Below are 61278 nucleotides of genomic sequence, written 5' to 3'. Positions count from 1 at the left end.
CCTCAGCTTCTTTCCACGCGCATGGTTCTGTCGTCCGTCTTTTTCTTCCTCTGATGTTACCACGAACCATGTGAATGCTGATGTCGACGGGCTTTCGTCCGTTGCTTTTGTATCGGTTGTCATTCTTCCCTCTATTCCTGATTGATGCCACCAGGTGTGTAAGTTTGCCCTCCTTGACGAATGTTTCGATAATATCCCTCAAAGATGAACACTTCTCAGTGGTGTGACCCTTTGTGCCGTGGAAGTCACAGTATTTGCTCTGATCCGCGTCAGGTCGTTGTCGGACCGTTGGAGCTTTTGGCCATGGGAGTTTCTCAGTGGCAAATATCTCTGTGACGCTTTTGGTGAGGGGCGTCCACCTGGGGTGTCGGCTTGATGGGTGTGTATTACCCTTTCCGCCAAATAGGGAGCGAGAGCTGGATGAGGTGTCAAAGTTTACCCTTGACTGCCACATGCTTGGCTTCCTCCTTTTGTTTTGCTAGGCGGTCTGGACGTTGTTTTCTCTAGTCTTCTGCGTGTAGAAGTTTGTAGTCTGGGGCAGATTCCCACCCAGTTGCTTCCCCGTTTCGGCAAAGCGCTTGGCTGCCGTCATGATGGCATCCCATGTGGATGGCATGCCATCTTTACCCGTCAACGTGCGGATAAGCTCTGGGTATTCGGCGCCTTGGATGAAAGCGGCGCGAACAAGGTCCTCGCTTATAACGCCCAGGCTCAGCTTTTTCGAGTTAAAGCGGGTGATGAAGTCTAGTAAAGGTTCATCCTTATCTCTAACGCAGTTGAGGATCGTCCACTGTTCTTCAATATATTTCCTCTGTTGACTGAAGTGTTGGCTAAACTTGTGTTGGAAGTCCGCCCAATCATAGATGTGGTGGACCGGTAAACGGTCAAACCACGCTCTAGCCGCTCCAACCAGTGTCATCTGGAACATATAACACCACGTGGGTTCCGTCCAGTTGCTGACGGTTGCCCCCGCTATGAATCTGTTCAGGTGATCATCTGGGTCGGATATACCATCATAAGTGCCGATGTTGGGCATCTGCTTGGCACTTTTCGGGGCGATTGCTTCCGTAATGTCCCTTGCAAACTTGGATGTTCCCGCGTTTGCAGCAGTTGGTCTGAAGGTTTTGGAGAAGTCACGTGGGTTTCCCCCCGCGTTCCTTTGTTTGATGGTTTCTCCGAAATTCCGTCTCGTTTGGAAGTCCGTTTCCTTACGCTTCCCTTTCGCCCTAAGGCGAGGGTTTGCGTCGGTGTCGGATTCATCCTGATCATCGTCCGAGGACTCGCACTCACTGCTCATGTTGAGCTGTTGGCGAGTGCTTCCAAATTCGTCAGCCTGTTGGACGGAACGAAAGCGTTCGTCCAACTCAGCTTGGAATTCCTTCTGACGTGCCTCCGCCCATGCTTTAACTTGTTCAAGTGTTCGGCGGGGGAGTCTCGTCTGTTGTCCTTCCGCCTGGGTATTACTGAATCCCAGGGGATGGTTGTTTACTGCACTTTCCCTGGCTTGGGTAACCGGGGTAGTGTTCGTAAAATTTACTGCACTTGCCTCGGCTTGGGTAACCGGGTTGTGTTCGTAAAATTTGTGTGCTCGCCGGTGTTCCCCCCAGTAGCTGGGGTTGTGGTTACCGGAGCTTCCTGGTAACTCGTTGGCCTTGGGACCGGAGTAACGTTAACCATCTTTCCAGAAGTTTTGAAAAAACTGGAGAAAAATTAGTTCTAGCTTTTATGCACGGATGGCGCCAATGAAGAAACACTAATCGGACCCCGGGCAGACTACGGATAACCTGGGGGTTAAATAGATGTTTCCCACGAGGGGTTAGACCCGGCAAAGATGGTTCTTCTGATAACCTGCAAAACAGACACCGTGAGCTTGTCACTGAGAAGGGGGGGGGGGGTTCCTCCTTGTGACCACCCTCCGGCGTGAGAATCAGACTAGATTGCTCTTGAATATAAATGTATATTAAGAGATTGCTAGAGCAGATATCAGGTATAATATGTAATACGAGATAGTATATGATGATAAGATGATAAGATCATACCATTTGGGGTATTTATAGCCGAAGGTAGGTTTCCAAGAAGGTGTAGCCGGCTGAATAGTATTCCTGTTCTACCAACTGTGGCCTACGCACGTGCCATGCTGGTAGTTGGTGGGTAGGCAGCGGCTGACAGTGACCAGGCCTGCTGTGTACTATTCCTTTTCCACCAACTACAGGCTATGCACGTGGTATGACAGGAGTTGGTGAGTAGGTAGCGGCTAATAGTGACATACAGTACAAGAGCATGCTGCTCGCCATACTGTTGTCAATGAGCTGTCGTATCTTTGGTCAGATCTTTTGCCCATACCTCGTCAGGTACAGTACAAAAGATCTTTCAGTATCGTACGGACTGGCTCATTTGGGCGGGAGTATTCCCCCTCCCGCCTTTGTGCGGGACTGTTCCCGGCTTGCTCATTCCTTCAGGTGACTACTGAATTATTATGAGAGTTAAGCCTTGTGCGTGTAGCCATGCTGCGCGGGTAGCCTTCCCTGATGGCTGGTATCCGTAACTGCGGGAACAGGCGGAGTACTTGGAAACCATTGGGAGGCGTTTCCTGCGGGGACAGCTTGCGTACTGCGCGTAAGGACGTCACGTCTCTGATCGTGGTGGGTCCTGCTGATCCAGTTGGTTTCTGCGCAGACGTCCCTTTAAGTTAAGTCTTGCGGGTTCAACCGCGCAGACATCCGTTAAGGAGTCTTGCGGGTTCAACTGCGCAGACGTCCCTTTTCAAGGTGAGTCTTGCGGGTCTAACTGGGCTCTGCTGGGACCTACCTCTTCAGTATTCGACAGAAAACATCTAATGATAGTGACTACATTGTAAAAATAATCAGTAAATCGTCGCTCAATCATAGTCTCAATATCCGTCAAAAATCAAATTATCCAAACCCTTAATTTCAAACTAGCAACATATTTTCAAACGATTAGACCGTGACTGAAATTCATTAGTTTTGTGTTACAAATTACCATAAAACAAAGCAAAAGTCAAATCATACACGAAAACACTTCACATGTATGCAATATATATATTATATCAATTAGCTAGAGTGCATAATATTTATTCATTGACGTGTCTTGGTATTAAATATATATATAATCAAATCATAAGAAAATGAATTATATGTATTTTTTCTGGTAGGCAATTACATCTGATTCCTTTAATCATTACACTTGACAATAAAGTTATTCAGAAAATTATGATTTTACATTAAGCTAGAAACAAATAAATAAAAACAGAAGCAACCTTTAATTAATAATATCAAGAAGCCAAACAAGCCTCCCAGAATTTTCTATCACTCTCTCTTTGATTTGAAGGATCATGAACACAATTTGATCTCCATTGTTGCTTAGATGAACAAATTAGCTTACTCTGACACTGATTCTTGTTCTTGTCATCATCTTCATCATCCTCAATCTCACCATCACCATCATCATCATCAACATCATCATTAGAGATTAACCTTTGAGACTCATGATCATATCCTATATCATCAGTTTTATTATAGGATGAATGGTCATAGCTGCAAGATTGAGCATCATCATCATCATCCTGATGATCATGACTGAATCGAAACAACACACCTTCTTGTTCATCCATAGCTGCTTCATCTTCTTCTTCATGAACATGTGATAGTTTCACTTGATCTTCAGAATCACCAGTAGACTCAAATAAGAAAAAAGGAGTCATATTATTATTATTCCCACTTAGCCAATTCCATTCCATCTCTCTCTCTCTCTCTCTCTCTCTATAACTTTCTTGATACGCTGTTAGATTTTGTTGAATGGGATTTGTAGACTTTTAGAAAAGCCAAGAGCCTTAATAATATTATGTATATCCCATATGTATGTGTATGCATACACATATTTATATAGGGTAAGAGTATAGTTTTAAAGCGTGTGTGGGACATGTTATGTTTGACACAGGACAAAGAAAAGATGGAGTAGGGAGGTTTTGTGTCGGCCGACTTCTTCTAGAAGAATGGAACCCAACCCTAGTTTGGACTTTAGCACGTATCCTATGTAAATCATTTTTTATTTTTTTAGTACTAGTTTTCATAGACCAGACAAATACATGTTCTCTAATAAATGAGATCGATTTAGATATATCTATTCACTTGGAATGTAAGTTGTCAAAAATAGAAAGATAGGATGAACTGGATAAATTATCAATCAGGATACCGGGATAGAGTTTAGTGGATATCATTTTCACATCAGACATACATAATTAATTTTTACTATTTACTTAAGTCATAGTTGTTTAATAGCTAATAATGATTTTAACATATTGTTGTAGCACCGTGAATAGTTGAGGTGATCGTGAGGATCCACACCATTAAGGATCCGACGACAAGTGAGTGGACGTACATGACCTTATCCAAAAGGCGCAAGAAGTTAAGTAAGCTTTCTCTTATAAAAAGACAGATTTGTTATGTGATTTAAGTGTGTTTGAATTTACTAACAACACTTTTATAGTTTCATCAAATCGTAAGAACATTTTGAAAAAAAAGTTGAAAAGTTGAGGCCGGGCCGTCTTTGGGCACTTCATGACAAGTTGATGACGTCAACATGTGGGTGGAGTGTTCAGGAGGATAAAGGGTGAGCCGGAACGTATGGCCTAACAGAATGTAAAAATTGTTCTGAAAACGTATAGCCTAAGAGAAATTTTTACTTATAACTGAAATGTTCAGTTTGTCCCTTACATTTAATTATATAATTTTAAACAATTTACAGCACTCTTGTTGTTTTAAAAATCGTCTAACACAGTATTACTTTTTTGTTGGACAGAGTTGTTATAACAATAAAATTAAAGCATTGCTAATAGCCTAATATAGGTTATTATATACCAATAAATTATAATTAAAAAAATAAAATGAAGTTGACAGAACTATATATCGAATTATATATAATAATTTTTATTATGTAAGATGTATTGAGTCATGTAACTATATAGAACTATATATAGATGCTAGTTGGGATGTAACTATGTAGTATTGCGTCATGTGTGATGAACATTGGATGGAACATATCTTGAATGGTTTGGCGGTTGGCAATTAATTGGTGTGTCATCATTGTACCCAAAATCCTTCTAGAAGCCATGCCTGGTACGCCTGATTTTGACTTCTCGATTTATGATAGGCAACTATCACAATAGCCATCACTGGCGAATTATTTATAGAAACATTTTTTTAATGGCTAGATCATTAAAATGGACTATTGGTTAAATTTATCATGATATACTCGTCTTCCGGTTTTAGGAAAAACCCTCACCTAAGGCTCGTGAACACTCGTCCGAAGACACAACAGTGTGGTAAGATAAAACTCGTCAGTTTAAGGATCCAACTAGTAAACACCACCTACTCATCTACTCTCTCATCATCACCTGGTGTCGTTAAAACTAAATAATGAGAGAAGAAATCAAACATTGTTTACATAAAACACTAAATCTCTTCCTTACGAATCACAAGCTCATTGACTTATAGAAATATTAATTATTCAATAGTTTGCTTTATTAGGAAAAAAACAAAAAAGTATTACCCATATAAGTGAGGACCCCTAAAATTGACATTTAGGTGCTAAAATCCAAGCTTTAGTCACATTTTCTTCTCAAATTACAACAAAACAAATTCAGTACAAAAAATCAAGCACAAAAAAATTAGGACAGAACATGTAGTATGTAAATTTCAACATAAAAAATGTAGTATTCCATTGCAAAAATGTTGTACAAAACTGAGAAAAAAACCCACTTTTTGAAGTTTTTTAACTAATTATTATTTTCTATACACCAACATCATACTTAAATTAAAGATAAAACATCAGCTAAAATCAAGCCAAATTTAAAACATCCCTAGGCTCTAGCCACCCCTGATTTTCACATTATCATTTCGTAATTTCTAAATGTTCATGTTCATTCAAACTAATTAGCACTCTCTTTTTTGTGTAATACACGAGTTTAAATATAGTTTATGATTACATAATAATAAAAAGAATAGCAAGTTGCACCAAGCCACCAGGCACCAACCATCTGATGTTATGGTCTGGTCATGAGAACCACCTTTCACCTATGCAATCCATGGACGACAACCGGTGTAAATCAACACTTCCAGTTTGATGATATTTATGTGCTCTTTTGAAACGACTTGCTTTAAATTTAAGGAGTCATCTTCTTATTTCTCTTTTGTTATCATTACATAGCACTAATATGTATCTAATTATCTATGTATAGAGTTAGGACCATCAAGCGGCTAGTGTTTGGAGGTTAGCTAATCGAGCTTTCATGACACGTATCTAAAATTCGTATCACACATAAAACCAAACACGCAACATATTCACTAGCTAGTTTATACGAATACAACCTTTTTTAACCGAAAATGTATATTTCTTTAATAATTTTTGCATATTAATACTTTAAAATTCTACTTTTACACCTTACTTTTTAAATTGTTAACAACTATGTTTAATGTATACTAATTTATTTATTAACTTAAACATTGACATACTTGTTATAAATATATATTATTGTGGTTATCAATACCAAATATAGTTAGGCTTTTTCTCCAAGTTATCTTCTCCTATATATACATATTATTGTATCATATTGTAGAACACACCTGATTAATGAAAACCATCTTTCTCCTTATATCTATTTCTCACATATTTGGCTATTAGGCTTGTTTCACAACACGTTATCAGCACGAGTTGCTTTTGGAGTCGGATTACATCTTCATGAGCCGTGGGTAGGAATCAATCAGATCATCTTGCAATTGTTTATACTAAAATCTGAATACACGGCTTACAAAAGGTACTTCAATTTACAATCCTTTATGCTCATATCAATTGGAACCTTGCATTTTTTTTATTTTTCTTCCTTCTAGAATGAATAGTTTAATAATTTTTACAACATGGATATTTAAATGGATATGTTTAGATTTATCATGTATTCTTAAAAACCAAATCTTGTTACCATGGCTATGCTTCGTAATACTTTCATAGAGTTAAATTAAATTTAGATGGCTTCTGTAATATGATTTCTTTCTACTTGACATTAAATTAAATATTTTGATCGGTACAGTTTATGGTTTAGTTATTCTAAAATATAACTGAGTGAGTTGTGTTTGTTCGTTTTGCAATAAACTTCTTCTATATGCTCCTAAAAACAAAATAGTTATATATTTGAATATTGTGATAACTACTAAAGAAAATTATGATATGCTTATTTTATGATTTTTTTTGTTGTTTGAATTTATAAGAGATAATAAGATAAATGCAAAGGCCGGAACATCACATGTAACATAATGATAATAAAGTATTTCACAATATCACATATTTTAGAAGTTTCTTCTCTAAGTTAAGGAGATTATTTTTTGATTTCTTCAGCTATTAAAATCAAAGAAGATTATGTTTTTATAAATTAGTTTTTTTTAGTTTATAAAAAAAATTATGAAATCAAATCTTTATATGTTATAATTGATTGTGATATAAATAAAACCGATATTTATGGATGTTATCTTATTGTTGATATTATTATGTTATAACTGATGAACTACAAATTTGGGTCAAGATATATTGAATATATTGAAGATATTTTAAATTAAATGATTGATTTTATATTTAATATAACAATTTGAAAATTTGATTAAATCATATATACAAGTATATATTTGTGAAACTGAATATTTTATTTACGACATTAGAAGAAAGAGTATCATCGTAAAATATGTATGACTTTTAACATGCATAAAATTAATCAAGTTTGGAAATTAAAAATATATATATATATATATTTTATTTGTGATGGTACCTAAATTTTTCTTATAATGGTTATATATAACTTAATTATGGATCGTAATAGAGCATTTGAGTAACCCTTTTTATTTCGTAGTCAAACCTCAAATGTGTTGTTAATAAACTTTTAGCATTGAACCAATATAGTATGGTAAATAAGTTTGATATATATTTTATTGGTTTTGTCTTATTTTTATATTCACCATGATGATGATTGTTGTATATATTATCGTAAGCATCTTCATATAACACTGTTAATTATAATTCCTAAGTTGTATAAGATTCGAATATGTGAAAACTTCACAAGACATAAATGATAATGTGTTATTAAGTGAAATAATAAGTTGATAGAGATAGTCATTTTTTGTTTCCAAGTAAATTGATAAATATTTGTGAATGGTTGATAGTTAATACGTACATAAATCATATACATTTGTTTGTAAGTAATGAAAACTCTTATCTCATAATGTTATACTATAACTTATATTTTATATGTTGAAATGTTATAATGGTGGGTACTCTATTATTTCACATTATGTATGCTTACAACTGACCAAAGTTTTGGTTTTTTCTTTATTACTCTAATGAAAGAGATAAATGTACTTATATATGGCACCTCAAGTGTCATATTTCCTAAATCTCATTGTTGAAGGTTCCAAAATTTAGTATGATAAAACTTACATGACTCATTCATGTAATTACTTCACAATACTTGTTATATGAAGAGAAGATTAATTATGAGAAAAAATCGAAAACGATAATTTTTCATCAGTCAAACCTTAAGTATGCTCCTGAAGTAGCATATCATTAAAACATATGAAATGTTTGATATGATTTTATATCAGTTGTTTGATGAATAATGAAAAACCATGAAATTGGTTTTGTTATACCCCATTCCCTGAAGTGAATATATATTGATCGTTGTGATCATTGGCATAATTTAAAAGATAGTAAGGATGATCATACTAATAATGAGATCGAGCACTAGAATTGGAAAATGGATAGATCACATATGAGAACAAAATATGTAACACAAATGTGAAATCACATGATTGCTTGAAGCGATAATACAATGTTCTCTCATATTTATAGTGTTGTATTAAATAAGTATAATACATATACAATCATAAACCTGTAGTTTATGGATATCTAATGGTATGACCGGTTAGACCACACCGAGTCAGTGATGTGAAATTTATTGAAGAACCAAAAGATTATTCCTAATTTATACATGTAATATTGCTCTCAAGGAGAATTGTTTGTTTACCAACTGAGAAAGGGTGTAAATCCCTAAACATTATGGAAATGAGAAAAGGATACACAAATGCTCACATGATACCATTTAGTGTTTTCAAAATCGATGCATCGTCTAAATGGTTATCAAGATCGCAACTTCAGTTTGCATGATCTATGGCTTAGCTATAAGATAGCAAACATATTATTCCATATTGGTATATTTACATTCGGTTATAATAATGAATTTGATTTCTAAGTTAATAATGATCATTGGAATAAGTGTTAAACTTCATAAATATGTTCTTACATATATTGTTTCGTTAAATACGATCACTCAACGTCTGTAATTGGTTGCAAAGGCAATTATCACGAGAGCAAAGATTCATGTTTGTATTTGAGTACATTTTACCAGTCATGTGTGATGAACATTGGATGGAACATATCATGAATGGTTTGGCGGTTGGCAATTAATTGGTGTGTCATCGTTGTACCCAAAATCCTTCTAGAAGCCATGCCTGGTACGCCTGATTTTGACTTCTCGATTTATGATAGGCAACTATCACAATAGCCATCACTGGCGAATTATTTATAGAAACATTTTTTTAATGGCTAGATCATTAAAATGGACTATTGGTTAAATTTATCATGATATACTCGTCTTCCGGTTTTAGGAAAAACCCTCACCTAAGGCTCGTGAACACTCGTCCGAAGACACAACAGTGTGGTAAGATAAAACTCGTCAGTTTAAGGATCCAACTAGTAAACACCACATACTCATCTACTCTCTCATCATCACCTGGTGTCGTTAAAACTAAATAATGAGAGAAGAAATCAAACATTGTTTACATAAAACACTAAATCTCTTCCTTACGAATCACAAGCTCATTGACTTATAGAAATATTAATTATTCAATAGTTTGCTTTATTAGGAAAAAAACAAAAAAGTATTACCCATATAAGTGAGGACCCCTAAATTTGACATTTAGGTGCTAAAATCCAAGCTTTAGTCACATTTTCTTCTCAAATTACAACAAAACAAATTCAGTACAAAAAATCAAGCACAAAAAAATTAGGACAGAACATGTAGTATGTAAATTTCAACATAAAAAATGTAGTATTCCATTGCAAAAATGTTGTACAAAACTGAGAAAAAAACCCACCTTTTGAAGTTTTTTAATTAATTATTATTTTCTATACACCAACATCATACTTAAATTAAAGATAAAACATCAGCTAAAATCAAGCCAAATTTAAAACATCCCTAGGCTCTAGCCACCCCTGATTTTCACATTATCATTTCGTAATTTCTAAATGTTCATGTTCATTCAAACTAATTAGCACTCTCTTTTTTGTGTAATACACGAGTTTAAATATAGTTTATGATTACATAATAATAAAAAGAATAGCAAGTTGCACCAAGCCACCAGGCACCAACCATCTGATGTTATGGTCTGGTCATGAGAACCACCTTTCACCTATGCAATCCATGGACGACAACCGGTGTAAATCAACACTTCCAGTTTGATGATATTTATGTGCTCTTTTGAAACGACTTGCTTTAAATTTAAGGAGTCATCTTCTTATTTCTCTTTTGTTATCATTACATAGCACTAATATGTATCTAATTATCTATGTATAGAGTTAGGACCATCAAGCGGCTAGTGTTTGGAGGTTAGCTAATCGAGCTTTCATGACACGTATCTAAAATTCGTATCACACATAAAACCAAACACGCAACATATTCACTAGCTAGTTTATACGAATACAACCTTTTTTAACCGAAAATGTATATTTCTTTAATAATTTTTGCATATTAATACTTTAAAATTCTACTTTTACACCTTACTTTTTAAATTGTTAACAACTATGTTTAATGTATACTAATTTATTTATTAACTTAAACATTGACATACTTGTTATAAATATATATTATTGTGGTTATCAATACCAAATATAGTTAGGCTTTTTCTCCAAGTTATCTTCTCCTATATATACATATTATTGTATCATATTGTAGAACACACCTGATTAATGAAAACCATCTTTCTCCTTATATCTATTTCTCACATATTTGGCTATTAGGCTTGTTTCACAACACGTTATCAGCACGAGTTGCTTTTGGAGTCGGATTACATCTTCATGAGCCGTGGGTAGGAATCAATCAGATCATCTTGCAATTGTTTATACTAAAATCTGAATACACGGCTTACAAAAGGTACTTCAATTTACAATCCTTTATGCTCATATCAATTGGAACCTTGCATTTTTTTTATTTTTCTTCCTTCTAGAATGAATAGTTTAATAATTTTTACAACATGGATATTTAAATGGATATGTTTAGATTTATCATGTATTCTTAAAAACCAAATCTTGTTACCATGGCTATGCTTCGTAATACTTTCATAGAGTTAAATTAAATTTAGATGGCTTCTGTAATATGATTTCTTTCTACTTGACATTAAATTAAATATTTTGATCGGTACAGTTTATGGTTTAGTTATTCTAAAATTTAACTGAGTGAGTTTTGTTTGTTCGTTTTGCAATAAACTTCTTCTTTATGCTCCTAAAAACAAAATAGTTATATATTTGAATATTGTGATAACTACTAAAGAAAATTATGATATGCTTATTTTATGATTTTTTTTGTTGTTTGAATTTATAAGAGATAATAAGATAAATGCAAAGGCCGGAACATCACATGTAACATAATGATAATAAAGTATTTCACAATATCACATATTTTAGAAGTTTCTTCTCTAAGTTAAGGAGATTATTTTTTGATTTCTTCAGCTATTAAAATCAAAGAAGATTATGTTTTTATAAATTAGTTTTTTTTAGTTTATAAAAAAAATTATGAAATCAAATCTTTATATGTTATAATTGATTGTGATATAAATAAAACCGATATTTATGGATGTTATCTTATTGTTGATATTATTATGTTATAACTGATGAACTACAAATTTGGGTCAAGATATATTGAATATATTGAAGATATTTTAAATTAAATGATTGATTTTATATTTAATATAACAATTTGAAAATTTGATTAAATCATATATACAAGTATATATTTGTGAAACTGAATATTTTATTTACGACATTAGAAGAAAGAGTATCATCGTAAAATATGTATGACTTTTAACATGCATAAAATTAATCAAGTTTGGAAATTAAAAAAAAATATATATATATTGTATTTGTGATGGTACCTAAATTTTTCTTATAATGGTTATATATAACTTAATTATGGATCGTAATAGAGCATTTGAGTAACCCTTTTTATTTCGTAGTCAAACCTCAAATGTGTTGTTAATAAACTTTTAGCATTGAACCATTATAGTATGGTAAATAAGTTTGATATATATTTTATTGGTTTTGTCTTATTTTTATATTCACCATGATGATGATTGTTGTATATATTATCGTAAGCATCTTCATATAACACTGTTAATTATAATTCCTAAGTTGTATAAGATTCGAATATGTGAAAACTTCACAAGACATAAATGATAATGTGTTATTAAGTGAAATAATAAGTTGATAGAGATATTCATTTTTTGTTTCCAAGTAAATTGATAAATATTTGTGAATGGTTGATAGTTAATACGTACATAAATCATATACATTTGTTTGTAAGTAATGAAAACTCTTATCTCATAATGTTATACTATAACTTATATTTTATATGTTGAAATGTTATAATGGTGGGTACTCTATTATTTCACATTATGTATGCTTACAACTGACCAAAGTTTTGGTTTTTTCTTTATTACTCTAATGAAAGAGATAAATGCACTTATATATGGCACCTCAAGTGTCATATTTCCTAAATCTCATTGTTGAAGGTTCCAAAATTTAGTATGATAAAACTTACATGACTCATTCATGTAATTACTTCTCAATACTTGTTATATGAAGAGAAGATTAATTATGAGAAAAAATCGAAAACATTAATTTTTCATCAGTCAAACCTTAAGTATGCTCCTGAAGTAGCATATCATTAAAACATATGAAATGTTTGATATGATTTTATATCAGTTGTTTGATGAATAATGAAAAACCATGAAATTGGTTTTGTTATACCCCATTCCCTGAAGTGAATATATATTGATCGTTGTGATCATTGGCATAATTTAAAAGATAGTAAGGATGATCATACTAATAATGAGATCGAGCACTAGAATTGGAAAATGGATTGATCACATATGAGAACAAAATATGTAACACAAATGTGAAATCACATGATTGCTTGAAGCGATAATACAATGTTCTCTCATATTTATAGTGTTGTATTAAATAAGTATAATACATATACAATCATAAACCTGTAGTTTATGGATATCTAATGGTATGACCGGTTAGACCACACCGAGTCAGTGATGTGAAATTTATTGAAGAACCAAAAGATTATTCCTAATTTATACATGTAATATTGCTCTCAAGGAGAATTGTTTGTTTACCAACTGAGAAAGGGTGTAAATCCCTAAACATTATGGAAATGAGAAAAGGATACACAAATGCTCACATGATACCATTTAGTGTTTTCAAAATCGATGCATCGTCTAAATGGTTATCAAGATCGCAACTTCAGTTTGCATGATCTATGGCTTAGCTATAAGATAGCAAACATATTATTCCATATTGGTATATTTACATTCGGTTATAATAATGAATTTGATTTCTAAGTTAATAATGATCATTGGAATAAGTGTTAAACTTCATAAATATGTTCTTACATATATTGTTTCGTTAAATACGATTACTCAACGTCTGTAATTGGTTGCAAAGGCAATTATCACGAGAGCAAAGATTCATGTTTGTATTTGAGTACATTTTACATGTCTTTAAACTTATTCACATCAAGCCAACAAGTTATGATACTTCCTCCCCATTGCAATTGGTTTTTTGTCAGTAGTCAAATACTTCTCATCTAATATTTCGTATGTGTTATATACTGAAAATCCACCACAAGACACAAAGATGAGACCACAAAGGAAGTTGGGAATTTATGTCGGTATTAAATATTATATATGATTAAATACTTAGAGCCATTATTGAGATATTTGCTTATGGCTCATTGGTTTTCACTTTAGTGAATTGATGTTCCCAACATCAGGGGGAGATATAAGGCAGTTGGAAAATGAATTTAGTTGGAATGAATTATCATTGATCCTCAAACTAGATTAAATAAACTGAAAATACAAAGGATAATTCATGTATACAACTTATCGAATCAATTACCAGACAATTCACTGACCAAAATAGAGTGTCTATCTAAGACATATACCAACTGCTAATGCTCCATTTAAAGTTGTCTAAGAAGGACAAAAGCATGTTGATAATGTGTCTAATACACACGTGTAACATGGTAGACCAATCGATTCCAAAGATTAAATTTCCACGCTAATTGGAGCAAGTAATAAAGATGGTCAAGTCGAGGCACAATAAAAAGGTCTCATGAAAGAGATTAGACATGATGGTTCTTGAAGAACCTTAGGTACCTGAAAACAAAGAGCTCTCAATAAATTATATTGTATCATGTCTACAAAGATATATGGAATTGAAATAAAGTCGACGTCGTTATAATTTTATTTATATATATAATTAGCGCTTGAAATGATGATGAGGATCAAGATTCTAAATCTGCCTATAAAAAATTGATTGGCCGAAGTGGAAAAACGCAAACAGGGCATAGTTGAATTCTTTAAATAACGGAAAGTTTGTTGGACCAGCAGTCCGTACAACTAAAGTTGTAAAATGTGTTAGATACAAACGGGTCTTGTATATGAGTTATGAAAATTCATCAAGTGATATAAAGCAAAATTGATGGCACAAATTTTTTTTGCAAAGACCCATGATTAATTATGAGGATTGAGGAGACACATTCTCCAATGGTGGAAGCAATGACTTTCCGATAACTAAAAAGTCTGGTAATATAAAGAGAGAATTGATATGCGTCCAATAAATATTATGATTCAGTTGATACTGAAAGTTTACAAGAAAGTTTTTGAACGATTTGAATTAACAAATCATGTAAAAGTAAGTTCTCGAGAATACAATGATTTTTGTGTATAGAGTCATATTTGAATATGTTGCGGTTATTGAAAGTTGAACATAAATAGAACTCCTAAAGAGTTTCCTGAGATAGTTGAATACCTGAAAGGTTAACTAATACATCTTAATGATGGAATTTTTGTGCATCAATAAGCATACACATAGAAGAGAATCTATATTATGAGTACAATATCTCAATAAACAAAGAAATGGTTCAATATGGATGATACGTAATACAAAATTGATGTTTTTAAATGAGCAAGTTTATGCAGCAAAAATCCTATAAAGTGAATACACATGCATAATTTGTCAAGTTGGAAAGAAGTTCATGATGAATTGGTAAATGCATGGATTTATGCTTATTAAGTATGGTTAATCGGATTGAGCTTGATACAAATCAAGAGACATTTTGATAAAGAGGGAGATAAGTTGGATATAAATAGCCATACTTTTTATCAAAATTTCACTCTTAAAAGTTCACCAAAATCATACACTCATGATGTACACATCATCAAGAGAAACTTATGAACTTTTAAAGAGAAAATTATTTTTTCAAAGACCTTGACAATGTGTGATTATTGCTCGACTTATAGTTCGAGTATATGTGTAATTATATGTTTATAAATCCATCGAAGAACTAAAAAATGTTGAGACATTTTATCATGGACAAATTTAATCAATTTAGCACGTTAAAGAATGTCAAATAATGACTCTATATCATTTCCTATATGAATATGAAATATTATTGGAAATATCATAATGCATATATGCATTATGTCATACTGTTAGTTATATAGGATTATTATTTTCTTGTTTATATTTATCAGCATGTGTCATGCTAGGAGACATCCGAATGAGCTAAAACATATATTTCAGGTATGAAAGATATGTGTTTATATTTTACTAACCCATCAAAACAAGTTTGGTTAGTTTTGTTTATGCAGAGAAACACATTAAGGTCATAGTGTTTACCAGATTAAGCAATAGAAGTTTTCATGTGAAGATCATACAACATTATTCAACTTAAAGATTCAAATGTCAAGTGACGAAGACGCAAATGATTGACCACAAAAGTTTTGGGTAACTTTCACGGAAGATCGATATATACCGTTTTAAAGGATATATAAATCAGGGGGAGACAATACGTGTTGCACTCTTTTTCCCTTAGCTATGGTTTTGTCCCACTGGGTTTTTTTAGTAAGGTTTTTAATGAGGCAACATCTCCAAGCGTATCGAGTTGATAACCAAGGGGGAGTGTTATAAATATATATTATTGTGGTTATTAATACCAAATATAGTTAGGCTTTTACTCCAAGTTATCTTCTCCTATATATACATATCTTTGTATCATATTGTAGAACACACCTGATTAATGAAATCACCATCTTTCTCTCTACATCTCTTTCTCACATGTTTGGCTATTAGGCTTGTTTCACAACAATACTAATTTAAAGTTAAAGAGAATTATATTATTACTGTGTGGTTCTTCTAAAAGAAAAGTCATGAATTCCATTTCGGTACATAGTTTTTGCATCTCTCCAAAGTCCAAACTAATAAAGTATCGCGGGTGATTTCTAATACTTAACACCAAACATGCAATGCTTATAATAAATCAGAATATCACCTGGTGAACTTCAGCCCTCTAAAAACATAAAAATCTAATGAATCCTGAATAGTACTTCATTTGTTTCAATAAAAGTGTCATGGTTTGAAAATACAAAGTTTAAGCTAGATTGAACGATGGATTTCTTTGCTTACAAAATGACGTGCTATTTACTTTCGACCGTATTGACATTTTTTCTTTAGGTGATTTACCTTTTGTTAATTATAGTTACTGATATTGTATTATAAGTGTTTAGTTATAACTTTTAACTAGGGGTGTTGTTTGGGTTTTTCAATCGGGTTTCAGGTTTTTTGGGTCGAGTTTTTTGGTTTTATGTTGTAGGAATCTTACCCGTTTACTGACCCAAATGAGATTTGTGTTAATCAGTTTGAGTTTATTAGGGTCGGGTTAATAAGTATTCGGGTTTCAAAGCTCAAGGTGGAATGCAGCTTTAAATTTAACTTAGCATGGTATTAGTTAGATAATAATCACAATTCACAATTCTTGTTTCAATCAATTTTTTTGATGGCTTTTGTCACCCATCAGTAGGCCGTATATATAATCGACTAGCGGTGTTATTCGGGTTGTACTTTTGGGTTTCAGGTTTCTCGGGGTTGGAAATTTTATTTTGAGTACTCATACCTGACCCTAATCTCTCCCGGGTTACTCGGGTTCGGGTTATTCAGATTCGGGTTTTATGAGTACAGGTCAATCGGGTTTCAAGTATTTGACCTAAAAAACTATAAGTGTACATATATGCTAAAATTCTAGCAAATATATCATCTTTAAAATTTAACTTACATAAGCAAACAACAAACCACATAACCCAAAATACACAATCTTTTAACATTTAGTTCTTTTAACGCTGATTAAATATGTGACACCTTAACACTGATAAAAATTGATATGTTTTTTCTTATTAAATATACATATAGTTTTAGGATAACACATAGTTCCTTTTTTATATATAAGGGAAATTGAGTAATATTTATATACAACTTTTTCTAAAACATGCTATATAACAAAATTAACATGATGCAATGTGAAAATTTTCTCCATGAGCCACATGATATTTAAAAACTAAAATAATTTCACATATCACTACCAATGAGTTGAATATGTCAAGGTAGGATATAAAATAAATGAATTAAAGAGTTAGTCAAATAGGTTATTGGGGTATACCCGAAACCCATAAAAAAGTACTTGATACTCTACTCGTATTAGTTCGGGTTGTACTCGGGTTTGTAAGATTAGGGTTTGGGTTTCATGAGTACGAGTACTTTTGGGTTCGGGTTAATACTCATTCGGGTCGGATTTCGGATGAAAATGACAGCCCATACAAATTAGATAGTCCTTATTCCAAGTCCAAATCAAAATCCAAAAACAAAAACCCATCAGGCCCTCAACCTCCACAATCCACAATTCCACATATCACACAACCACTTCATTGTGGAATTTGATATTATCTTGGCCCAGTAGTAGATACAAAAATGACATGACACCAGGGGTAACAGGCCCAATATGGTTTGTAAACGTATAACGTATTGAACTATTGATTCTTCCTTCTAGAGTATTATTCATTGTGTAGAGTTTTACGGTTTTTTAATATTTATTTCCATTTCCATCTCTTTTAAAGATATGATTATGTTGCTCATCCACGGGTACACGTATATAGAAACTATGGTTTACTGCTCCGGAGGTTCACTGTAACCATAGTTCTTATAGACATTAACCCGAATTAATAACCAACATAGTTGAACCGGAATAACCAAAAGATATAAAACCAAAACCGCCAAAAGGCAAAAGATATAAAACCAACAAACAAACTTTCAGTTTTTGTATGGTTCCGAAAAACTGAATTTCGTCGTCACGTTGTGTTGATTATTGCAATATGCCATATATGATCACGGGCTACGACTAGATTACTTGGATCGATGATATTTTGGACGAATAGAAGATGGTAATGAAGTTTTATTTTTTACTCAAATACTAACGCGTTCATTTGGGCCATTAAAGCCCAAACCGTAAAACCCAAAAAATAACCATAACTAGAAATTAAAAATCATAAAATACATAAACAAGACGATTAAATCAAAAACAGAATTCTCGAGGTTTTGCTTTTGTTTGAGCCTAAAACAAATTAACCTAAACCTAAACTGACCCATGCATACCCTTAATTATCAGTTTATGTCGATCAAGATGTTTTCCATTTTTTTTATGAGGAAGAATTCAGGACTTAGCATGAGAATTGTGTTTTTCATTTTTATGCAACACGGGTCTTGATCTGACCGTGTCAAAACTCAATAAAGTGTTTGGTTTCATTGCGGTCTTTTAAGGTGTCAACACACAATATCAATAACAAGTAAATACAACTAAATAAAGGGTGCAGATTAGTCAAACAGTTTAACATCATGAAAATGTCTAACGGAGTGTTCAATATTAACTTAATTTACAAAATGACACGTCCAGTTGGAAGTTATTTGTTTAATAAACAAACAAAAATAACGCGTCCAGTCACAGATTTCTGTGTATAAACTTAAAGTTTAACCCCGAAATTTGAAGCAATTCTAGATGAAAATCAGTGACTGTTATGGATTGTTGTTTCATGTGCGGTATAGTGCGCGTACTTTAGATAATTTGTTTAAATCATATGTCTAGGTATATGGATAGCCGGATAGGCCAATGTTTTTTCATCTGGTAGAGCGAGTACTCTTTGGAGTAGATGCGGGAATAATTGTGTGATTTGAAGATGGTGTTTCAAAGCTCGTTTTCCACTTAACTTTTGAATTTTCTAGGATTTTAGACTTTATCTTTGTTTACTTTCAAAATGTTGGATGTAACAATATATCATGGTACTTGGACTTCATGTCTAAATATTCACGTTTAATTCTTATCGATGTTTGTTTATTTGTATTTGTGTTCATTTATATTCGTGAATTGTTTTTTTAAGATAATAACGAACATTAATGATAAAAAACACGTTAGTTTTCTTAAGGGACAAACATGAACTAGAAGAGTACGTGTTTGTTTGTGTTCATTTGTTTATTTGGAACAACTTAACCAACGATTTTTAAATGGTCATAACTTTTCCAAACATTAAATTTTTTAAAGAAACATACATTGTGTAAACGAGCATTTTATAATCTTTAATTTGAGTATAATATTGTTATAGTTTTTATTTAAAAAATGCATGTTACATGATTACCAATACATGTGTACTTTGCCGCATTGTGCAAACACCTTAGTAGTGTACACACACAGACACAAACTAGAGGAGGGAACAAACGCGTTGTTAACAAGCTATGTTGAGCCAAGACTAACTCAACTTAATTTGGTATGGCTTTACAACTTATATTATTATTAGAAGGGCTAAACATATAGCTTAATTTGCTAAATAGCTAAAATTAAAATTTTACTTAGGCAAAGTACTAAGTATGTAAGTTGTACCATTATTAATTTTTGCAAGAAGATCACATTGCCTTTTATGTAGTAGAGATGGTTCCTTCACTTTATTTCTTCATTAATATGGATTAAGGAACAATAAGTAATGCTTTTAATAAAAAAAATGGTAATCATTATAATGCTTTTAAATATGATCTAAATTTGTTTTTCTCACCATATGTATTACGGAGTATAATATAGTACTGATATTTTATGACTAAAAATGTGAGTTAAACACATGCGGAAAGAATTCAATTCACACGTATAAAAACCTCGGGTATACCTTAATGGCTTAATGTCCATGGCGTTAAGGCTGATTTGGCAAGGGTTAACTAGCGTAACATCACCTCCTTCATGGGTAAAAGGGCGTTGAAGACAAGATGAGTTAAAGTGTTAACGGGCTTTAAAACATTTTACGTACACACAAAATAATATATAATTTATGTTTAAATTAATTTGTGAAGGGTTAAGAGGCGTTAAGCCATTTCTTTAGAGGTGGATTGAAATGAGTAAAGTAGGTGATGTGACGTCTACAATAGTTCGTGAAGTTAAGGGGTGTGAATATATACCCTGTGGCTTAAAGAATCCTTGCTTTGTTTAAAACACGTTAAAAAGTTTCATATATCAAAGCCTAAAAAAAATAAATGTTAAAAGTATTCTATAACTTTGTTTAGAAGTAAGTTATAATGTAATTGTTTTATTTGTGTCAATATATAAATATGTCTGTATCCATATGAATTAATTTGTTTTACTAATGACGATAATTTATGGTGTTATTTTCGCAGGACAAGTTATGGAATAAAAAACAGAAAATTATAATGCATGCCGTTTGGTTTTATCCTTGAGGTTCCTTTGTTTATGTCAATTAGTAAATGTCTTGATCTCCATCTTTTAATTATTTATATATTTTTGTCTTTAATATAATATTAAAATATGATTTGTTCAAAATTAAAATAAACAAAATTATGGAAACTTATTATCGTCTTTACGTTGTTGGCTAATCTTTTTACATTAGATACATCGATATTCATCGATGGAAACCATGTGGAAATTTTGGGTGATTGATGGAGAAATATAACAATAAATTATAACACATTTATTAAAATATTACTAAGATGTGAAAAATTATATTGACTGGAGTTTTAGAATTTTGTTAGTTTGTTTAATATTCTAATTTGTGTCGCCTTCTTTCTAATTTTATAACAGATTTATTAGGCTCGGGGGTATACTTTAATGTCCAGGGTATTAAAGCTAAGTTGACAATGGTTAACGAGTAACATACCACTCATTTCATGAGTTAAGGGGAGTTAAATGCAAGCTGAGTTAAAATGTTAACGGCTTTTAAAATCTTCTACACACACACAATAATTTAACAATCAATTTTACATTAAATAAAGAGAGGTAAGGTGAGTTAAACAATTTTCTTCGGGCGAGGTAAAGTAGATGACACGATACCTACTTAAGAGAGGAAGGAGACAATATGTGTGGAAGGAGTCGAAGATGAAAGAAAAGGGGTGGACTGTCAGGGAGGAGAGAGGAAGGGGACAATATGTGTGGAAGGAGTCGAGCAACGTTAACATATCGAGAATTATAAGGATGACAAATAAACTTGAAATCGATGGGCAGATACGAAACATTTGGGGTGGGTAACGAAATGAGCATTTCGAGTACGGGACCATATATTTGTTTTAAAATATTTCGCGTTATAGGTCAAATATATTATTTGGGATAATAGCATAATTTATGAACTTTTACTTACATATTCGATATTTTATTAAAAAGTAAAAACAACTATCAAGAAGCTAACCAATGATCAAAAAATTACAAATTCAAAAGGGGTTTTTTTAAACACTCCACCCAACTCAAGTTTTTCTTCCGATTCTTATTACTGACCCATAAAAAAGAGAAAGTAGTTATATCATCAAAAACTGTCTCTTTTCATATGTTCTTGATCCCGAAATCCCAATCATTCCTGATCCGTCACAGCTTCCACCAATTCGTAAAAACAATAGCCTCGACGACCACCTTATTCGATTTCTTCGATTGCAGCGCCTCTACCCAGGCAATGACTTTGGCATGCCTTTTCGGATCCAGAACAACTAACTCCAACCATCGGCCAATCGCATATTAAGCGTTTACACATTACAACAATGATGATATGTTTTTATGAAAATTACATAGAAACATATACACTCGATCTGGCAGTTATTTGGACCGGATATGAAATTAACATGAATTATAATCGAATATCAGACCGAGTACATAATTTATTTCAAATCTTCTTCAATAAGATCGATGATTGAGATGAAACACCTGAAATTAAAATGATTATAATTATGTAAAAGTAAGATGAAACAATTAGACAAAAGAACATGAAGTGAAGGAAACATTTAGTATTTAACGACCAAACAATTTGGAACTAGAGTAGTTAAATTCTAATCACTCTTTTAAAAAAATATAAAATTAAAATAAAACTATTTAGACTTAGTATAGATGGAATTGTTATTTTTATATTAAAATAAAAGGTTATGTTTCACGAAAAGTGACATTTCGTCTCATCTATGAATTTTGATGAAACTGGTTAAATAACATTTAAATGGGTATAAAGGTCATGTTTCACGAAAAGTTGACACGATAGATAATAAAGTTATACATTAAAGGCTAATTTATTCGATAATATATATAAATGTTATATTTATAAAAAAGTCGGTAAAGTATCACAAATATGTAAATATGTTAGTGATTAAGCTAGAAGCACGACATTCCTTATGAACTAAGAGCGCTGAAATTAATGGCTTCAGATGGTAAAGCCAGGCCTTAAATGTCACTTTGAGCCATCTGAGTTCGTGGACCTAAAACATTAAGATAACAAGAAGGCATCAGCGAGACGCCCCCGCCTACTTGTTAGTGTAAACCCTTGCCCGAAGTTATCAGGGTTCAAGTCATAGGTTGGCGTGCTGCCTAGAGTCACAACCACAAGGGAAACGAAAGAGCAAAATCGTTAATTAAAACAAGCTTACATTGTCTAGTGACTAAAAGAAATTGTGAATCACGCACATTATAATCAACCAAAACAATCGTCACTATCCAAAGCCAATTAACATAAATAAACAAAAAATGTGTAAAACAAACACATGACATTGTTCTTGAAATATAAATCTAGGATTATGGCTTCCTAAATACTTTCTTAAGTCACAGTGGTTTAGGAAACTTTGTTATGAAGGTAGCCAGTAGTTGCTAGCTATTAAATGTTTTAAAACTTGATAATAAGTTGAAGAAAAAGATAGGTTTCTCTCTATATTTTTCGAAAACATCATATTGAAAGGTTAATATTTAATTCACAACTCACCATTACATCATATATAGACAATCAAGGATGTTACTTAAATATATTAAAAAAAGTTGAAGGGAGGACGACTTGTATATAAATATATAAGCCAAACAAAGACACATACATAATACATGCAAACCCTTTTCTTCTCCTTCATCTTCTTCAATAATTCAAACTAGAAATTATTCTCTGGTTTTGTCTTCGTCACCAACCTTCAATTCCAGATATATTTTGGTTACTTGTTTCTTGTTAAATTAATACAACATAAAACTCTATAACTTATTGGCCAAAAAGATGTCAATAGCAGCAGATGAAGGGAGTTTTTCGTCGGGAGAAGACGGTCAGGAAAAGCAAGTTCAAGACCTTAAAACCAACTTCCATGGTGGAACTACACTCCCACCACCACCTCCTAAAAGGAAAAGAAACCTACCAGGTACTCCAGGTTTGTTTGTCTCTTTAATAATTCTTATCGTGGATTTCTTTTAATCCGTGTCGTCTATGAGAGTTGAACCCAATACCTCTATACAGAGGTTTGGAAAACATGTGTGACATTATTTTTAACTCATTAAAGACGTTTAGATATCTTCTAAAGAAATAGATTCTTTCTTGTATTGTCTTGGAAAAATCATATCATTCCATGGCCTCATTTTATAAGATTTGAAGCTTCATAGTTCATACTTCATACAACACAATTTTCAAGTGTACATGGGAAATAATATAAAAAGTAAAATTTTATAGACTAGTAACCAAGTTTCACAAATATTTCATTAACATCATCCAAACTATTATTACTCTAAGGTCACTAATTAAACGTTTATTAGGTGTTTCAGTTACGTACTCTGAAACTTTTTTAAATGTAAAATTAAAAAAAAAAAAAAGTGAATAAAATAAACTATATTGATTCTAGTTACTATATAGTACTTATATTCTTTTGTTAACTTAAAATATGAAGTAATAATGGGAAAAAAATCAATGAAACTATTATTTATTTTAAATCGTTTATTTAAGAATTTTTGGTATTTATAAGACTTTCATTAAATGAGATTTTTACTTTTATCACAATTAATAGCTAGCTTAAATACTTTTTAAAAAATTTACACAGATCCTACAGCAGAAGTGATTGCATTATCACCAACGACACTAATGGCCACAATCAGGTTTGTCTGTGAAATGTGCAACAAAGGATTTCAAAGAGACCAAAATCTACAATTGCACCGAAGAGGTCATGATCTTCCATGGAAACTGAGACAACGAACTAGCACAGATGCTCGGAAACGTGTGTATGTATGTCCTGAACCATCTTGTGTTCATCACAATCCGGCTCGGGCACTAGGGGATCTTACAGGGATCAAAAAACATTATCGTAGGAAACATGGAGAAAAGAAATGGAAATGTGACAAGTGTTCAAAGAAATATGCGGTTCAGTCGGACTGGAAGGCTCATCAAAAGACTTGTGGCACTCGCGAGTATAAGTGTGATTGTGGGACTATCTTCTCTAGGTTTGATTTACAAGATAGTCATTGTTAATTATGGATGCAGTCATGACCCATGGTTCTCTAATCTTTTACTAAATAAAATTAATGTTTTTTTTCTATATTACAGGAGGGATAGTTTTATAACTCATAGAGCGTTTTGTGATGCGTTAGCTGAAGAAAACAACAAGGTGAACCAAGAAATATTACAACCTCAACATCTTAATGATCATTTAATGACATCTAAGTTAAACGACTCTCGAAACAAAGGGTTAATCGGGTTACCAGATTTCAACAATTATGACCCGAAACACCAGACCAAGTCTCTTCCTCAAGAGCTAGTTCCAATGCCGTTCAAGCCATTGAACATGTCGGGTGGCATGTTCGCTAGTAGCTCGGGCACCCTATTTGGAAACCCAAGAGGTGGATCCTCATCATCTTCTGGGCTACAACTTAGCTCACCAAATGGCTCGTCGGGCTATGGGTACTTCCAAAACGAAAGTAAAGATGGAGGTTTGCTTTCTGGGCCCGCGGGCCATATGTCCGCGACAGCCTTGCTTCAGAAAGCAGCCCAAATGGGTGCTACTGCAAGCAATGGAATTAATTCCCCAATGATGCAAAAGACCTTTGTCACAAGCATGACTGGCCCGGATCAACTTAGTTCACCCGGGCCAAGGCCCACATCACCCTATGGTTTTCAACGGGCTAGTACCTATGATGACTTTCATGTCCAACGTAATCAAACAACTATGGTTGGATTAAATGCGAGTAGTGAAGGATATAATATTTTTCAAAATCCCAACCAACAAGATATGTTTGGGCCCGGCCCAAATCCCGTTATGAATGATATAGGGATTTATAGTGAAATGTTAATGGGAGGAGATCAAAGTAATCAATTTGCAAAGAATGTGGAGAATCGCGAAGATAAAAGTGATGAAAACTCTGTCTTCATTCAAGGTATGGGGAATAGCACGTCAAAGTTTGGTGGTGGTGGCGGTGGTCATGGCGGAAACGACACGTTAACAGTTGATTTCTTAGGTATTGGAGGATCTAGACCACTAAATATCCAAGAACAACAACGGTTGAATGGGTTTGAAGCAGCAAGTCAAGTAATGAATCCTTTTCAACAACTTATCCACGGGGAGTCTTCAGCCCATGAAAAGCCCATTTGGGATGAATGAGACCGGGAGGCCAAAGCCCATTTGTAAGAGATCATTATGTTAAGATGAAGTAAAATGGTCCTGAAGAGCGTTAATGGACTTAATGGGCCAAATGGGTTTTGTGCTTTGTTAATTGGTCATGAAACTAACTTTGTAATAGTTAAGGATTTATAGACGCTTGCCAAAATGCCAATTGCCATCTTGTTTATGAAAAGAAAAATGATCAATAATTTGTTAACTTCATCTTATTTTTTTATATATCAATAGTTATATGAAACTGTTAATACTTATCTGATTTTAAATATTGGATCATCAACAAGGTTCCTAGTTCATATCACTAGTTTAGAGCGAAATATACCGCAATTAACATGGATGAAACACGTGATGCTCAAAACTTCCGAGAATAGCAGGACCACAAGTCCAAAGCAAGTTCTCACTCTTAGGATCAAGAAATAGAAAGCCAATGTAAAGGTAATAATATACACAAATCCAAAAGGTAAAGCCACAAGAGATTATGTATTCTTTCACCGCAATCAACCTAGACACCAGAGTAGCAATTGCCTTGTATTACATAGACCCATCCGTGTGGCGTTTGATTTAGTACTCTAGTAGACCCACTTACACTCAACAATGTTGACCTAAGAGGGCAGTGCTAACATCTATTGCACGGCGACAAAAAAGATAACAATAATTGTTGGTCGAGATCTAGCTCCGATACCATGACTAAATTGGAAGGAGAGCAACTAGATGATAATGCATAACATTGTCTTCTTATATATCAAGCATTATACATAAATCTCTTTATACGTAGAAAATGTTTCAAACATATACTTATGAAACTAAAAAACTAATGAGATGAATACAATAAATTAGAGATTAATACCAACTCTAAACTCATTTCCAAAATATGTGTTTAACACACACTCGGATGCCCGTCGGGTAATTACGCGTCGTGTTTCATTTAGACTAGGGTTGTGCAACAATTCGGACTCGCGAACCGGAATAAAGAAATGACTGAGAAATAGAACCGGAACCGGAATCTGTTATTGTAAACCGGTTCAGTTCCAGAACCAGTAAAGTCGGTTCTCGCTAATCGGTTTTGTGCATAACCGGTTTGATTGTTTATTTATCAAATGAGTTGTGTAAACTTTGCAAATTGCAAAAAAAGCTTATATAATTATATGCAGGGGCGAAGGTTAGTGAGGGCCGGGTGGCCCCGACCCCCGTTTTTTTTTTGCGTAATAGAGTAAATTTATCTGTTTTCTTCCAAAATTTTGTATACGTGGTGTAAATTTGGCCGTTTTCGGCCGAAAATTTGAGCCTGCCCCCCTCCGTTTTTGAAATTCTTTATACGTTTTGAATCCCCCCCCCGGTGTATTAGTTCAAGCTTCGCCACTGATTATATGCATTCTTCTTTCATGATAAAATTAATTTAGACTGAGGCACCGATTCAGTTCCAGTTCCTCGATTCTAGTGGTTCCGAAACGTGTTTTGCCACCCCCTAATTTAGACATTAGCATAGAAGTTAGAATACACGAGTGAAAATTTAATTTCCAAATGAAAAAAAAAAAGTAAAGGGTGCGTAATGATAAGTATTAATATTTGAAGGACAAAAACGCTAACTTAGGCCCGCCGCAATATGCAAGAAACCCTAAAACCCCAAACTCCACAATAATAAAAGTATAAATACGCATCACCATTCACCACTTAATTCCAGAACACCATCGATGAGCAGTTTGCAGGTCTGTATTGTATATTCTCTTTGTGCTTTATTTTGTATGATTTAGAGGTGCGATGATGCTGAAATCTACCTATTTTATGATTTGTTTCGTGATTAGAAACAACCAATGGATCCTTCTGAGCACTTAATAATTTAATTATAAGTCCATGGCTTTATAGCCTAGTGATATTTTGGTGGTGGGATAAGGCTTAGGGACCATAAGGTCCTGGGTTTGAATCTCACAAGTGGGTTTTCTCAAGATTTATTAGGTTTCTTTCTGAATTGATGGTTAGACATTATTGCCTAGTGGAGATGGATATGATCGCGTGGTTCTGCTGGTGACACGATGATACTCTAGTGGTCAGTAAATGATCCTAGTTTGCCGTTCAAAAAAAAAGAAAAAATAAAAAAATAATTTAATTATAAATGGCATTAAGTTGATGAGAAAGTTGTCGGAAAATACGATGTCGATCGATAAATACTTCTAGACTACAATTATCTGATTAATGTTTATTTTTTTAACTTTTGATTTAAAATTGATTTATGGTGGATGGAAGTGATGATTATTTCCCCAGATGATCGAATCTGATTATACCGTGCGCTATTTTCAATTTCTCTTTTTTTGTTTAAAGAGAATTCAAGCCAGAAATCTGATCCATCTTTTTTATTTTTGTTTTTACTTTTGCAACAATTAATAAACCTTGTGTTTGGTTAATTTTTAAACGGAATTTGATTTTAATTCGATATAAAATAGTTTAAAACTGATTCGCATTCGGTTTAATACGCTGGTTGCAAATTATTGGTTTCAAATTTTCGTCTAAACTTGCATAATCAAATTGAATTTGGGCTAAAATTTTATATGAACTATTCAAATATACAAAAGTTACTATGCCGCAGACAAGTTTACCAGATTCAAAGGTGTTCTAATTTTTAGGTCATTTATGCAAAAAAAAATATTATTCGGACACTAAACCTAGTTTGAACATCATTAGAACTCTTGTGCTTCAAGAAAGCGGTGGAGGATAAGATGTGAGGGTTGATATTTGGAATATGGGTGATCATGGTTTTGTTTGGTTATTGGTGAAACTTAAAATTGAAACTGAAGCTATAGTTATTTTAGAATACCAACCAATCGGTTTTTGATTATTTTTGTTTTCGGTTATTTTCAATTTTTTTATTGTGAGTAGACATTACAAAAATAAAAATTAAAAAATAGAGTACTTCATATATGTATTGAATTCAACGTTTAGACTCAATCTTATTTGTCCGAATATTCATTTATTATCTTATTCGTCTTCAAAGTTTAGACTTAATATTCATCATCTTCATAATCTTCATCACGGCAATGGTAGATTCTTTTGATGTTTTGTTTTTCAATCATAACATCTTAAAAAACACATAGAAAACATAGTTTTATTAAATTGGTAATGTTTGGTTTTTTTTAGTTTATTTAAAATGGATAACTAAACCTAAACCCAAAAATTGTTTTTTCGAAAAACTAATAAGATATTTGTCGGTTAATGCATCGATTTGGTTTTTATTGGTTTGGTTTTTTCGGTTGTTCGTTTTGGTTCGGTTAATTTGGTTTTCTGTTGACCCTTAGTTTGGAATATATGTACTTATATTTTAAAAACTAAATAAAACGTTAATTCTATCAAAAATAAAAAATAAAAAATAAAACTAGTATGTATGCCCGCGCGTTGTGGCGGGGACGCCATAGGGATGTGTTCGGTATGAGCTTGGTTTGCCGGACGGGGGTACAATCTACATTGACATGAAAACTACACGTTGACAATAGTAAAATGCGGCAAAAATTGCATAAAACTGTGCATGCTGCCCTCTTTTGACCGCAGCAAAACCTAACTAATAGTTAAAAGCCTTTAAATTTTCACATAGGAATTTAACAACAAATCTCTAAAATATATTCATATAACAGGTTACTCTTGTTCATGTACTTGAGGGTGTTGGAGAAAATTCATAACGTATTGTTATCATTTTATATTTTTATCTCGATTTCATTCTTACAAGATAGAAATAACTAAACCATTTCCTATCTAGAGTCTAGACACTTACAAACCTTGTAACCTGGAAATGGAAGTTATCATCTTCTCCACCCAACAACCATACTGCTACCAAATGTCTTGCTTCCTAGTTGTAGTTGCAACATACACACCACGGTCATAAATGCGCTGAATATCTTCCTTGTATTTTGTTAACGATCTGTCTGGTATCCTTGGTGTTTACTCAACCACATTCCCCATTTTCAGCTTGCAACTTGGGCCCGTCATGGTTCAACCTCATTGATTCTTCGTTTGGTCCACCTTGAGTTCCCTGGCCCGCTACATTTAGCAAATCCATCACCGTTGAATTTGTTGAGAACTCGTGTACCGACATGGCGACATATGAGACAAAAACAGTGTTTCAGTTCTTTTTTTCGTTTAGGCTCACGAACGTACTCAAGCTCGATAAGTGTATCTCTTGCTCGTTTATTTAACAAGGTTATTTTTAGGCTCGAGTTAACCATAAGCTTCTTTATCTTACAAAAGCTCAAATTCGGCCAGTTTATCATTTAGTTATTTTTAACATATTTATGTATAAATATAATGATTATCCTATAAATATGTACGTACGTTTAAAAAATTAAATTAGAATTATATAATATTAGGCACATTTAGGCTCGCAAGCCTACTCAAGCTCTATAAGTGAATGCCATGTATATTTTTTAAACAAGTTTATTTTTAGGCTTGAGCTCGTTTAAACTTGGCTCGAAAAGCAATTCGATCCCAAGTAGCTCATGATTCTCGTTTACACCCTACTGGCCAGACCAATCCACATAAGTATTGCTTTTACTATCCCAGATAGACCAATAATTTCCACCTTCAGTTCTCACAATATAGACAAATATACACCCTTTGTAACCGTATCATCTAGAGGAGTGTGTGGTGCGCTTCGGTGTAATTTTGGAGTAAAACCCAACCGAACTCCAAAACTTCGGTTTCTAGTTTTTTGAAACCGTTCGCTTTTGTTTTTTATCAGTTTCGGTTTTTCGGTTTGGTTTTGGCACGGTTTCTGCTGCTACAATTTGAAGTTGAAAATTTTATGCCGAAAAGAAAGTTGACCAAAAATAATGACTTTAGGTATAGTTAATTTTATTAATTGTTAACTATTTATTCAATTCTTATAAATCATGTAAAATAAAAATAAAAATAAATAAATTCGGTTCGGTTTTTATTACACCAAAAATCAAAACCGAACCATCAGTTTTAGTTTCGGTTAAATTTTTCCAGTTTTGGTCTTTCGGCTTCTTCAGTTTCAGATTTGTTATTTTGGTTTCTTTGCACACCCCTACGAGTTCTATCCATATGAAATGTTTTAAAATTTCTTAGATTCTTGCAATACTTTCTGTAGAAACATGAAATGAATCTGACCTGATCCATGACGATGTTCCCCGGTCTTCGAGATGAACGAACCACGACTCGATTTTCTTCTCCGGTAGCTTAAGATCTGCAATGGTTTTTGGGGGTGTGGAGGTGACTGCTAAGAAACCTCAAGGATCTCTTGTTTACAGACACAAAAATGGTTATGGTGGTGGCTCTTCTTGAGAACAACCAACCCTTGATAAGAAGGTGGAGACCTCCTTATATAGGGAGCCTCATAGCCACCATCATGATACCTTAATGGGCCTAGCCCAGTTAGGGTTACCTCCATAAAACATCCTCAGCCCAATAACATTGTATTAGTCCATATAATAAAATAAGCCAAACATAATAAATTTAGGGTCGTAAAACCGGGTTTAGTACCATACCCCTACAAGCCCCCCAAGTCCAGTGTTGCTCCTAGGCGTTCAAGCGTTTAGGTGGAGCGTTGGACTTTATAAGGTGTGTTAGGACATGAGGCGGTTTTTTCCCTTTTCTTCGGCCTTGTCTTTATTGTCTTTGATTTTTGAGAGGTTTTCTCCATGATGGTGACATGTTGTGATCCTTATGATAATGATGGTGCACTGGCATGAATAAGATATAGCACGCATCATAACAATAGTGGCGCGGGGCCTGATAAAAGATAAAGTGCGCGTCTCGATAATAATGTAATGTAACTTGCGCGCGAGACAGCTTACGAGCTATAAAAATAATAAAGCTTGCGCGCGAGGCGACTTACGAGCTTTAAAAATAATGAAGCATGCGCGAGTTGCGGCTTACGAGCTATAAAAATAATGAAGCATGCGCGAGTTGCGGCTTACGAGCTATAAAAATAATGAAGCATGCGCGAGTTGCGGCTTACGAGCTGTAAAATAATGAAGCATGCGAGAGTTGCGGCTTACGAGCTGTAAAAATAATAAAGCTTGCGCGCGAGGCGACTTACGAGCTATAAAAATAATTAAGCTTGCGCGCGAGGCGACTTACGAGCTATAATATGATGATAATGACTGGCCCACAAGGGCCTCTTCTGCGCAGGATGACTATCCCGGCTTGTCTCCAAAATAATAATGGGGGCACAAACGGCCAGAATAATAATGATGTCATAGGTACTTGTGCGACTCGTAGCCGAACTTGAGGAATTTGTAACCAAGCATGTGCTATTGTTAGTGTTATGGTATTTGGCTACAAGTATTCCACGTCTCTGACACGAGCATCTTTTCTGATTGAGGGAGGTTTCCTTGTTATACTTGTCGGAGCAGAATAAGACCTCCGCTCCAGTTTGTTGATTTAAAAAGTTGCGCTGCGAAGATGTATGCGTTCTTTAGTGATCAGTGTTGGTCTAATCGGAGTGTTGATCTGCAGTGCGCGCATGCATGGAGGTGGAGTGGTGATCCAAGGTCGCGTATGCATGGCGGCTGAAAGTTGATCGCGCATGCACGGCGGAGAGTTGAGCGCGCATGCATGGCGGGAGTTGAGCGCGCATGCACGGCGGAGAGTTGAGCGCGCATGCATGGCGGGAGTTGAGCGTGCATGCATAGCGGAGGGTTGCGTGCGCATGCATGGCGTTAGAGTCTTGACCCTCAGCACTGTGCATGCATGGCGCCGGGGTGTTCCTCCGATGCGGCGCATGCATGGCCAGGAGAGTTCGTCCGCAACGCACTTGCTATGACGTCGGAGTGGTGATCCGTGAGTGCGCATTCATGGCGGCGGAGTGTTGATCCAAGGTCGCGTATGCATGGCGGCGGAGTGGTGATCCGCGGGCGCGCATGCATAGCGGCTGAAAGTTGAGCGCGCGTGCATGGCGGAGGGTTGAGCGCACATGCATGGCGAAGGATTGAGCGCGCATGCATGGCGGGAGTTGAGCGCGCATGCATGGCGAAGGATTGAGCGCGCATGCATGGCGGGAGTTGAGCGCGCGTGCATGGCGAAGGGTTGATCTGCGACTGCGGTGGCAGAATGTTGATCCGCGGTAGCGCGCATGCAACGTGGCTTGTATTCCACCTTGCTATAGTGGCGCTGTTGCGCTACAATGGCGCTGTTGGTATGCTAGTTTGTATGTGATCCGTGGTGGCGTGTGTTATTCCGACGTGCCTGTTTTTGTCCGCCTACACGCATGGGAAAGCGGTTGACACGCCGTGAACGGATTACAGAAGCATGGTGGTCTTCATAATGACGCGGTGTTGTTAAGCGACGGCGCCCACGCATGTGGCGCAGTGTTCTTTTGTGACGTGATTGCGTAGTGGTGATCCGCAAGCATGATGACGGTGATATATTTTCCTGCCTGCCTCCACCTGTGGAGGTGGTGTGTTATTTATAGTATTAGGGTTTCCAATGATTGGGCACAGACCCAATTAGGGCCTTTTTGGCCTCCTCCTATTGCTTCGCGTCACGTGTACTTAGGACACCTGGTGCTTTTTCATTGATTATTCTCTGACCAAGGTATTTCACCTGACCCATGTGCCATCACGTGGTGGCACATGGGCATTGCTGAGTTGTCCACCCTTCATTGGCAGCTGTCAACATCAGCATATTCTTTATTCCTTAAAAGATACCTTCTGGAAGGTTGTCTGATGAGCACAATCATGGTTGTCCTTATCCTGATTTGGATTAGACTATTCTCATTTGTTGTGTCGCTTGCGCGCGGCCTGCGCAAGGTCTTCTCTTTATTCTCACGCAGATGTGATATGCGTGAGCATGTGATATGCGCCATGCGCAGATGTGATATGCGTGAGCATACGTGATGCGTGAGCATACGTGATGCGTGAGCATATGATATGCGTGAGCACATGTGATGCGTGAGCATATGTGATGCGTGAGCATATGTAATATGCGTGAGCATATGTGATGCGTGAGCATATGTGATATGCGCGAGCATATGTGATGCGTGAGCATATGTGATATGCGCGAGCATATGTGATGCGTGAGCATTTGTGATATGCGCCACGCGCATAGGTTTTGGCTGTGTCTTCATGACATCCTGATTTTAAGCCTCGTCTATATCTTGTGGGTTGACCCACCCCGCTCGATGTTAAGGCGGGTGTATACCCCTTCAAGCCCCCCCAGTCTAATGTGTGTCTTGTCTCGCGCGAGCGAGGTAAGATAGATATTAGACTTAATAGTTTGCTTTTTCAATAGGGCTTGTTTTTTCTCTCTTTTCTTGTACGCGCGTTGCGCAAAATTCCATCCCTTTGGTTAAAAACAAATCGTCAATGCACGTGGTTGGTTGGTGTTGGATCGCGGTGGTGCGGTGCTCGGCGCCAGCGCGCATGTGTGATGGCGCGCTGCTGCTTTATAGTTGTGGCACTCATGCATGGTGGGATGCACCATGGCGGCCAGATGGTTATCCGCTGTGGCGTGTACGCGTGGTGTCGCAATGACCTTACACGGTGGCGAGGTTCACTTGTCGTGGCGCGAATGAATGTTGACGGAATGTTAATCCGCGACTGTGCGCATGTATGGTGGCGGAGTATTGACCCGTGACGGTGCATCGTGATCCGCGGCGACGCGCTGCTGCATCATGGCGATGTACTGAACCGCGGTGCCGCATGCGTGGTGGCGATGTACTGAACCGCGGTGGCGCATGCGTGGTGGCGATGTATTGAATCGCGGTGGTGCATGCGTGATGGCGGTACATCGAACCATGGTGGTGTGACATCTGCCCCGATCCGACCCGACCCAGGTACCCGTTTCCCTTATCCGATCTCTTTCTTTTATGATTTAATATTTATTTATACTTATACTTTATTTTTAATAATAATAATAATATATTTTCCTTCCCGCCTCTATCTCTCTCTTTCTTTCCGCCGTCCCGTCCCTCTCATTCTCTCTTTCCGCCTTCTTTTCCCTCTTGTCGCCGTCCCGCCCTTACGCCTTGTTTCCCTCTTTTTCTTCTAACTCTTTGCTTGTCCTTTGTTCCTTCCCGCCTAAGGTTGTCTGCGCAGCTCTACGCGCCAGACCCCTTACAAGGAATCCTGCGTGAAGACCACCTGTTTCAGCGATACGCGAGACGAACTCTTCTCGCAGCGCGCTAAGAATTGTAATTCTTCTCGCAGCGCGCTAAGAACGGTAGTTCTTCCCGCGACGCGCTAAGGATTGTAGTTCTTCTCGCAGCGCGCTAAGAATCGTAGTTCATCCCTCGACGCGCGAAGAATTATAGTTCTTCCCGCGGCGCGCTAGGAATTTTAGTTCCTCCCGCGGCGCGCTAAGAAATGTGATTCTTCCTGCGGCGCGCTTGGAAATGTAGTTCTTTCCGCGACGCGTTAAGGATAGTTCTGTCTGCCTTCGCGCTCGCGCTCTCTTGACCTTCTGTGTCTGCCTTCGCGCCTTAGCCTTCTCGCGCTGAATCCTTCGAGTTTTCTTCTGTTTAAATCTAGCCGTTTGCTTTTGTGTTGTCTTATCTTTTGAGCTGTTGACCTAATCTGCTTTATGTCTGAAAAGTTACTTTCGGCGCAGCATGCGCACCAACCCCATTGGTTAACAGATAAAGTGACTGACATTATCTTTTGAGATCTGCTTTTGCCATGCTTGACCTGTACCTTTATCTGACCCGCCCATGCTTTTTACTGTTCCCTGTCAGCTTTATCTTGCCCCCTGCAGCTGCCATATCTTTTGATATCTTTTACTTGCTTTTTGATATCTTTTGCTTGATCCTGTTAAAGATCCTTTCCCCTTTTCTAGGGATTATGTCTCCTAAGGTTTCTCTATAAATAATAGTATTATTTTTCCTAACACTACACACACAAAACACTTAATCTCTCCTGTTCTCTTGCCCCTTGCTCTCTCTGCCGTCTTCCTCTCTGCCTCCGTCTTCCTCCCTGTTCTGCCCTGCTTTTTCGGTAATATATATATTATATATAATAATTTACTTATTAATTATGCTAACTCATAATCAAGACTTAAAACCAATCATTAAAACAATAATCTTATTTATAGGTTAACTTGTGCTTGTTTAAAGTTGGTTCTTGCTTTATCTTACACCGCATCGTTTATCAAGTGAGTAATCTCGTACCTAATCCCTTTTTGCTTTTAAATGTTTTGGGATGTTCATGTGTTCATACAAACTTAGAGTCTTAAACTTGTTTATGAACTTTAGTCGCGCAGTATCCCATGTGTTGAGGACGTTTACTTGGCTGTTTATTTGTATGTGTGTATCATTAACCGCTTTGTTCGGCCTATTCCGAAGTTTTCATGGATCCATTAGATGAACACGGGAGACCTATCGTTTACGGTTTTCTTTGTTTACACTTGCACATATGTTTTCTCGTTTTTGTGCTCAATTGGGAGCACGGATTGAACTATGAACTATGAGCTATGATCTATCTAGGCTTGATCACAATCTGATTGCACCCTTGTTAAACACCAGACATACACATGTTGCGCGCAGATTTATTGTTATCTATGTACTGTATTAAACTTGATTTCTCACCAACACGCAAGTGTTTGACGTTTATTTTAACACATGTTCAGGTTTGCAGTAGCTGTTTTGGAGCTTGTGGACACATAGGAAGTTTCTTTATTTTGGACCTAGATTAAAATGTATCAAGACAAGTTTTTGCTGTTCGAATATTATGATTTATAATATATTGATTTATGATGTTTTATGTTATCTTGTGTTTACCCTGCGCGTGCGCGAATGAATGTATTTATTAAATATTGACACCCAATAGTGTCACGAGTAATGAAACAATATGTGGCGCCCCGATGTATAATCCGCCTTTGGTCGGGGTGTTACAGATTGGTATCAGAGCTCGTTGACTTTAGGATAGGTGGTTAGACGTAACGGCCTAGAATACCTAAGAGTCCCTTCTCGCGCATGAGAGAAATCTCATGTTTGCGCGCTTATTGTTAATTACTCGTTATTTATGAGTATGCTCGCGCTTGCGCAGTATATGATTTTATGTTTTATTTCGCGATATTTCGATTTTTGCTAAATTTCGATTTTTATTGATTTTTCTTACATATTCGTTTGTTGGATTTGAAAGTCCGAAAAGTCATGGTGATGCATGAATAGCTGATTTTCAATTTCCATTTACGATTATGTTCTGAGGTTGGAGACTTGAAAAGTCATGGTGATACATGAATTGTCAACCTCCAATACTCATTTTCTTGTATGTTTTATATTGAAGATTGAAAAGTCATGGTGATACATGAATCGTCAATCTCCAATACTCGTTTGCTCGTATATTTTAAATTGGGAATTCGGAAAGTCATGGTGATACATGAATTGTCGATTCTTGATCCGAATTTGTTACCTTTATTAAGTCTGCATTTTGGGTCGTTTATTTTACTTTAACTTTTGACAGTAACTGACTCCGTGAAACCAAGCTTTATAAGATTAAAACTTTGCGCTAAAACCAAGATATTAACTAAAATTAAAATTTTTATAGAATGCCTCCGCTATCTCGCCGATTTCAGAGAAGAGAAGCCTCGCGCATGCGTAGACAGCAACGTTCCCAGGAAATGGCCGCCGTGATAGCCCAAGCCTTGAGCCAAAACAATACCTCCAGTTACAACATTAAGTCCTTTAACGCGGGTAACCCTCCAAAGTTCACAGGTCTTGAAGGAGCCACCGTGATGCTCCAGTGGCTTGAGAAAATAGAAAACACTTTCCTCCACACCCAATGCCCCTCAGACAGACGAACCCTATATGCTTCCAGTGTCCTGGAATCCAGAGCGCTTACATGGTGGAATGGAGTAGCTCATGCGCGTGGCGCAGAGGCTGCTTCTAGCATGACATGGGAGGAATTCAAGGAAATTCTTACGCGAGAATTCTGCCCTCCCAACGAAGTTAAGCGCCTGGAGGAAGAATTCTGGAACTTGAAGCAATACAGCGGAGAAGCGCGCGAGTACGCGACGCGCTTCCACGAGCTAAGCTTACTGGTCCCTCACCTTGTTACCCCTTCCCGCCGAGCCATAGAGAAATTCCTTGGGGGTCTCCCCATGGAAATTCAAGATTCTGTATGGGCCAGAAACCCAGTTACCCTCTCTGACGCCATTGAGTTGGCCGCTGTGCTCAGCGACAACCATGTCAGAGCAGGAACCCTGTTCCTGCGGGGAGCTGAGAAAACCAAACCCACCAAGACTGTCCCTGAACCAACAGAAACCAAACCAGAACCCTCAAACCGTAACAACCTCAAGCGCAGGCGCAAGGCCTATGCGCTTACCAACCCGCCCATTGTCCAGCAACCCATCTACCAACCCCCAGTTTATGCGCCTAACCCTCTGTCAGCCTACCCAACACCTCCTGTAGTCCATAACTATGCCTTAACCAATCCAGCACTCCCTGCCCCGCCTCCTAAGAAACCTTACACAGGAAATCAACCCTTTTGCCCAACCTGTAGACTTCACCACCCAACCCAAACCCCGTGTCGACAATGTAACCGATGTGGCCGCGTTGGTCACTCTGCCGAATACTGTAGAGTCCCTCTCGCCAACCCAATTGCGCCAACACCACCAGTCTACCCGCAGAATCCACAACCAACCTACCAAAACCCACGACCCAGATCATGCTTTAACTGCGGTGATCCCAGTCATTTCCGGAACGCGTGCCCAAGGCTACAAGTTCAGATTACGCAAGCGAATCCGGTGAACCAGATTTCAAACCAAGTGACGCGTGGACGAGCTTTTAACATAACCGCGCACCAAGCGCAAGCGAATAATGACGTAGTTAATGGTACATTTTTGCTTAACGGATTTTATGCTTCTGTACTTTTTGATACTGGCGCCGATCGAAGTTTTATCTCTCGCGCCTTCGAGCAGAAGCTTGCGCGACCACGCAACGATTTAAAAGAAGATTTTTCAGTTGAATTGGCTAATGGTGAAACTGTTTTAATAAACTCAGTGATTAAAGATTGCACGCTTAACCTTAACGAAAACGATTTTCTGATTGACCTCATCCCCATGCCTCTTGGAAGCTTTGATGTTATCATTGGTATGGACTGGCTCTCGAAGAATCGCGCCGAAGTTATTTGCGCCAAGAAGTTGATTCGCATTCCTCGAGAAAATGGTGATCTTCATATCTACGGCGAGAAACCCTCCCGCGGTCTTAAACTTATGTCTTGCGCCGAAGCCCGAAGGCTCATGCGGAAGAAGTGTATTGCATTTCTAGCCCATGTGGTTAAACCTGCTGAAGAAAAGAAGCTTCGCGATATCCCTGTTGTGCGTGATTTCCCTGAAGTTTTTCCTGATGATCTTCCTGGTATCCCTCCCGCTCGTGAAGTCGAGTTTCGTGTTGATCTTGTCCCTGGTGCTTCCCCCGTAGCTAAATCTCCTTACCGTCTTGCACCCGCTGAGATGCAAGAATTGGCCAGCCAACTTCAAGAGTTGACTGCTAAAGGATTCATTCGCCCTAGCTCTTCGCCCTGGGGTGCTCCGGTGTTGTTCGTTAAAAAGAAAGATGGATCGTTTCGCATGTGTATTGATTACCGCGAGTTGAACAAACTCACCATTAAAAACCGGTATCCCTTACCGCGTATTAACGACCTCTTTGATCAACTCCAAGGTGCCTCTTGTTTCTCGAAGATTGATCTCCGCTCTGGCTATCACCAGTTGCGCATCCGCGATGAAGATGTTCCGAAGACTGCTTTTCGAACTCGCTATGGCCATTTTGAATTCTTGGTCATGTCCTTCGGTCTAACCAACGCACCCGCCGTTTTCATGGATCTAATGAATCGGGTGTGTAGGCCCTTCCTGGATAAATTCGTGATCGTGTTTATCGATGATGTTCTGGTGTATTCTAAGACCAAGGCCGAGCATGAGCAACATCTCCGATTGGTGTTGCAAAAGCTTAGAGCCGAGCAGCTCTTTGCCAAGCTTTCCAAGTGTGAATTCTGGTCTGATGAAGTACAGTTTCTTGGTCATGTTGTAAACAAGATGGGTATTCATGTCGACCCATCCAAGATTGAAGCAATCAAGAACTGGATTACGCCGGCCACTCCTTCTGAGATCCGTTCCTTTCTGGGCTTAGCTGGTTATTACCGGCGCTTCATTTCGAACTTCTCGAAGATCGCTTTGCCTTTAACAGCTTTAACGCACAAAGGTAAACCGTATATTTGGGGCTCGAAGCAAGAAGAAGCATTTCTAACGCTCAAGCGTTTGTTGTGTGAAGCTCCTGTCCTTGCGTTACCTGAGGGTAATGAAGATTTTGTCGTGTACTGCGATGCCTCCAACCAAGGTCTCGGTTGTGTTCTTATGCAACGAGGCAAGGTTATCGCTTACGCATCAAGGCAACTTAAGGTTCATGAAAAGAATTATACAACTCACGACCTCGAACTTGGTGCAGTTGTTTTTGCCTTGAAGATCTGGAGACACTACCTTTATGGTACTAAGTGTATCCTTTACACTGACCATAAAAGCCTTCAGCATATCTTTGATCAGAAGGAACTTAACATGAGGCAACGCCGATGGAACGAACTCATCAGCGATTACGATTGTGAGATCCGGTATCATCCTGGTAAGGCTAATGTGGTAGCCGATGCGCTCAGCCGAAAACCCTGCCAGCTTAACTGTATCTTGCCGCGCACCCAGCTTCACTTCGCGCCGATTCAAAGCAACCTTGAATCGCGTATTCGTGACGCGCAGCGCGCATCCATCAGTAATGGTAACCTTCGCGCCGAGTTAGCGTGTGGCGCGGAAGCACTCTTTGTCCCTAATCTGAGTGGAATTCTCTGCTATCTCAATCGCATCTGGATTCCCTTTGATGAGAATCTTCGCGCTGATATCCTGAGTGAAGCGCACAAATCTCGGTATTCTATTCATCCTGGCGCTGATAAGATGTACAAGGATTTGCGCATAACTTATTGGTGGCCCGGTATGAAGAAGGATATTGCTGTGTTCGTAGCTAAATGTCTGACTTGTTCTAAAGTGAAAGCTGAACACCAACGCCCATCTGGTTTGCTCGAACAACCAGAAATTCCTACGTGGAAATGGGAATGTGTAGCGATGGACTTTATTACCAAGTTACCTTTGACAGCAAGCAAACATGATAGCATTTGGGTAATAGTGGATCGATTGACTAAGTCTGCTCACTTCCTGCCCATTCGTGAAAACTACCGTGTTGAGCAACTCGCGCAGCTTTATGTCAAGGAAATTGTCTGCCGCCATGGTACTCCTTTGAGCATCATATCCGATCGCGATGGCCGTTTTATATCCCGCTTTTGGAAATCTCTCCAATCTGCACTAGGAACTCGCTTGGACATGAGTACGACATATCATCCTCAGACTGACGGTCAGTCTGAGCGAACTATTCAAACTCTTGAGGATATGCTCCGATCTTGTGTTCTTGATTTTGGAGGTAATTGGGATTCGCACCTGCCTTTGATCGAGTTCTCTTATAATAACAGCTATCATTCCAGTATCGGTATGGCCCCATTTGAAGCACTTTACGGTCGTAAGTGCCGCTCTCCGATTTGTTGGAGCGAAGTGGGTGAAACTCAAATCACAGGACCCGAACTTGTTCAAGAGACAACCGATAAAATCGCCAAGATCCGTGATCATCTGCTGACTGCCAGAAGCCGACAGAAGAGTTACGCAGATCGTAGGCGAAAGCCTCTCGAATTTCAAGTTGGTGATCTTGTTCTCCTCAAAGTGTCGCCTTGGAAAGGTGTTGTCCGCTTTGGGAAGAAGGGTAAGCTTGCTCCTCGTTATGTTGGTCCATTCAAGATTCTCGCGCGAGTGGGAAAAGTTGCCTACAGACTTGACCTGCCGCCCGCGCTCGGTAATGTGCATCCAACGTTCCATGTATCCAATCTCAAGAAGTGTTTAACTAACGAGAACCTTCACATTCCACTTGATGAAGTTCAAGTTGATGAATCTATGCATTTCGTTGAGAAGCCTGTTGAGATTATGGATCGCGAGGTAAAGCAAACCAAGCGCAGTCGCATCCCTATCGTGAAAGTTCGCTGGGAGTCCAAGCGCGGAGCCGAGTTTACATGGGAAAGGGAAGATCAAATGAAGATCAAGTACCCGCACCTGTTCTCTGCGCAACCTACTTCGAGATAAATTTCGGGACGAAATTTCTTAAAGTAGGGGAGACTGTGACATCTGCCCCGATCCGACCCGACCCAGGTACCCGTTTCCCTTATCCGATCTCTTTCTTTTATGATTTAATATTTATTTATACTTATACTTTATTTTTAATAATAATAATATATTTTCCTTCCCGCCTCTATCTCTCTCTTTCTTTCCGCCGTCCCGTCCCTCTCCTTCTCTCTTTCCGCCTTCTTTTCCCTCTTGTCGCCGTCCCGCCCTTACGCCTTGTTTCCCTCTTTTTCTTCTAACTCTTTGCTTGTCCTTTGTTCCTTCCCGCCTAAGGTTGTCTGCGCAGCTCCACGCGCCAGACCCCTTACAAGGAATCCTGCGTGAAGACCACCTGTTTCAGCGATACGCGAGACGAACTCTTCTCGCAGCGCGCTAAGAATTGTAATTCTTCTCGCAGCGCGCTAAGAACGGTAGTTCTTCCCGCGACGCGCTAAGGATTGTAGTTCTTCTCGCAGCGCGCTAAGAATCGTAGTTCATCCCTCGACGCGCGAAGAATTATAGTTCTTCCCGCGGCGCGCTAGGAATTTTAGTTCCTCCCGCGGCGCGCTAAGAAATGTGATTCTTCCCGCGGCGCGCTTAGAAATGTAGTTCTTTCCGCGACGCGTTAAGGATAGTTCTGTCTGCCTTCGCGCTCGCGCTCTCTTGACCTTCTGTGTCTGCCTTCGCGCCTTAGCCTTCTCGCGCTGAATCCTTCGAGTTTTCTTCTGTTTAAATCTAGCCGTTTGCTTTTGTGTTGTCTTATCTTTTGAGCTGTTGACCTAATCTGCTTTATGTCTGAAAAGTTACTTTCGGCGCAGCATGCGCACCAACCCCATTGGTTGACAGATAAAGTGACTGACATTATCTTTTGAGATCTGCTTTTGCCATGCTTGACCTGTACCTTTATCTGACCCGCCCATGCTTTTTACTGTTCCCTGTCAGCTTTATCTTGCCCCATGCAGCTGCCATATCTTTTGATATCTTTTACTTGCTTTTTGATATCTTTTGCTTGATCCTGTTAAAGATCCTTTCCCCTTTTCTAGGGATTATGTCTCCTAAGGTTTCTCTATAAATAATAGTATTATTTTTCCTAACACTACACACACAAAACACTTAATCTCTCCTGTTCTCTTGCCCCTTGCTCTCTCTGCCGTCTTCCTCTCTGCCTCCGTCTTCCTCCCTGTTCTGCCCTGCTTTTTCGGTAATATATATATTATATATAATAATTTACTTATTAATTATGCTAACTCATAATCAAGACTTAAAACCAATCATTAAAACAATAATCTTATTTATAGGTTAACTTGTGCTTGTTTAAAGTTGGTTCTTGCTTTATCTTACACCGCATCGTTTATCAAGTGAGTAATCTCGTACCTAATCCCTTTTTGCTTTTAAATGTTTTGGGATGTTCATGTGTTCATACAAACTTAGAGTCTTAAACTTGTTTATGAACTTTAGTCGCGCAGTATCCCATGTGTTGAGGACGTTTACTTGGCTGTTTATTTGTATGTGTGTATCATTAACCGCTTTGTTCGGCCTATTCCGAAGTTTTCATGGATCCATTAGATGAACACGGGAGACCTATCGTTTACGGTTTTCTTTGTTTACACTTGCACAGATGTTTTCTCGTTTTTGTGCTCAATTGGGAGCACGGATTGAACTATGAACTATGAGCTATGATCTATCTAGGCTTGATCACAATCTGATTGCACTCTTGTTAAACACCAGACATACACGTGTTGCGCGCAGATTTATTGTTATCTATGTACTGTATTAAACTTGATTTCTCACCAACACGCAAGTGTTTGACGTTTATTTTAACACATGTTCAGGTTTGCAGTAGCTGTTTTGGAGCTTGTGGACACATAGGAAGTTTCTTTATTTTGGACCTAGATTAAAATGTATCAAGACAAGTTTTTGCTGTTCGAATATTATGATTTATAATATATTGATTTATGATGTTTTATGTTATCTTGTGTTTACCCTGCGCGTGCGCGAATGAATGTATTTATTAAATATTGACACCCAATAGTGTCACGAGTAATGAAACAATATGTGGCGCCCCGATGTATAATCCGCCTTTGGTCGGGGTGTTACAGGTGGCGCATGCGTGATGGCGGTATATCGAACCATGGTGGCGCATGCGTGATGGCGGTGTATCGAACCGCGGTGGCGCATGCGTGATGGCGGTGTATCGAACCGCGGTGGCGCATGCGTGATGGCGCATGCGTGTGCTTGTTGAATATAAGGTATGCTTACACATTGAAAAGGTTGTAAGGAAATTATTTTTACTTACTCCTTAACAGTTGTCATATTTCAAGTTATTTTGCGATATTTTGAATATGCTGACACGTGCCTTGGCATTTCATTATTCCTCTTTTGCGCGACGTTATCGTGCATTTATTATAGGGAATTATGAATGAGTTTTTTAGCCTTTACGTGTCAGTATGTGTTACTCTGCCTATATCCATTATAATCCCATGCGCGGCCCCGACCTGAAACCTCAACAACTATGCTTTGGCATGTGCTTTGCCTTAGTTGTGCTTAGGTATTTTATGGTCCAGCTGAGCAATACGTGGCATGGATGCTATGAGTAATTTGAGCTAAGGCTCATATTATTGGGCTAAGGCTCTGACGTTTTAGAGTTAAAACTCGTCAACGCGTCTGAGCTTGAAGCTCGCGCATGTATGTTTTACTTCGTTTTATTTTTAGTTTGATGTCAATATAATGTTGTCATATTGCTCAAATTAGTTGTTTTCAAGCATCTCTTCTTCGATCTTTCTTGTTTCGTTTTAATATATATAGAAGTGGCATGAAAACATCAAACTTCAAGCAAATCTCATCTCCCAAATCATCGGATCGCGATCTAGTTCGTTCGGATTTTGATCCGTTGAGATGGAGAAGATACAAGCATTGACATCACAGAATGGAGTTGTGATATTCACCAAGAGTACATGTTGCTTGTGTTATGCTGTCACCATTCTGTTCCATGAACTTAGGGTCAACCCTATAGTTTATGAGATTGACCAACATCCCGAAGGACGGGAGATGGAGAAGGCTCTTCCTAAACTCGGGTGCAGCTCACCTACTGTGCCAGCTGTATTCATAGGTGGCAAACTTGTGGGGTCCACCAACGAGGTCATGTCGCTCCACCTAAGCGGCTCCCTCATTCCACTGTTGAAACCGTATCAGTCACTCATGGCTTAGAAACACTATCGCACTTATGGGTACATTTTATGTAAGGAAATAAAGGTTGGCTCAAGAATGATGAGTAGTAGTAGTCAACTAGATTATTAATTCTTACTAGTATTTAAATAGCTTGTTATTATGATTATTAATTCTATAGTAAGCAAGATTTGCTTGTTAGATAATTACTATGATTATTATTATTAGTTTCTAGACTATGAATGTAGCTTATTAAATCTGTTCACATGCTGGAAACACATGACTATATGCTTCAGATGAATGTGATTATGATCTATTATTTATTAAAAACTTTCTTGTATGTGTGTGTGTATTATATATATGAAACTTCCAAAGCAAAAGGAGGCTAAATCATGGTATAGTTTCGATCCTTTGAGATACATTTGATGTATACAAAACGAGTAATCTTGAGTTAAGAATCATACAAAACCAGCCAAAGATGTAGCTCATATATTCCATCTTTTACATTTCTAAACTATTATTTTCATAAAAAGTTAAAAGAGGATATATGCTCTTGCTCTACTTTTAAATAAAGAGAGGTACTGAATACTCTTTAAATTCCAGTTTACTACTCCTATTATTTATTTATTTGGTACTCCGATATTTTTATTTTCAATTCCCCTTATCAGAACCCCGGCCAGTGAATCTTAACTTGACCACTCTACAAATATAAATGATATCCCCGCCCGAGCTCTCCTAAAATGCAAATAAGCCACTTGTCATGCCCAATGATAAATTTCCTTCCGAGGATTAGTTGACACTTAGGATCAGTCTTGTATATATTCTTCATAATAATAAATTACACCGGGCTGCCGTCCCTTATACCAAAAAGAAATAAAAAAGAAAAAAAAAATGTGCCAGAACAATATTTTACTGGTATATATGCTAGCTTCTTCATTAGACTTACTTTGATCTTTTGTGATCTGAATATTCCTCTTTTGATAAAGTAACATATATATGCATACATGCATATAAAAACCAGTAAATATGTACATATGTAATAAGCTATTGGAATCATACGAGAACAAACAACCATCAAATAAAGTAACATTTTTTAACAACTGCACTTGGCCCCGGCGTGTTAAATAGCCTTTTAATTTGTCAAAAGCGCAAAAATGAAACATTAAAGCAGGCAAGAATGCATGAAAATGATGTTATATTTGTGCATTCTGTGTAACTATTCTGGATTTATTGTTTAAAATGCTTGGAAAACATCACATGCATATATGCATACTTTTTGGCTGTGTATGATGAAAATGATATCTATATTCTATAATGGTAGTACATGCCGGTATTTTTACTTATATTCTTTTTGTAATGGTGGTACACCCTCTACTATATTTTGCAGAATATTTAGTAGCATAAAATCTTTAGCCTCTTGACCATATCACAACAGTACGTCCGTCAATAACCTTATTTTCCACTTACCAACAGGGCACTAGCCCATTGAACCCGGATTAGCTCTGCAAGATTTTAGGGTGATTGTAAACGAATGATGAACATCATTTATTTACTTTAATTGGAAAAAATGAACAAACACGACCATTTAACCGGTTCGGGTTGGGTTAGGTTAGGTCGAGAAACCAGTTTTTTTTTTTCATCCCTCAACTAGAGGTGTACAAAAACACCGATTTAGTACCGGTTTAGGCAAACCGAAGGTTCCCAAATTGACCCATACCACCAGTTCAGGACCGGTTCCTCTTAAGATCTACCATACCGGTTTTAAAACCGAACTGGTTTGAGGAAAGCCGGACTGAACCGACGTGATCAGGTCATCCTATCATGCTTCAAAACCGGTTTATAAACCGAACCGATTTGAGTCAAACCGGTTTTGATCAGAAGTTGACCAAACTGGTTCCGTTTGGGTTTAAAACCGGTTTTGTACACCTCTAAGTCTACACTCAACTACTACTATATAGTATTTGATATTTGGGCCAAGAACAAATTGGTCTGGATCTTTAGTTGGACTAACACTGGTCCAATGTGTATATCTTAAAAAAGCCTCATCTATATATGATTAGAAGGCGTCATGTTTCACATGAAACCCTAATTCAATTTGACGGGCAACCCAACGCCGTCAATTTCAATTTCACCTCTCTGTCATTCGATGAACGATGCTGAGGTAGCTTCCGATGGTCGTTTTCATTTCAACTGAAACACTCTAGTTTTTATATTAATTTTTGAAATTGTTTTGATTTGTTGGCCAATGAGGACAATTATGTGCCATGAGTGTCAAGGACATAATTGCGCATCTACGGTAATCATTACCTTACCGTGGAGTCCTTGATGCGAAGAAGAATGTGGCAACATGCTAATCTGAGGCTATATGTTTTCGTTATTCGTATACCATTTTGTTTTTTCATTAAACAGTTTTACACTTTCAGATCTATATATTGATGTTTTCAACCTACAACTTTGTACGGTATTTGATTATTATTTTGTTAACTCTCTTTGATTGTAAGTTTTACAGATTTTGAAGCTATTGAAATCAATTTTAGTTATCATACTTTGTATTTTTATTTTCAGGTTCATTTTCTGTTAACCGTAAAAATCCCAGTTAGGCGCCGATTAATCCCCGATTAACTGTTAGTTTCCATTTCACTGATTAATTTTGGGCTAATCGGTTAATCGTCAAATCCGGCCAAAATTGTTGGTTTCCGACGAGAATCTGACCAAAATTTGCGGTTTCTGATGAGATTCGACTAAAACTAGTAGTTTCCAGCGAGATTTTATAAAAAACCAGTGGTTAATGGCGAGGTTCAGTTGGTCAAATAGATCATCAATCCTTGGCAAAAACCAGTGGATTATGGCGAGGTTCAAGGCAGTTATTCAACATATGTGTGAATTATTAGAAGTTTCTTTTATCGTTTCGACCCGTCTCTATTCTTTCGACGTCTACCAGTTTATTTTGGAGTGTACTCTTCGGTCGTATTTCTACGACAATGGTGTTGTCGACTCAAGGTATTGGCATGGAGGATACAGCATGAGGTTTATGTGGTTTGGCTCTAGAACCCGTGTCTCATCTTTTCGTGTCTTGTTATTCCAGTTCGATTATGTCGGTTACTCTCACATGGGTGAAACGGCCAGGTGCAAGTTTTTCTCCACAATTCAGGAAATCCTAGAATATCCTAGTGTGCAGAAAGCTTCTAAGGAGTTGAAGATATAACTATACAAGCAATTTAATGGGCAATCTATGGTTATTATGGAAAGCGCCGAACATAAAGATCTACTAAAAAGGGAATGCTTGATCACTAAGTTGTTACAACTGACCGTATGACATGGACGCCATTGTCATGCGAGGTCATAAAACATGTTAAACTGGTACATCATACAGACCTTAATTCATAATGCAGGTCATATGACTTGGTGTCACCAAATTATATGGCCCGTATGTAGTACACTCACACATAATTAGTGGTTGACATTACCAGTGACAAAGTCATATGATAATGATCCATATGATGCTTTTCGCCCTTTCATACCACCCGTTTGATAATGTCATCTGATATCTTGTATAGCATCACTAGTGTGTATCTATAGCTGCCCTTAAAAAATAATATAAACCATTAATGGATGGAACCATATTTTTCTTCTATCCTGTTGTTTTATGCCTTTCAAGTGCTGCTCTCTAAATCCACATAAAACGTGTAACTTTAATCTTTAATTACCATTTGATGATATAGATCTTGATGAGAAGACAGAAGCAATGCTCAAACTCATTAAAGAAGATGCAGGTTCATTCGCTAAACGCGCAGAAATGCATTACAAGAAATGACCCGAGCTTAAGAAAGAAGAGTTGATGAAGAGAAGAGAGAGTTTATAAGACAACTTAGTTTTTCTGTCGATTTTCGCAAGCAAGAAAATGTATTTCTTAAAACAAGAACTGATAAAGATTGTTGCAAGAACATCAACAACAACAACAGTGAAAGCACACTTGAGTTCAACAAATTGAAAGGGGTATTTTGGGGATTATTATATAATGGTGAATCTGCTACTGCTGTTCCCTTATAGAGTCGCCCAGGCTTATTTTGTGTCATAATATTCTTTGCAAGTTAGTTATGATATTATCAAGTTACCCCCCATTTAGGAAAATCACAACAATGAACATGTTAAAAGGTCAAGTACAGGTTCATTTTGTGTGTTTAAAAAAATATTTGTATCAAATGTGAAGTGGGATCTTTTATGGGATCGATGATCATTTTGATGCCCGTGTGTATTCGGGTTCAATATATACGGCTATGTGTTCGTTAAGCTGTTCAAATATATATATATAGAGCGTAAGAGGTTAAGTCGTCAAATTTAGTTTGATTTATTGATCAAAGAGCAATGTTGCAAAAGTCGCTAGGCGGTTCCTAGGCGGCCGACCCCCTTGGAGGGAGTACTCGGACATGATAAATATAAAGAAAATTAGATATTGGGTAATATATATATTTCAAATATCATAAGTTTACTAATATTTATAACAAAATAAATGAATATCAATATAAATTAAGAGAAATACATTTTTAAGCACTAAATTATTCTAAAAAATGTTAATCATTAATTAAAAATAATGATATTTGTTCTTTAATATTATAAAAATACAAATTATGTTGTATTTTTTAAGTCAAAATAGACCCAAGTTAACCGACTAGATGTGATTCAGGCTAATGTTGACCACCTTTGACCAATTTTTAGTAACTGGGCGGAGTTAAAGAAACTCCTCTCGGCACCATACCTTGTAGCGAGTACTCGGCCTTGTAGACCTACTTTTACAACATCGTTAAAGAGATATAAACTAACAACCCAAATATGAGAGTATAAATGCTTTGAGCCAATCCTGATATTGTGCTGTTTTATTTAAGAGATCTTGATATAAGCTCGTGAGTTATTTTTTAAACTCGGATTTGAATTGTTTATTATTTGATAATCAATTAGCTGTTTTTATTTACATATGTATAATTATGATTACGTACACACCGTAATATATATTATTTAGTTGTTTGAACTTTGTATAATTCGATTTAACTTATTATTTAATTTTATATTTATTAATTATGTAAAAACTTTACTGATGTAAATAATAACTTGTTTTAGACTTGTGGGTCTGGTTAAGCTCGTTTATTAAATGACTTATTCATATAGGCTTGAACTCACTTACACTTGACTTGATTTTAGACTTTTAAGGAAAACAAATTTTAAATAGTTTATGACCGCCTTGACGTGTACTCATTGAGTTGTAGGGGTTTGATTATTGATGAATAGTTGGATACCCACTAAACCCATGATCACTTGATCATGGTTTTGAACTTCTGGTGCTAAATAAAAGGTAGAAAACAACTATAAGATAAAATGATAGCTAGTGCTTCACAATAATAGAATAATACTTGCCAAAACCAATAATGCCACAATGATCAACAACTATCATGCTTTGCTCAGCTCAATCCTTTTAAAAAGACATGCTTTTTGTTTACTTTTCAAATTTATTTCCAAAAGACAGATCTTATCACATGAACCACAAGAATCTAACAAAATATTACACTACAATAATTACACAAAAAATTAAATATATATATATATAAAAAGACAATCATAATTTGTTGCTGACTCAGACCCAAACAAAAAGATACCTTAAATCATAAATCATAAATGCGCCTCATATCATCTTCAAAATGTCCAAATTGCCCTCAAAGACCACTATTCACTCACACTTTGACACTAGTTAACATGACCACCATAATAGAAGAGACAGGCAAGCATCATTGAAGCACCAAAGGTCCATGAACCAGAAGCAGGAAGTGAGCCAGATGGTGAGATATTGGTCATGGTGTTGGGTCCAAAAGTTGGCATGTCATCAGGGTTAGGTGGACTAGGACTAGAAGGAATAATGGGCAGTGATGCTTCACTAGGTGAAATATCACCTTTACTAGGTGTAGGGAACAAAGGAGTTATGTCAGGAGATGAAGCAGGAGTAGGAGAAGAAGATGGTGGTGGTAATGGTAATGGTAATGGTAATGAAGATATTGTTTTTGCAGCAAGTGATAATTGGGATGAAGGAAAACATAAAAGGCATAAAGCCATAAGTGAAATAAGTGTTGGTAGTGCCATATATTAAGGATGTTTGTAATGAATGTGTTTTGGGATTGGAGAGGAAGAAAGAGTGTGGAGAGTGAAGGATGATGAGAGAGTGGTTATGTAATGAATGTTAGAATGATTGATTCATGAATCATATGGGATTGGAATATTAGAGTGGTGGCATGTTCAACAAAGTAACATGTTTTGTGTACCTTTTTTCTTTCTCAAAGTCATAATAATAATAATAATAATAATAATAATAATAATAATAATAATAATAATAATAATAATAAAAAGCAATTATAATAATTAATAGCAATAATAATAATATTTTACTTGTCTTAAATCATAGTAACTTTGCTTAATCTCAATCCTAATTTTTATGGCAATTTAGAAGGGAGATGTTATGTTAATTTGTTTAAATATTCAATTTAACAAGTAACAACGTTATCATTAGATAAAAACCTCGTGTGCACATAAGTAGCTGGTATGTGTGGGGCTTCATTTATACGACAACAAACTTGTTGGATATGTACTTAGAAGCCTATCACTTTGGGATATTTTGGTATATATAGAACAAAATAGAAATATATTCGTCAATTCAAAATGTTTTGGTTGGTATAAAATGAAAATAGAATAACATACATGTAAGAAATGAAGAGTTGTATTTTTGAAGATAAATTCACAACTAGAGGTTGTAAGAGGGAATGTTTGATTAGGTAATGATTGCAAGGGTTTTTGTGCCATTTAACGCTACGTTTTGCAAAACTCCTCATTACTAACTGGGCCATCACATATCACACAACCCTTCTATATTTCTATATGTTTAGTTACCATTACGCGTGGTTTTACGATTGGTCAGATAATCTTCTGATCAATATCATTACACTTTTAATCAATCAAAAACAGTTAATAGTTTTATGAATTCATGTGTAGTATGTGTTTATTACCCACATTCTAACCTTTTAAAAAAAGAAAAAGGAAAAGAAAAATCATCATTTATACCCAACCCTTGTCATTTATAGCTTATCGTTTGTTAAAAGGAAATCCCGGTTAAATAATTTGTATACGTGAAGAAAAAGGGCAAGGGACCCCATCCAGTTTAACAACTGGCGAAGACTTTTCATGCAATTGAAACTGTTTCAACCTTTGTGAAATTTCAACTTTAAAATTTTATAGTTATTATCTTTGAAATGATTACACATATTATTAACATTAGTAAATATCACATACATCAAACCATCATGACAAAGGGGTGTTCTCTTAAAGGATGTACATAATGCAACCCAAAAACGACATGCATGTTAAATCTTGAAAGGATTAGAAGAATGGTTTTCATAGCCTCATGTCGTGTAGGGAAATGACAAATTGACAACTCTTTTTTTTTTCAGGACACTAAATGCATATTGTATGTTATTTCGATTAAAAGCAAATTTCTAGTAGACGAAAATAAGTTTTTAAACACTTACATAAATAAATCCAGAAAAAGCAATAACATGAAACTAAAATAGTAAAATTCATAACCAGCCAACAAAATATAAGGGCTTGTATTAATAGCTTCTTTATGGCAAAAAAATGATTTTAACGGATTTATTTATTTATTAGTAGATTTTGGTGAGGTGGGGTTGTGTGAAAACAGGGTGTCCAGTGGTTTAGGAAAGGGACAAGATTGTACATATGCGATTGACTCTTTTGTCTTCTTATTCTCAAAAAGAATTTTGTTACAAATAATTATAAACAAATCATCAAATGTAACAAGCTTTTACAAAAATATATTTTTTTCACTTTAAAAAAACCAATAATATTAGTTTGTATAAAATGTATTAATTTGTATACTTTTAACTCATTAAACTCATAACATTATCTGTAATGCTTGCATACTTAAGGCGTATATGTAAATTAAATAATTTATAATAGTAAAAGAATATAACGTTTACTTATATAAACCAGGAGAATGTTCATGTACATTTTAAGATTAGCATGAGAATGTAGGAATCAATACCAATTTAAAAAAATGAGAACGTAAAAAAACAATACCAACTACAATAGCAATCTACATAAACAATTATTTATAATAACAAAGAAAAAAACCTAAAATTACAACAAAAAATCAAAATCAAGAACAAAATAATACCAAAAAAATACTTACGACTGCAAAAGAAAAAATCTAATAATAACAGCAAAATATAAATCAGCAAATACTTTTAACGTCTCATAATCGAAAATTAGCAAATACGGACAAAAAAATAACAGCAAACACCTATAAAAATAAATGTAATAATAACATATTGGTTCTCACTGTTTTTCATGTTAAGAATAAAATGTATTTGATTATGTTTCATATAAACCAAATTATAATCACTCTTAAGTATATTAATATATTTAGATAAAAGATCCAATACAATAATCCCTAATCATATATTACGTACGCGAGTTTCTACACTGTTAATTTCAAAATCACGCGATGGCAATATTGTAAATTTCATCAACTATGATCCACTGCTCCCATCAATTCCGTCCGCCTTCACTATCACCGTTCATCAATTCGTTATCGTCCAACGATTGTATTCACCGTCGCGACCATCGACGTTACCGTCGTGAACACCATCTTTCTCTGTCACGAGTTGTTCACAGGTTAATTTATCAAATTGATCAATTGAAATTGAAATTGAAATTGATGAACTAATTGATCAATTAAACTTTGAAATTGATCCAATTAATCATCAATTTGAAGTTTCAGTTATCAATTTTGAGTTTGAGTTCTGGGTTTTAACATTGAACGTATTAACATTAACCTAAAACGTATAAACAGAACGTATAAACTTTTTATACTGAACTTTTAAAGTTTAATTGATTTTTGTTCTGAACGTTTAAACAGAACGTATAATACGTTTAAACAGAACGTATAAAGTTTTTGTATAGAACTTCTAAAGTTTTTTGTATAGAACTTCTAAACCTTTTGTTAGAACTTCTAAAGTTTTGGTACAGAACATCTAAACTTGAACGTTTAAAGGTGTACGTTTGGTCAGAACGTTTAAATTTGTAGTTTTGATCAGAACGTATTAGTTAAACGTTTGAACTTTTTGTTCATTTTTTGTCAGAACGTTTAAACTTTTTCTTCATTTTGGTCTAAACCTTTTACTTTAGAAGTTCTAGACAAAAAATTTAGAAGTTCTGTACAAAAAGTTTAGAAGTTCTGTACAAAAAGTCCAGAACATTTAAAGTTTTTGTGCAGAACGTTTAAACATGAATCCTAATCATAGCTCAATTAAGTGTATTATTATGCAATTTCATAATCGATTGATGATTCTAAAGCCTCCTACACATCAATTATATTGATTAAATCATCAATTTTTGATCAATTTGAAGATTTTTAATGTTCAATGACGTTCTTTTCAATTTGGGTTTTGACTTTTGAGATTTCATACTGTAAGTTGTGATTAGAGTTTAGAAATTGGATGAGATAGATTAAGGAGTTATGAATTTGGATCGGAATCGATTTTAAATCGATGAATTTGATTGCGAACTACTATTTGGGTTATTTACCAAATTGCCACCGCGTGAAATTGAAATCGATGACCAGCAGTGTCGCGTACGTAATGTACGATAAGTCATTATTGTACAATAACTCACCCCAATATATTTAATTATTCAAAGTTTCAAGCCATTCAATCATACATTGTTTAACATGTAGCTTTATCAACTTTTCTGCTTACTTTCAACTTTGATTTTGCCTCCGCCAATTGTGGTGGTGTGTGATATCCAAATTCAGTATAGTACAACTATTATATATTCAAAGCCAAAAATTAAAAACATGTACCAAAAGTCTAATATACCAATTTGTATATGAAACGTTTGACCCATTACATTCGAATTGCAACTAGAGGTGCACAAATCGGGTTTTTTTAATACCCGGGTTCGGGTATGAACCGGTTTCAGATACGATCGGGTATTGAGATAAATCGGGTAGGGTTCGGGTAGGGTATTGAGGAGAAAAACTCAACCCTATGTACCCGGGTAAGGTATGATCAGGTTCGGGTATTGGAACCGGCTACGACCGGGTATTAATACCCAGTTTGAATTTGTAATTTTTTTATACATTTTTTAATTTGTTTAAAATTTAAATTTGCTTTGTAATGAATTAAATTATATTACAAAAACCATAAATCCACTTAATTACAACTTATTTACTTAGTAATATGCATTTTACAAAAACTTAAACATAAAAGTTGTGAAGTAAGCATAAATATATACTATAAAAACTCATGTATTATTTCGGGTATTAGAAAATTGGTATCGGGTATAACCGGGTATCGGGTATAGGGTATGACCGGGTCCGGGCTTACGAGTATAAATCGGGTACGGTTCCGGGTACATGTATTGACCTCAAAATGTATACCCCATCCATACCCTACGGGTAGGGTTGGTTCCGGTTTCGGGTATAGAATACCCGGGTATAAAAAAAACCCAGTTCTGGGTATTTTTTTCGGGTCCGGTTCCGGGTACGGTTTTTTTGTGCACCTCTAATTGCAACTAGTAATTAGTTTAGTACTTTGGATGCTATATTTTTGTTTTTATTTCAAGTATAAGAATAACAAATATTAATGTTTATATTCTACTTTTAGAAGTGTTGATCATCGGTTCTATCATGGGTGGTAAACGCCTAAACGGTCTTGGACAGAATACGGATCTTTTCCTTGCTTACTGCGGTTTTTGTATATAAATAGAGGTCATTATCTCTCCAACTAATATAACCACTTATGTTTGTTTTATCAGTGCCAAAACCTAGAACCAAACCAATTTGTTTAGCTACAACACATTGTTGCGTACGTGACTGTAACAATGATCACATTATCATAGGGAGGACTATAATCATCAAAACAAGTTACGTTCCATAGAAAGAAAACCATCACATTACACACACATCGTGTTAGTTTGCTCAGATTATCAAAACGAACCAAGTAAAGATTATGTTCTATCTAAATAAAATCACCAAATTACACACTGCATGGTAGGATTACACTATGAGTGACAAAAGTGTTTGTGTTGCAACTTGACCAATTGACCCAGTCCATTTTGACTCGTCCATTTGACCAAATAACTGTGTTGACCAGAATACAGAGAAACAGAAACTGTAAATTCAAAGAGACATCTCATACAAAACCAATTTTTTACAAGACCAATTCTGATTTCTAAAGCAAGAAACAATAACCAGTGCATTCATAGATTAATAGTTAGTTTCTTGAGAATGGGCACTAGCATTTGGACTTTCAAAACCACCGGGTGCGGGCGCTGATGATGTCGGGTTGGGTTGATACATGGTTGGTGCAAACATTGGAGGTGGTGCACCTGAAGTAGGGTTTCCTGAGATCCCTGGAGCCATCATTGGTGCACTAAGGGTTATGGGCCTCGGAACACCATTGTTGACCTGACCAGGTACTAATGGGTTGACCTGACCAGGTATGGATGGGTTGACCTGAGCAACCTGACCAGGCATGGTAGGTGCACCAGGTGGTCCGAGCATTGGAGGCATCCCAGGATATCCTTGTGGAACAAGCGAAAAAACACGATTGTAAGCAGTTTAACAAGAATAATGATATTAATGTGAAAAAAGTGAATATGGGTCAGTTTGAATCATATTTATTAATAACGAGTCAAATGGGTAAAACTTAAATAATTAGCTAAAAGGAAACAGTCAAACAGGTTGAACGATTTCAAGTCACCTAAAGTATACTCAATTGCTTACAAATTCTTCAACTTTATTAAAAAAAACATGGACCGTTGTTTTAATATCAGTCTTTGTAATCATATTTGATAAAATTATTTATAAAACGTTAAAACAATGGACAAAAGATATTGTTAGATCAATCCAACCTGTTATGACCCAGTTAGGCTTGTAAACGAACTAAAGGAACATGAACGGAGCATGTTCGTGCTCATTCATTTAACTTTAAACGAACAAGCGATGGAACATGAACAACTAAACGACGAGTCGACAACTGTGTTCATTTATGTTCCTATCGAACAATTCACTGAGCGCTCGGTTAGTTTACAAGTCTAGAGTTGGTACTAAATCTCATCCCTTTTAACCGGCTCTATGAGCATTTTATTCTAGTATGTAATATAATAATATTTATGTCTAGTTTCCAAATATTTAAACACAAACAAATTATAAGATATATAACTAGATAAATTACCAGGAATCGGTCTTGGCAAGGGGGCGAGTGGCCTCATTCCAGGCATCATTGGTATCATTGGAATGGGAAGACGAGGCCTCATTTGCTGAAATGCAAGATGCTCTTTAACTTTTTGGTCAATTAAATATTGATTTTGTTGCGCTTCGTATTGCTGATAGTAGATTCTAACATTTGCCTGTAAATAATAATAACAATCACATTTCTCAGCCTCAAAAGTTTAGTGTATGTTGCAGTTTAAATAAATTACATGTGACAGTCACATTACCTTGTGTTTGTACCCTGCATTGTGCTGTTTCCTTACAGAAGGCTGGAAAAATAAAACAATAGTTTGTCATGATAAATACCATACAAATCTAGATACACAAATTGCAGTATTTAAATAAATAGATAGAAAGTGGATGTCGGATGAATTACCGAATCATGCGTCAAGTAAGTATCACAGTAATCACAATAATACCTGCAAAATTTGGGGATTTTAGTTCAGGACACTTATGAAGGCCATAACATATCAAATTCAAACATTATAAATAATAATAATAATAATAATAATAATAATAATAAAAAAAAAATCTCACCGCGGCATTGTTGCGTCCAATCAGCGTGTATGATCTGTGATTCTATAAAAAAAACATCACATAATTATTAATTAGCAAACATTCACTAATTCATCAGCCAAATAGTCAAACTGAGACATAGTATATCATCTATTACAGTTAATGGAATCGGAATACATGAACTTACGATAATGGAAGCTGAATTGCAGATCAGAGATGATACGGTAAAACCCTAGCTCGCGCGTGAGGAAGACGACGAAAGAGGGCTTTCCGATACATTTTATAGCGTGAGTTGTTTATTATGGTTGGTAGAGTCCTTTGGGTTTCAGAATTTGACACTTCACACCCATGTTGTTATCCAATAACGTCTCGGTTTTGGGGCGTTATTGGTTGGTGTGACCGTCCAATAGTATTCGTATCTACTGAGGCGACTTTTGGGGGTGTTCTTGTGAAAGAATGAGTAGAACGGGAAGGGTGGGTCAAGGGTTTTGGTATATTAATCAAATTTGAAGTTTCAAATTTCTTCCTATTGAAACTATTAAATGCAACCCTTGTCCGTTTTTTATCACACGTTAAAACACTTCTTCCTCTAAGTTTTCAAAGTTTCACCACTATATTTATGATAACATGAATCCAAATCAAATCGTTTTTACATTTGGTAAAACAAAAAGCACTTTGATGAAAACCTTAACCCGTGTAAAAACTTTGTATTTCCACTATTCCAATGATACATGAACCCATGACTGGTTAACAATCTTGTTTTCTTGCAAGTTTTTAATCTTAAAGATTTCAATTCCCAAAATGCATGTTCTCCTAATTCCAAAATCACAAATCTCCCAACCAGACGAATTAGAAACTCAAATTTTAGTCACCAACACATTTCCAGCCATCTCAACCACTATAAAATGTATTCCCCTCGTCAAAATGATGAACGTTTCGAATCTTATAGTGTGCAAATTTGGTGGTGTCAATTAACATGCTCCAAAGTATACGTATTTTTATGACATAATGTGCACTATACTTAAAACTACTTTTTATTGTATTTCCATCTTATTAGACACTATATATAATTCTTCTTGAAATTGTAGGAGCAAAATGACATTTATTACAAAAATGAGCAACCTATATGAAAACGGATGAAATCCATCAGGTTTGGCTAGACCCACCAATGCCACTCCAAGATTACAAAGCCAATTATTGAAGCATTAGTAGTGCCACAACAAACCCAAACCACACAAATCGGCGCGACCGTGAGAGTACAAGGTCATGGTAGGACTGACAAGATTTCAAAGAGCACCACGGGACAAACCAAGAACGCTATTAGGCTGTTACGATTTTAAAGAAGCACGACCTTGTCTTCGCAATTGCACAGTTGAACTGACACGATTTATCAATATCACCACCATGTATTTGCAATGTTAAATGTGAAAAGTATGAATCAGCAAGTTCACAAATGAAAAAAGGAATCGTTATTTTAAAATAATAGTTTGCATATAAAATAACGCCTCATTTTACAATTTGAAAACTCAAATGAGTGCCACCTAAAACAAAATTAAGACATAATCATCAAAATGAAGAAATCCATCCGTTACCATATGATGATAAATATAAATGAAAAAAAAGGATAAACCAAAATAATAAAAAATAGAGATTTTTTTCCCTAAAATACCATTTTACCTTCTTAATCCTTTTTCTTTTCGTTATATTAATGTGTGTGGTTGACTATCTTTAATGCCTTACCTTTAAAGAATTATAAAAAATATAACATATTTAATAATAATATACTTATATTATATTTATGTTTAAATGACCTCATATCAATAGTTTAGTTTTATGAATCATCTATACCCAATCATGATGGTGGTGATGATGACGATGACAATTGTGATGATGGTGGTTGTGGTGGGGTGGTGGCGATGGTGACTGCATTGGCGGTGGTGGAAAGAAAGTAGGATGAAAAAAAGGGATGGGAATGAATTATTTTAATAAAAATGAAGTTTCCTGTGTAATGATTTATTCCATACTATTGACGAACCAAACACTCATTTTTTCTATTATCTCCCGATGATCTATTTCATTCCGTATATCATTCATGTATACCAAACACTATCTAAATACTCTTTATTTAAAATATATTGTGCATTAGGCTAGCGTTATGAACACTGCACCGCCTCACACAACCTACGCGATGTGGAGGCCAAGAGCCACATGCATAACATCATTAAAAACACAAATTGTTAGTGGGCCCACCTCACTAACCACCAATCACAAATTATAACACGACGATAACAAACTCTTGCACATTAAACCACGTCTTAGCATTACGGAAAGAAAGCGAAAACAGTCAAGAAATAACATCTTAATCCTAATCCGATTATACAAAGTCTCGGTGAGACGTGTGGTTGATTCTATGAGTGCCACATACATAATACTAATAATAATATTAACATTTAACACTGACCAAATCGTAACATCGAGTATCCGAATATAAGTTCGCGTATTATAAGCAAGCAAAGCAATAATAATAAGCACCCAACATTTTATTTTTCTTTCTTCGTCTTCGCTCAGTCTCCAAAGGTATATCATATCCTTGCATTTTTCATTTCTATATGTGTTTGATTACCAAATGAATTATTATTCTTATTATTATTAATCTTTAAACAGTTATCAAATTGTTTGAATTTTGTTTTACTTTGTGTCTGCACGTGGGATTCGTTACATTCAAGTTTAACAAGCCTTTTGGTTCGATTCTGTTAGGCTCTAATCACTAGCTTTTGGGTTGTGTTCTAGATGTGATCTTCACCACTGGGTTGTGTTCATAAATTGGATATATATATACATACATATATAGGTTTGATCTAATAGTTTATGATGTAGCATTCATTGATTTTAGTTTCTGTTCAATTTGGGATTGTTAAGAATAAAGATACCCTTTTGAAAGTATTCGGAAATCGGATGTTTATATGATCAAGAAACTATGTTGTTTCTGTTAATTTATTGTT

At 36.0% G+C, this 61278-nt stretch overlaps 2 protein-coding genes, 1 non-coding gene and 3 pseudogenes across 3 annotated transcripts; 4 read left to right on the top strand and 2 right to left on the bottom strand.

The window, feature by feature from the left end:
* Positions 1–23777: 23777 nt before the first annotated feature.
* LOC143586506 (zinc finger protein GAI-ASSOCIATED FACTOR 1 pseudogene) lies at positions 23778–26218 on the top strand (annotated as a pseudogene).
* A 1682-nt stretch (positions 26219–27900) lies between these two features.
* LOC143586514 (small nucleolar RNA R41) lies at positions 27901–27983 on the top strand. Its single transcript, XR_013144719.1, has one exon. It is a non-coding gene; the product is annotated as a small nucleolar RNA R41 (small nucleolar RNA).
* A 402-nt stretch (positions 27984–28385) lies between these two features.
* LOC143586513 (small nucleolar RNA Z103) lies at positions 28386–28494 on the top strand (annotated as a pseudogene).
* Positions 28495–45112: 16618 nt separating this feature from the next.
* Positions 45113–45772, top strand: LOC143586501 (glutaredoxin-C13 pseudogene; annotated as a pseudogene).
* A 5396-nt stretch (positions 45773–51168) lies between these two features.
* On the bottom strand, positions 51169–51558 carry LOC143586505 (classical arabinogalactan protein 26-like). The gene has a single exon (XM_077068046.1). The coding sequence runs from the start codon at positions 51556–51558 to the stop codon at positions 51169–51171; it is 390 nt and encodes a 129-aa protein (XP_076924161.1).
* A 4939-nt stretch (positions 51559–56497) lies between these two features.
* On the bottom strand, positions 56498–58529 carry LOC143586500 (U1 small nuclear ribonucleoprotein C-like). The gene is made up of 6 exons (XM_077068041.1): positions 58464–58529; positions 58298–58339; positions 58137–58179; positions 57988–58029; positions 57723–57897; positions 56498–57069 (listed from the first exon to the last, which is right to left on the bottom strand). The coding sequence occupies exons 2-6, from the start codon at positions 58303–58305 to the stop codon at positions 56753–56755; spliced, it is 585 nt and encodes a 194-aa protein (XP_076924156.1). The 5' UTR covers positions 58306–58339; positions 58464–58529; the 3' UTR covers positions 56498–56752.
* Between the last annotated feature and the right edge of the window lie 2749 nt (positions 58530–61278).

The sequence above is a fragment of the Bidens hawaiensis genome, unplaced genomic scaffold (genome assembly GCF_021521415.1).
Source record: "Bidens hawaiensis isolate Kalapana, Puna unplaced genomic scaffold, B.hawaiensis_p1.1 tig00034685_1, whole genome shotgun sequence".
NCBI lineage: Eukaryota > Viridiplantae > Streptophyta > Magnoliopsida > Asterales > Asteraceae > Bidens > Bidens hawaiensis.
Note: the sequence above shows the minus strand (reverse complement) of the source record. Positions and strands in the feature narration are given on the sequence as shown.

What these genes read in the sequence shown, in the direction of transcription:
- LOC143586505 (XM_077068046.1), bottom strand. Translation starts at nt 51,558, where the DNA reads ATGGCACTACCAACACTTATTTCACTTATGGCTTTATGCCTTTTATGT.
- LOC143586500 (XM_077068041.1), bottom strand. An exon ending in CTTACTTGACGCATGATTCG is followed by an intron (nt 58,030 to 58,136) that starts GTAATTCATCCG and finishes TTATTTTTCCAG; the next exon opens with CCTTCTGTAAGGAAACAGCA. An exon ending in CTTGCCAAGACCGATTCCTG is followed by an intron (nt 57,070 to 57,722) that starts GTAATTTATCTA and finishes TTGTTCCACAAG; the next exon opens with GATATCCTGGGATGCCTCCA.